The 60,948-nt window shown below is 47.1% G+C and overlaps 5 protein-coding genes and 4 pseudogenes across 5 annotated transcripts; 2 read left to right on the top strand and 7 right to left on the bottom strand.

Moving 5' to 3' along the window:
* Nucleotides 1-1,139: 1,139 nt before the first annotated feature.
* LOC120847895 lies at nt 1,140-3,148 on the bottom strand (annotated as a pseudogene).
* A 3,189-nt stretch (nt 3,149-6,337) lies between these two features.
* Nucleotides 6,338-8,627, bottom strand: LOC115321225 (annotated as a pseudogene).
* A 1,348-nt stretch (nt 8,628-9,975) lies between these two features.
* Nucleotides 9,976-11,767, top strand: LOC115314758. The gene is made up of 4 exons (XM_040210382.3): nt 9,976-9,984; nt 10,162-10,266; nt 10,362-10,455; nt 10,688-11,767. Exons 1-4 carry the CDS (start codon nt 9,976-9,978, stop codon nt 11,668-11,670), a joined length of 1,191 nt encoding a protein of 396 aa, XP_040066316.2. The 3' UTR covers nt 11,671-11,767.
* Nucleotides 11,768-13,958: 2,191 nt separating this feature from the next.
* LOC115314759 lies at nt 13,959-21,860 on the bottom strand. Its single transcript, XM_042289001.1, has 4 exons — nt 21,853-21,860; nt 17,734-17,785; nt 17,292-17,494; nt 13,959-14,519 (listed from the first exon to the last, which is right to left on the bottom strand). Exons 1-4 carry the CDS (start codon nt 21,858-21,860, stop codon nt 14,039-14,041), a joined length of 744 nt encoding a protein of 247 aa, XP_042144935.1. The 3' UTR covers nt 13,959-14,038.
* Nucleotides 21,861-23,129: 1,269 nt separating this feature from the next.
* LOC121835022 lies at nt 23,130-24,022 on the bottom strand (the record flags this gene model as incomplete). The annotated part of the gene is made up of 1 exon (XM_042288906.1): nt 23,130-24,022. A coding segment is annotated over exon 1 (459 nt), but the record flags the coding sequence as incomplete, so codon positions are not given.
* A 330-nt stretch (nt 24,023-24,352) lies between these two features.
* On the top strand, nt 24,353-26,008 carry LOC120839966 (annotated as a pseudogene).
* Nucleotides 26,009-33,969: 7,961 nt separating this feature from the next.
* LOC121046552 lies at nt 33,970-34,914 on the bottom strand (annotated as a pseudogene).
* A 6,673-nt stretch (nt 34,915-41,587) lies between these two features.
* On the bottom strand, nt 41,588-43,705 carry LOC121835021. The gene is made up of 3 exons (XM_042288905.1): nt 43,181-43,705; nt 42,644-43,099; nt 41,588-42,559 (listed from the first exon to the last, which is right to left on the bottom strand). The coding sequence occupies exons 1-3, from the start codon at nt 43,189-43,191 to the stop codon at nt 42,523-42,525; spliced, it is 504 nt and encodes a 167-aa protein (XP_042144839.1). The 5' UTR covers nt 43,192-43,705; the 3' UTR covers nt 41,588-42,522.
* A 5,596-nt stretch (nt 43,706-49,301) lies between these two features.
* LOC115314000 (piggyBac transposable element-derived protein 4-like) lies at nt 49,302-49,904 on the bottom strand. The gene has a single exon (XM_040210389.1). It carries the CDS (start codon nt 49,902-49,904, stop codon nt 49,302-49,304), a length of 603 nt encoding a protein of 200 aa, XP_040066323.1.
* Between the last annotated feature and the right edge of the window lie 11,044 nt (nt 49,905-60,948).

Here is a 60,948-nt window from a genome sequence, read left to right as displayed (position 1 = left end):
TCGATGAGGCGGGCGCCCCGGGCTAGCTCTTCAAGGGTCTCAAAGGTGCGGTTGATGAGGTAGACGTGGTACCTTGGGTGACACTGTCTTCTGACCCGAGCTACTCTGTCCGACTCCGGTGACTTCGGGTCCGCCCTCTTGAAGAGCTCTTGCATGACCCGAACGTACCGGACCAGACTTTCATCCGGGTGCTGCGTCCTTGCCTCGAGCTCTCGGAGAATCTGCGTCGCGTAGCCTGCAGGCAGGAACTCTTCGCGAAGCCTTGTCTGGAAGTCCGCCAGGCTGGCGAAGGGGGCCTGTGACCCCAACCAGCACCTGGCGCTGGCTTGTAACGCCAGCGGGACAATCCGCTCCACGATGAAGGCTTCCGAGGCACCGGAGGCAAGGTGGTACGTCTGCAGCTCGCCCAGGAAGTCTGCCACGGACTTGACGTCGTCGTACCCCATGTAGACCGGAACAGTCAAGTGTGGTCTGGGCTCTCGCGGTGGGGTTTCCTGCTGGCCAGGCGTGTGGGCCAGGCGCTGCATCACGGAGTCGCACATCTCCGTGACCTTCGTGAGCAAGTTCATTTGTGCTGCTGCGGCCATCGCGGCTTCCTGCTCCCGCGTGAGCATGCCTGCGAGCACAAAAAAAGGAACGCCCCCAAAAACCCAACACAAGCGCGCAAAACGATTGCCGCGTTCACAAAGACACGGTCACAAACACGCCAATACAACAAACGTAGACGTGACGGAAGCACGAAACAACGATAGGAAACACGGGGAATATGAAAAAGGCTTACCGAAAGAAGAAACCAAGCCCCGTGAAATTCCTGCGAGTGGGTAGCATACCACGGTTGGGCGCCATTGTGGTCGGTTTGCCTTGCTGCATACCCGACCCGGAGGAATAACACGGAGCCAACGGTTTCAACAACAAGAAACTACATTTAATTGGACATGGACAAGACGATTAACATTGCTACCGGCGCTGCCGGAGTCCAGGCAGCGACTCCCCGTGCGCCGCCTCTGATCTGCCTTATCAAGGCGGCGCATCCGATGTGCGCGTGGCTGGCGTGACGTCGCCGCCACGCGGGAAAAGTTCGGCTTGAGCCTCGCAGTCGGGCAACTTGGCTTGGGAGCCGCCAGGGTGCCCACAGCGCACCCACTCGCGGCCGGGGTGACGTCGCCGCTGGAGCAAAATCATCGCGGCGGTAGCCCGCACAACCAGGGGCCAGTTTGCCTCACTGCCCGCCTGTGCAATGTATCCCTGCACGCAGTCTAGGAAGAGATTTCTCAGGTTTTCTGTTTCTTCCAGTCTCGACAACCCCGACGAACACGGAGAAGTCGCGGCCATACCGACGCTACCGTCGGACGCCGCCATGTTTGTTGTGATCATAGTTGCTTGACTTCATTCGCTGCAAGTCGTGGTTTCGATTGGTGCACCGCAAGAGCCGATAGCAAGCTCCTATTGGTTCTTGACTGCGGCGGACGGCGCTTCGACGCAACTGTGTGTGCAAGCCATCCGCAAGCGCACTCCGCATCGTTCCGCAGTCGCGTTTCCGTAACTGAACACACCGCAGTCGAACGCAAGTGTCTGAACTGGCCTTAACTCATGGGCCGCCTCGTTGCCAGGAACGGACGTGTGTGCGGGGGTCCAAATTAGGCAAATTTTTCTGTTCAGCTGTTTACCGGTCAGAATCCTTGCCGCTTCCGGCGAGATCCTACCCTTCCCAAAATTCCAGATGGCTGTTTTGCTATCACTAATAATAAAATTGCCTTTCGTTCCAACGCAAGCGAGCGCTATCGCAACTTCTTCAGCCATTTCTGCGTTGCGGCTTCTAATGGTGGCGGCCGATACGGGAGCACCTCGGCCGTCAACCACCGAGGCGACCGCCGCACCCGACTTGCCACGTGCCGCGTCCACATATGCCACCGACTTGCTGTTTATTAAATCGAAGCATCTGATTAGTGCTTCTGCTCTCTTCTCCCTGCTCTCCGTGTTGAATATGGGATGCATTTGATGAGGGAGGGGGGGAATGATTAGGTTTTCTCGGCAGTCCTGCGGAACGCTCGACTTGACTCGTAGTCCCCTATATGTCTGCAGGCCTACCATCTCAAGGATAGCTCTGCCCATGGTCGTTCGACTAAGTCTTTCGAGCTGCAAAATTCTCACAGCCTCCGCTATTTCGTCCCAGGTATTGTGCACTCCCATAGAGAGGAGCTTCACTGTAAAGGTGCTAATTGGTAAGCCCAGGGCCCTCTATGTGCATCGTCGGATGAGCGAGTCTAGTTTCCTTCTCTCCTCCAACCTGATGTTTAAGAAAGGCGTGGCATAGCTCACGCGGCTTATTACGTATGCTTGAATTAGTTTAAGCAAGCTTCTTTCCTTTCAGGCCTCGTCCTTTCAGCGCGACCCTTTTAAATATTCTAAGGGCTTGCGTACGGCAAATCTTTCTAGCCTTTTGATTGCCCCATCATTATATCCATTCTCCTGAATGAATAGTTCCAAGATTCTGATCTGATCTACATTTGGAACTGGTTTCTTCTCTACTTTAATGCTGAAATCCCAGCTGCGTTTGCATCGGAGAGACTTTGGGTTATAGACGAATAATTCTGATTTTTGCGGAAAGCATGAGAGACCCCTATTTGCAGCATAGTCCACGACTGTGTCTGTCGCCGCCTGCAAGCGCTCCTCAATGCTCGCATCACTCCCCTGGTTAATCCAGAGGTCAATGTCGTCCGCATAAATACTGAAATTCAGCCCCTCTATGCTCCTCAGAGCTGCTGGGAGGCTCCTCATTGCCACGTTGAAAAGGAACAGGGAAAGAACCGAGCCCTGCGGCGTGCCCCTGCTCCCTAACTTTAGTGTGCGTGACTCAATGTCTTGGAACTTTATGCAGGCAGTTCTGTCTGACAAAAAGTCCTTGATGTAGTTGTATGTTTGCGTACCTACCCCGATTTCTTGGAGACCGCAAAGCATCGCTTCATATCAAAAGCCTTTGTCAAGTCCAGGCCGAGAATTACTTTGGCGTCTCTAGAACGCGAATCGATTATGTCGTGTTTGAGTCGAAGCATCACGTCCTGCGTACTCAAGCCCGGCCGGAAGCCGACCATCTCGCACGGCCACAGGTCGTTTTGCTCCATAAAGCGCGTCAATCTGGTCTGGACTACGCGCTCCATCAATTTTCCCATGCGTGAGGTTAGGGAAATTGGTCTTAAATTTTCTACTCTAGGGGGTTTGCCCACCCTTGGGGTTAGAATTATGTTTGCCGACTTCCACTGCCGAGGCAGGTGGCCTTTAGTCCAAATATCTTGCATGCACTCCGTCAGAGTGCTGATGGAGTCATTGTCCAGGTTTCTTAATATTTTGTTAGTTATCTCGTCAGGGCCCGGGGCCGATTTTGTTTTTAGTCCCAATATTTCTGCCCTGACCTCCGCTTCCGTGATGGGTGTGTCGAGCTCCTCGACACACCCTTCAATGCCCACGAGGGCATCTTCGCTAAGGAGGCCTATGACACGCTCCTCGGCCTCCGTCAAATCGGGTTCTCCCGGGCCGCCTCCCGTGGCGTTCTGGCTGCGCCGGACTGCAGTTCCTATGAATTGCGACAAGCTGGAATTGCAGTGGCTCTACACTTCATACGTAAGTTAAGAGTGTAGAAATCGACCTTACCGCGGATTTTGTTGGCACTCTTGTAGTCAGTCGACCCACTTTTTTTTACATCGGCAACCTCGCACCGGATTCCCGACACCGCGAACAGCGTCGCGGTGATCCGTTCCCACGCCTGCCGCTTGGCTTGGGAGTCGTGCGGGTTGTCTCCCTTCGCTTCGATGGCTATCTTATTCTCTTCATAGCCGTCCACCAAGGCGGTGATCTCTGACTCTGTAACATTTGGCATCCGCAACTTCTTTGGTGCCGACATCGTGGAAGATCGTAGCAGACAGCCTCTGTTTTGTGTCAGCTTTCTGATTGGCTGATCAGGTTGTTGTAGACGCTGTGGTCATAGCAACAGCCCGCTCTCGCTGTGTTCGGGGATTGGCGAGACACCGGAAGTCGTCGTTGGCCCGTGAAAGAATTTCGCTTTCCTCCTCTCACTTAAGAACGCGTTAGTGAATACCGATTTCTCCTCTTCTTACGATGTTCTTAGCTACGTTGTCGTAGCCTAAGAAGCTCTTCGTGAATCTGGCGTCAGATGCCGGCACGGCATCCGATCGAACTTTGGTACTGTCGTCTGCAAACTTCTACAACTGGGAAATAAACAAAGCTTCTATTATCAAAGAAGTGTCCATGTTTTCTCTTGTGCTTGTCTTTCTTCAATCTTTTTTTTTTTTTTTTTGGATAACTAGATGTTTTGTTAGGATTATGAAGAGAGGCATAATTACGTAGCAGATGATCACAAACAATCTGAAATCAAAAACGAGTCGGGCGACATCAAGCATCACCATGAAACTGCAGACGAACTGGAGATTGGATGAACAATTACTACTAATTTAGGCAGTGGGGAAGCGAAAATATCAAATTATGGGGAAGTTCTATGCTAGGATCACGACCCAAACAAAAAGTACCACACTTTGTCAGTGTCCGAAAATTTGGCTAGAAATTTTAAGAAAAAGCTCCTTGTGTTCAAATTATTATGACCATATACACAAATAAACCGCCATTCACTCTTCCTCAAAGAAAGGTCGCATGAAATGAGACGCCCTTCCTGGTCATCGGGTAAGGAAACAGACGGATAACCAAGTGATTTACGCAGAAACAAAAAACAACCAGCAGAAAAGCCCACTGCATGACTCACCAGACTTCAAAGTCATCTCGAAAGGGTTCTAAGGCTTCTGCAATGTCCTCATCTGATGATAATTTTGGCTATATCAACATGCTCGTAATTCAAGAGCCTTAAAGGGGTTATGACACGCCAAAAATAAAATATTACATAACTATACTGCTAGGACCCATTGTATGTTCCTATAATCCTGCTAAATTTGTTTTGAAAAAGGCACAATAATTTCTAGATAAATCGATTTATATGCGGGCCCCTCGGAGGGGCAGATCCGGGCGGACCTGGAGGCTGATGACGTAGCCAGCCTCCAGCGCGGTGTCTACTTGCACGCACTCACAGCTTCGGCTCTCTTGGCATATCAACTCTTAGCTTCCTCGTTTACCTTCCACGTTTCCAGCATCCGGTCTGTGACGATTACGTCTACGGCATCGATCGCCTTGTCGAAGTGTTCGACATTGATCGCAGCAGCGATGAGAGTGATTGCTATCAAGAGATGTTGGAAGCTGTCCATTTTGACTGCGACCCGTTGGCGACGAGCTCCAGCGACGACGAGTTCGCCGTGGTCACCGTCGTCCGGGAATATCTCGCAGGCGCATGCAGGGTGGAAGGTCAACCGGCCGGGGGGCGAGAGCTTTCAGTTTACCGAGCTGTTTGAGCGGTTTTGTTCGTACCGTGACGAGAAGAGCTTGGGCGATCGTGGGGGCGCCTAGAATGAGAGACTGTTCATGGTCACGTGGTTTATGGACACCATGGTGTGACTAACTTGAGCAGTGTTGCCTGGTCGCCAAATGAAAATTATAAAAATTCGTAAATTGAATATTGCAATCATCGGAGCTCTAAAAATTGCGTAACTTGGTGTATATACTAAGTAGCCTATGAGCATTCCATTTCAAGAATAATCTATCCGTTTAATTTTCGTGTCATAACCCTTTTAAGAGTTGGCACTGTTTTCATTTAGACCGCGGGCCTCTTACATTTAGGGTGATTAAATGTAAAGGAAGGGCGGGGTCTCCCATGGGACTGCTTTAAAGGGATTTGAAGTCGCCGCTCTGGTTATCGAGCGGTTTATGACTAGTGTGTTTGGAATATGGCTTAGGCCTAAAGAATACCCAATTTCAGTCCTTCCTAACCCGCGTAAACGGCTCGTCATCAACTGGCACAGCGTCAGTCTGGTCGCCAAGTTCTGTGGCAACCTCTGGCCTCAGTGCTTCTGCCTTTTTCTCACTAGCCGTTGGAATCGCCTCAGCGGGGGCAGCGGTGTCTTCTCCATCTGATGGTGCGTCCTCCACGACGATCGTAGCCGTCGATGAGGCGTCGTCATCATCACTGGGGTCGCAGGACGGAGGCGTTGTCTCTGAAAGGAGTCCAGGGTCATTTTTCTTGACACTGGAGGCTCTCTTTGTTGCAGGCGAGTTGCCCTCTATGTGTGTCAAGAAGGTTTCAGTAGAGGAAGTTTGGCCTAAAGCGTCAGCGATCTCGGGGATGTCCATCTGGAGCTTCGAGTGTTCTTCCGCGTCACAAGACACCTTCCGACGAAGCTTGGTTGCGTACGTCGTGACGCAAGTGTAGCGGTGTGTCCATAGATATCACATTTGAAGCAGCTCACCGAGTTGAAACGTGTTGGGCACAGAGGGCGATGGTGGCGATCCCTCCGAATGCGCCACCTGCGGCCAGCACAGGGGGCCGCCTTAGCTCCTCCCACTCCAGCGTCCATGTTGAGGCCAAAAGAGTGGCGCGGCTGGGCCGGGGTCGGCAGCTGGCACATAGATGCATCCGATGGGCCGTCCTCTCAGTTTTCCGAAAGTGGGGAGCTTGAGTCACCCGCTGCAACGCATCCACCGCCACGCGAGACGCTCTGGCTGCTATGGGCGACGCTGCAACTGTGGCGGACAACGCGTCGACAACGGTGCGTCGTTGTGCCAGGGTGCACTTTTGCACGGCAAAATAAAGGGGCGAGCCCCAGCTTGGTGGCGGTGGTGGTGAAAAACTTATTCTACCAAAGGAGAGTTTGCAGGCCAAAATGGCCCTTTACATTGGTGGAGTCCTTAGTCCGGGACCTCGCTGGACAAAGCCGCTACCCGCGCCCGTTGGACTAGAGCCCTTTGAGACTCCAGCCCCGAGCAGTTGAGTAGGGCTGCCTCCCATGCCTCTCTTCTGGGGGAAGGATTAGGGGGAAGGGAAGGGTTCATCTAACATGCCCACACCATGTGAAAGTTATCGGAAACTTCCCCACAGTGACGGCATCGCCCATCAACTTTGGAGTCAAAATATTTCACTATTGCAGGACACAACAGGATGTTGGTCTGCAGGTGCCTCAACGTTCGTTCATCGGCCCTACTCAGGCCCTTGGCAGGGACCGGGTAAAGCCGATGGCGTTCGCAATAGTCTGCTAGGATTTCCCTGAACCGCAGAAGCGTTGGTCTAATCTCTGAGCCGGAAGAGCTTGGGTGAGGTACCAGGTGGGGAAAGCGCTCAGGCGGCCGCGTCCGCAGCCTCGTTACCTCAAAGGCCCTGGTGGCCCGGAGTCCAAACGATGCGTTTAGGTGAGGGGTCCGAATCCATCACGGCTCGCTTTAAAATGTGGTAGGCTAAAGGTGAAACCACGCCCGCTAGGTGGTGCTCACAGGCTCTGCGCGAATCTGTGATGATTAAGGCCCGTTCACACTCTTGCGACCTCTTAAACCTGGGTTCCTTAAAACTTCTTAAACCAGAGAACACACTGGCGCCATCTATTGGGAAGCAGTGTAAACTCGGCGGTCCGGCATATTTTTTTTTATTTCTCGCGCATTATCCTTTCTTTCTTGGCTCGAAAAACTTTTGTCAATGTTATAAACGAGCCTTTCTATGGGTATTACGCATATTTGACCTCGGAAATCCCGCAAAACCTTTGCTCTTGTGAAATGCAGTTCCAGAGTCACAGCATAGATGGCGCCACAATACCAGTGTGTTCCCTTATTTTAAAAACATTTAAGAAGTTTTAAGAGATCTCGTCTCTCTAAAGGCCCGTTCACACTCTTGCGACCGAGTACGACTGAGAGAGACGAGATCTCTTACAACTTCTTAAATGTTTCTAGAATGAGGGAACACACTGACATTGTGGCGCCATCTATGCGGTGACCCTAGAACTGCATTTCACAAAAGCGAAGGTTTTGCGGGATTTCCGAGGTCAAATGTGCGTAATACCCATAGAACGGCTCGTTTATAACATTGACAAAAGCTTTTCGAGCCAAAAAAGAAAGGATATTGCGCGAGAAATAAAAAAAAAAATATGCCGGACCGCCGAGTTTACACTGCTTCCCAATAGATGGCGCCAGTGTGTTCTCTGGTTTAAGAAGTTTTAAGGAACCCAGGTTTAAGAGGTCGCAAGCAGTCGCAAGAGTGTGAACGGGCCTTTAGTCGTACTCGGTCGCAAGAGTGTGAACGGGCCTTTATCTTCGAATTCGGGGCCGAGGTGGCAAGCGCTATAGCTACCTCCTCGGCCTGCGTGGAGTTGAAAGCTCTATAGGAAAGTCTGTTGATGCGTCGGTGGTAACTACGGCGGCCGTATATAAACCAGTGGGCGATGGCCCTGCCACATCAACATGGTACACGCCCTGCTTAGATCCGTATTGGTGTTCGAGAGCCCGAACGCGCGCCTCTCGTCTGCCTTCGTGTGTCTGCGTATCCATGTTGCGCGGGAGTGGAGAAACCCAAAGCTTGTGACGCCACAATTCCGGGAGCCTGCATGTCTCCTCTGGAATGCATTCGTGTTGGATGTGCAAGCGGTCTAGCAGGCGGCGCCCGGAAACCGTCTGCGAGAGTCGCGTGTATAGACCCATCAGAGAAAAAAGCGCCACCTGTCATACGCAACGGCATTTAGTGACAGCCGCCATGCTGCAGGATAGTGCGCGCCGCTGCATACGTTGCGTAGGCCGTCGACACTAGTCAATTCCTCCCCACGATGCCAACGTACTGCTGCGTACCCCTCCGTAAGCAGAGTGGGTATCTGGACAAGTCTGGCATTAAGGTACGTATTCGTAAATGTACTCGTTATCGGTTGACGGGCGTCAGTCTGGTGGGGATGTTCAGCAGCGCAGCCGCGCAAACATTTCCCTACTGAAGTACAGAACGGAACACTAACCGTTCCCACGCTATGCTGCTTGGGTGTTTGAGTCCGGTGTTTTTAATCTCACTTTGTTGCGTTTGGACGTAGAGTTTTCAAGTTTCAGCTAGTTTGAAGAAATCAAAGCGTCAAATACAAATATAATGTTGGTCGTGGTATCGCTTGTGGACGTGACAGCTTCGCGAGCGCCTAGCTTCAGGTATGCACGAGCTCGCGGTGCTTCCAACTTGCGCGTGTACATTGTATGTTAGGTACGCATGAAGCCATACGACCTGACGCTTTAACCTGCCTGTAGCGCACACATCTGTGCAGCGCGTGCTTTATGCAAAGCAACATGCACGCGCTTGCAACTTCTGCTTCACTGCAAAATTTGCTGCTCTACATGTCAACTCCAAAATCTCCCTCTAGAAAAAGGGACTCGACGTATCTAGTAGAAACTTGCGTAGAATGTGTCCTTTACTGGTTGAATTTGCACATTGAAATGTTAAGTCTTAATTCCAAGTACAAAACAACAACAACAAAAAAATATGCCCCCAAAAGGTCAGTTTTTTTATTTGTTTTGAAGTAGAGGTTTAGATTTTTTTGAGTAAATGGGACAAGTATGTACTTGAGGCAAGTTTCAACTTGATACTCAGTTGCTGATTTCTGATGGGCCATTAATTGTAGCTTTGTAACTTTAATTTTGAGACACTCAAAAATAAGTGGCTCAATGTGTCAAGTTCAAACTTACCTCGAATACGTATTTTACTAGTCCCATTTACACAACTTACCTCAAATACATATTTTACTAGTCCCATTGACACATTAAAATTTCAAGTGTCTACTTCAATACAATGAAAATTTAAAATAAAAAAAAAACCTACCCATTTTAAAGCTCAGGTTATATTTTGTATTTAAAGTCTAGACTTAAAATTTTAATCCATAAATCCGACCAGTAAAATATGTATTCGAGGTAAGCCTCTACTCGATACGTCGAGTCCCTGATTTTTGTAGGCGATTCTATGTCGAAACTTTATTTTGAAGTACCCTGTACAGCAACTTGAGGTTTTATTTGTTTTTGTAATATTTATTGTACACAATCTTTGTCATACATGAAACCCGTGATAGCTCTGTACTAACGATGGCTCGTGCGGGTCTACGTATTTGAACACGAAGAAGCAATCTGCAGAAATTTGTGAGGGCCGGGGCGAGCGGTGGCGGATTTCTGGAAGTCGTCTAAATGTAGAAATCCCATAATCCCGCTCAAATCACCCAGCTCAACCAGAGTGGTACTTGCATTTTAATAACATTTAATTTGTATTTGCAGATTTCATTCCATAGATTCGCAAAGAACACTGAGAACTACAAAAGATGGATAGCCGCTATAAAACGAGATGAAGGGAGGCAATTTAAAGTTTCATCAGCTACGAAGGTATGCTCGAGTCATTTCCTTTCTGAAGACTTTCTCCCGAACGTGGCAAGTGGATTGAAGCTACTTTGCGACAATGCTGTACCATCTCTGTTCAGCTTCAAGAAGCCAAAACAGCGGCGCCGTGCTCCTCGGGCAAGAGTACCACCACCCGTTCCTTCGCAACCAAACACTCCTACGGAACACCTCCCTGTAGGAGGTAGCCAGAGTGACAATTTAGAGTCACCAGTCCTCCAAGACCTATCGCCGTCAACTTCAGCTCAGACAGAATGTGCATGCACATGCAACCTTGCAGCAAAAGTTGCCGGCCTTGAAGAAGAACTTGTGAAGCACAAAGAAGAGATAAGAAAACGACAGATAGAAATCAATGCGAGCAGAGCTCTACTGAAAGAGAGAAGCGATCAAGTCCACAAGCTTCGTTGAGACTTGGAACACGTCTCCATCAAGCACAGGAAGCTGCAGGAAGAAAGCCGTGGCTTTGGCATTCAAAAGTTCCAGTCAAGTAATGTCGATATCCAATTCTACACGGGACTCCCATCATACGCCCACTTTCAAGAACTTTTGAAATTTGTTGAACCTGGGAATAAAGGGGAAAATATCATCTATTGGAAGAGTACTGCGACATCAGAAGACGAAAGGAGGGGACGACCTCAGAAACTTTCAATTGAAGATCAGCTGTTTCTTGTCCTTGTAAAGCTGAGGGTAGGACTTTTCCATAAGCACCTGGGTCATCTGTTCAATGTTTCAGAGACCACAGTATCCAGAGTGTTCCTTACTTGGATGAGTTTTCTCTACCTGCGTCTGACTGAACTGCCACTGTGGCTCCCAAGGGACGTCGTAGACACCCTCATGCCAGCCACGTTCAAAGACAAATATCGCTCTACGCGAGTGATCATTGATGCTACTGAGCTGCGGTGCAAGGTATCTAGCTCACTAGTCACACAGTCTGGAACATACTCTTACTACAAGTCGGCAAATACCTTTAAGGGTCTCGTGGGAATATCGCCAAATGGACAACTGACATTTGTCTCAGAACTATTTATGGGCTCAGTCTCGGACCGTGAAGCGGTCGTCAAGAGTGGATTCTTGGAAAGGCCATTTGAGTTGGGAGATGCTGTGATGGCCGACAAAGGCTTCAAGATTCAAGATCTCCTAGAAAAGAAGGGAGTTCTCTTGAACATTCCTCCCTTCCTAACAAAGGGTCAGTTTCCAACTGCAGACGTCCAGGAAACGCAGGACATTGCGTCTCTTCGGATCCATGTGGAACGAAGGATCCAAAGGATTAAGACATTCCACATTCTGGACCGCCCGATAGCCATCTCCCTGGCCCCTATTGCCAATCAGATATGGACGGTCTGCGCCATTCTATCAAACATGCAGTCGCCTCTGATGAGGTACTCTGAGTAACCACGGAGCAAGCAGGACGAAACATCAGAACGGCTGGACAAGAGAACTGTCAGGAGACAGCCAGTCGATACCCTGCCAGAGCTTCAAGAAAGCTCAAACCGCCACGCTACTGGAACTGATAGATGAACTGTTGAAAGTGTTTGAACATTATTTGTATTTCATTTTTACCTTCTTTCTTTTTCACACCACGCCTAAGTTGTTTGCTTTAGTCATTAAGGTAGGGCGGAATGGTGTGTTTCAATATTTTAGCCAGCCTTTCGGTAAGACAAAGAAAGGCAAGCTAATCCAAGGGGATCCATTTCGGCAACATGAATAAAGACGGTTATCAGTTTACATAACCGGCCTCTTCTTTCTGGTTCAAACCACCACACACAACGCTGCCTACCTGTTTCGAGGTGCTATGTTTCCTTGTTTGCAGCTACTAACCCTTGTTCAACTGCAGTTGGAATGTTTTGAATGTTTATTTCCCGACTCAATCGGGCCTGTGTGAAATTTAACCTTTTTAAGTCACTGCGTGTCATTCTCCCGAATTTGTCTGTTTTTGTTACTTTGCTGCTGGGGTAATTGAAGTCCAGGCTGGAGGCAAGGTACTCGTAGCCCTTAGCTTGTCCACATTTCTACATGCAACAAAATCAGCAAACTAAGAAATGGAAACTCAAGAAGGTAGGGCAAGGGTAAGACGGGCTGGGCAGGAGGAAGCAGACGGACCCTGGAGAAGAGGGGGAAACCCCCTTCTCGCTTTAGCGTCGCATCAGCTTCCCCCTCCCCGGCCCGTCTTACCCTCACCCTACCTTCTTGAGTTGCAACGGACTATAGCACTCGCAACAAGCAGATGGCAACTTGTGAGCCATTTAGCCCCCACTGTAAACACCTTGACTTATTTTCTGCCATCACACAGAGATAAAATTAAAAGGCTATGGCATTTCAAATCAAAATTCTCTCACAAAAGCTCGCACTGCATCAAGACATTGCTCTTGAGCCCTCCCAAACATTTTCTTACATGGTAACCTAGATGTATATGTAAATTATGACATTTCACTATTCTCGTGTTCAACATGCCCAAAACACCTCTCCGACTTGGTAGTGTGCATTCTACAAAGGTGAGAAATAAAATCTTAAAATTGCAATAACATCTTTAAATGTGTCGTTTCCTGAGAAGGATTTATGGTAGTGGAGGTATGAAAACTAAAGGAACTTACTGTGAAATGGAGTTTCAGTATGATAATGCTTGTCTGTCTCTAGAGAAAATTTATGACTTGGCTAGGAAGTTCCAAAACTACACAAGTGCTTGCTAAGCCTGTAACTGCTGCAAAAAATAGGGCGTCGCCACTTGATGTGTGTTCCCCAGTAAAGGAGTCTTGGAACTTGTGCCGTGTTTGAACTCCCAACTCCAGTACAGACAAGCGTCGCCACACTGCAGTTCCATTCAACGACGGACCTCCAAAGTTTTCAGTACCTAAAAAATGATGACACAACACTACTACTCTTTGGTGCCTCACTTAAATGGTGTGGATATCTTTATGACGGTACTCGTACATCATGCTGATTTACTGTGCTGCCACCAATTGGACACTCTCGTAATGATTGGTAATACGTAATACTGCCAACTTACGGAACAATAACGCCGTATCTCGAAATATCATTGCAATTTTTAACTTGACTTGCCCTTGTATAAGATCTCAAAAAAAAAAAAAAAATCTACCAATGATGACAATGTCAAATTAAAACTAAAGTGGACCAAGAGGTATGTCATTAAGACTCGGACAAGCTTTTTTCAAATACACAGGGGTGGAGAAAAGACCTAGTTATACAGACCAACATAATAATTGAGAAGGTAAAAATAAATACAATGTTGCAGAAAAGCGAAGCTGTGCCTAGGACAGTTCTTATTGGCCTTTTACATAAAGGGGTACCACAAGCAGATAAGGCTGTTAGCATAAGCTATACGCAAGATTACTCTGCATTTCAAAATACAAAATGAAGTCACTGCACAAAAAGTTCTACATGACTGTGTAGAGCTTGATGTGATAAAATGAGCTTTGCCATAATTACAAAAGAACTGAACTTTCCCGTAAATTGGACAATGACGCCTAGCACTTGACAATGTCACCAAAAGAAGTTGAGATTTCCTCCCCCCACTACCACCTTGGGAAATCAGCGCTTCATACAATTCTGAAAGTCAAATAAATTTTATATTCGGAATACTCAAAAAAGAAATAAAGTAACTACAGGAGAAAGAGAAAAAAAAAAAAAAAAAAAAAAACTGGGAGTCAGTGAAGAATATTCATAGTAACCCTAGACAGGAGAAATCAAAAATTGAACAGAAGCAAAATAAGAATTGACAACAAAAGAACACAAAATGTCCTCGCTAACGTAACAATTCAAGGTGTGGGAGCAGTTGATCAAAATAAAAATCTTGGAGCTCCATGCTCACTGCACTCCAGTCGTCAGGGCAAAAGCGAATTCTTTCTACAAGAATGAACTGGTCACCAAAGACAACAAAGTCGCCCCATTGCAGCCCTGCAATAGCCATCTGCCCAAGCACTTGGTCGTTGTAGTCATATGTACGCCTGAGTTCAGGGCAATCCCCCTTAATCTCAGAACAGAACTTTAAAGTTTTGAGTTCTTCTACAGACTTGTCATAAAGGGTCTTCGGACACTTTACTTCAAGGACTCCATGGGGAGGGACCTCAGTTGGGTCGAATACAATTCTATCCGGTGACGCACCCAACCAGGGTGTCGAAGAATCGACAAAAATGCCGCACGATCCATCAATCGCACTGTGCCCCAAGCTCTGCAGCACATCCATGTACCGCTGGACAGCGATGGGTTCTTGCGTGATGCCATGCCTGTGACAAGAAGGGCAACAGCTCTAAAATCCCTACAAAATACATGATTAGTTGGTCTTTTTGATAACACAATCAATCGAGCACTCGAGAAAGGCCTTAGAAGGCTACCACTGTAATAAGTTCATGAGATTCTGTAGGCCAAATATTTTTCAGTGTGCAACCATCAAAGGAGAAAAGGAGTCGCTGATCCTACATTTTTACCAGAATTCTTTGAGGTTGGTGACTCTATCGCAACCTGTTCTCCGGCGGTTGTGTACTGAAAATGTGTGGCTTACACAAAGTGCACGGTCTGGAAAGCCCACTAAACCTAGTATGACTGGTAAAAATATTTGGTAGAGGCGCTAGCACCTGTCCACAAAACTAGCACTCGCACAGCCTTTTTGTGCAAAGTCTGGCGAGTTCTGCACAAAAAGCTAGAGCAATAAACCCAACTAGTCTGGTTGAAGCGATTTTGGGACCATGATTATTGTAGTATTTTCAACTACTATTGTAGTTGAGGCTCCGTACTGGCTTTGGGGGTGACAGAGTAACAACTTCTTCCACTAGATGGCCATAAAGTGATTTCCGGTGCATGTTACTCCAAAGTAAAGAGCTGCGCTTTTCGTGCGCAAAGCCCTGAGACGATGTGCAAAGAGTAAATGGAGCATGGTATGATGTTTCTTCCGGGATTTTGATATGTGTCCGGTGCTTCAAGAGAAAAACAAGCAAAGTGGCGGATGAAGAGTTGTTGTCTATCGCGTCTACCGTGTCGACCTGTGGTCTGCCTACCTTCCATCAATGAAAAGTGGCCAAGGTAACAAAACTAACAGGTTCTGATTTTGTTACCAGCTTACTTGTGTCAGAAAGAGTTTACAGCATAGTAACAATACTATATTTGCTTTGAATAGACTTGTGACTATCATGTGTTGTTTTAACACAGAGCTTCAATCGGCACTGTACGGAAACTCGGCAATTATCGACAATCGCCGTTGTGTTCGAAACGGCAAGAGTGAGGCAGTGGTTTTAGACTAATATTTTTTAATCGAATATTGAATAGATGCTGTGCCTTTCTCCATGCCTTGCACCACTGCATACTATGCTTAAACAGAAATTCATCTGCACTTGAAAAGGTTGTTCCCACCCTTCTAATTGCCCACTTATGAGCTCTATTAAATTTAACCTAGCTATAGTTATACACTGGCCTCAGACAGTAAAATGCATACATTAGGATGGCAAGTAACTGACAGATTTGACATAAAATTAAACCTATACACGAATTCAACTGTGTGACGTCACGGCGCGGTGGTGGCGTGTCGGACGCACTTCCGGTCTGGGGCTGTGGGCAGAAGTCCCCATGCCCTGCGAAGTTTTAAAAGGAACCAGACAAAAGCCTGCTTTCTCGTCAAAACGCCACGACTAGGGCCATACCAAAAGAGTCGAGGAAGGTTTGAAGGTCAGTTTTCACGTGCTCGGTTCGTCCAAGAATCTGGATATGTGCCGTGAGAAGGGAGAAGCAGACGCCGTCAGACAACAATTGCTTGGGCGGGAAGCACTTTGAGTTGAATTCACGGATACTTGTGGTCATCAGATTTGTTTTGTTCCAACATGAACGCCAGAAAACCGTCAAGTTGTGCGGACCACCTGCAGACTATGTTCAGTCCGTCTTGAAGTTCAAACGGCCGCCTGATCGTTCGAACTGTCGTCTGCTCTTTCAAACGTTTCTGCTTGTCGTCCGCTCTCTTAGACGACGCCGGCCCGTAGACCAAATGTTGGCCCGGTATTTGCGATAATAAGTAAGTGCAGGCCTCAAAGGACTTACGTTTGAAGGTTGGTAAGCAAGCTCGATGTAAGCAGTAGATACAAGGAGATGTTAATCATTGTTACCAGTGACCATCACGGACTTGTTATGCCTAATTCACTTGGTCCGATTCTGCTTGCAATTTTCAGTATCGGCGTCGACCATCTCGGCTGCAGTTCACGCTGTTGCAGCCCAAGCGGCGTCGCGACTGAAAATTGCAAGCGAAATCGCATCATGCGAATCAGGCTTTAGCGTACATACTGCGGCGTCCACGCGGAATGAAGCGCCACATGTCACATTATTCACGCGAAGTTTTGGGGTGTAACGAGCCTCGGTAATTTCGCTGACGCCGCTTAAGTAGTCAGACATCGCCAAGAAAGTCTTATAATCAACAATTCGAACGCGAAAAAGGGCAGGGGGACTCACACTGACGCCGACAAGATCGCATTTCAATGGTTTGTTTATGGGCAACGGGGAGCTTCTTGCCCACACCCCCATCGCGCATGTGCGGCACCGGTGGCGTCCGCGAGGGACACTCCGGTTTGCTTGTAAACATGAGTTGGTGTATAAGGAAGCCCCGCCATACCTAACTGAGGGGATTCATAAATCTTCTTGGGTGACAGTCACACTCATTTGTCATTTAGAAGGTACATGCATACCTTCGGAAGTAGCTTGTTTGAGGGCGTACATTACGTAAGTCGCCCTCTACCTAGCCGAAAACTCTTCCAGGGCGTCATTAAGCACTCCCCGAGGAAGCTTTGGAGAAGCACCAGCTTGGATGGCTACCATCATAAGCGCATGTAATTTGGCAAAAACCGAAATAGCATAAGGTAAAGCAACAATGCCTTTGTGCAACGTGTAGTAGCCGTTCCGAGAACTCAGACTCGAGTTACTACGTTCGGAGCCAAAGGAGCTGCTACTGAACGTGCCCAATAGGTATTATGTTTCATTTTATTTAAGTAATTTTAAGTAACGCCTGCGTAAAGAGGGCATACCGTATCGCAGGAACCCTCGAGAGGTCTCTTGTGCTGGTTAGGTTGTGCAGCCCTTTCTGCGACCAGACCTCACGTGTGGCTGCCACTCCAAAGTTCGACGCCGTTAGTCGAAGCGCAAGTTCTTTGTGCCATCTTGGACTTTTTGCTTGTTGTCTTGTATCTCGTTCAAGGGCCCTTGCTTGAGTCGGTGACAGGCATAGCCCCTGCAGTAGGAATTTTTCAAGAACATTTATTTATTTATTTAAATCAATAAATAAACATACTGAAACACAGTTTGGGGGATTGCATGGCTAGCCAACAAAGAGCATTTGGCACACTCCAATGAGAAATTAGGTATTAATGAGGCCAAAAGAAAGAACTGTGTTTGCAAAGCGGAACCCAACGTTAGGCCGTAAATTCAGACACCAGAAAACCTCTCCCGGTCAACTTCATCTCAACTTACACAAGACTTAGGTTTGAAAAATGCAGGTGTTGACACTAGAATGGCAAAATTGCTTGTGAACGTGCATTAACTGTGCATGCTCTCCAGTGTTGCTAAAGGCAGTGAGCGCGTGCTCAAGGGAAATACGTCATTGGATTCTTGACTTACCAGTGATTAAAGAACAACTCTGCTTAATTTTTTGTTTTTGAAAAAAAAAAACAAAAAAACAATGCAGTCCTCTTCAGTATCACCTAGAAAGGCCAGAGGTCAAATATTGCAATGTAGTTCTGTCTAAAAACTTCTTAAACGGTCCAGAAAAATTCGCAACTCGCCAAGTTGCCAAAATCGGCCGACTGGAGCGAGCGAATTGTGGCGCAACCAACAGCACAGTTAAGGTTACGGCATGGATATAGCCAACATTGAGCTAAATGTCATCACCATTGTCCCCTTTTGCTTGTTTTTATTTCTCCGGGCACGCGTAACGGGTGGCGTAAGCAACAATTCCTCTTGGCACGCCTGCACAGTGGGCTTTTTGGGAACCGTTCAGCCGCCCCGCCGTGGTCCCACCGTTGCCCGCATCAAAACCGCTGTCGTAATCTCACCGTTTCTCATTACTGTGTCTCAGAGTTTCGTCCACACATTGAACACTATGTGTGCAGACTTATGCCGCAGTTGTGCAGACGTCGTCGAATGTCGTAGACACCAAAACATGGCGAAGAGTGCGGTGCAGACGACACTTGTGCCTGGCATACGCCTGCCCCAATCCTGCCCATCGTTCCGTCAAGGATCATGTGACATCTTGTACCACATGATAGCCATGTTTTTGGTGGCCCGAGGCCAATGTTGCCAGACGGAGCTGAAGTTTCGGTTTCGATTTCTGCTCGTGTTCAAAATTAGATTAAAAAAGACACCCATAGTTTGTCGGCAGCATACTGGCGTGGATGGCCACATTTCGCTACTGCCAAGGTAGCGCTCTCATAAAGCGGCTGCGCCGCGCTGAGCTCAGCCGTGCAGCCTGTTTGCCCAAACGGGCTGTGCGGCCAGGCCCGCACCTCTTGCCAGCGGCTGGGTCGCTGCGTGCGCTGCGCTGCCATGGAGAGGGCTTCTCTGATACGGTTTTTGGAACTATGCCGTGCGAGAGCCAATAGGAGGCTTGTTCCTTGACACTCGGACACGCGCCAGCCAAAGGGAGCCTATCAATCAGATCGCGGCTTCAAACGACAGGCTTCGCTTCATTGGGACAAGGGAGTTTAGGTGCTGTTTGGCGCAGCTTTAAAGCTGATGACGTCGGTTTGCTCCATAAGACAGTTAATGCTTTTGCATTAATATATACACAGTTTTTTGTGAAGCAAATGACGTAGCGTCGTTTACTAGAGCTTTTTAATGCAAAATCACTGATTATCCTGAAATCTTCGGAATTGGCGGAGTTGCAGTTAAGTATACAGGAATCATGCTTAATAATTAAGGCGTTTGCTTATGTTAGAACTTTCCAGAGTTGTGTCGGCATTGCTTTTAGCTTTCTTTGTGGGTGTCGGCGTTTTGGAGGGAGCCTTTGCGAGGCCAAAGCGGCCGCAATGCGAGAGCGGTTCCCCCACGGTCGTTAGGAAACGTCTCGGGTTTCGGGAGTCTGCTCGGACAGATCCCTGGAACGGCCCGTTCTTAGAGTTGCTTGTGGCTTTTAGCCGAATGTTCCTGTATATAGAGGGTTTGCCGCGTAGTGTAAAATTGTCACTTTTTACCCAAGGCAATAATTTAGTGGTTGGCGCCAGTCAAACTGGGAAAATTGCAGAGAACAACTCTACGAGGAATTTGGGTTTGACGGTTGGAGCGCCAGGATGACTGCTCGCCGACCATTGGAGAAGAGTGTACCACATGTGAGTGGTAGAATTTGAAGAGATTGGCTGATTCCTGAGGGGAAAGGAGGCCCCTACAGGCCTACAAAAGGAATGCGAAGAGGATTTTGGGGGATTCGGACTTTGGATTTGACGGAGAGAAATTGGGGACGGGGGTCGAGACTTTAGACAAGGCAGGATGGTTTCCCAAGTTGGGAGTAGTAACTAAAAGTGTAAATAAATGCACATAGTTGTCTACAAGCAGTGAGTCGACCCGTCAATCAGCGACGTTTGTGCCACCACGCTCCAGACCATCGGAGCAGAACCTGCCTCCCACACCACCGGGAGGAACAATGAACAACTTTAACTGTTGCCCTTTAAAGGAGAATTAAGAAGGAGACCTCCTGGGGTGGACTTATGGTGGCAACAATATAAAGACCTCGCTTATGAAGAAGCTAACTGTAAGCTGTCAGTTTTTCTTTTTCCGGTTTTTTTTTGTAACGAAAAAAAGTAAACACCCGAAGTACCAATCACAGCTAACACTGAAAATTATTGGAAGCCTTCCAATGGGCTGTGACGAAGCGGCGTAAAGCATGGGTTGCTAATTGTGCTTGAGGTATTCAGTTCATACAAAATCAGATGCACATTATTTTTGTATATTGACCTTCCGTGAAGTATCCTAAAAGCAATGCTGACATTACCTCAAGGATCTTGTGGCCCTCAAAACACGAAGTCGCATCCGAGGGCTCGGCATCCCTGAAGAACTCGTACTCGTGCAGTGGAGGCGGATCGGTGGGGAGCACTCTTGAAGTGAATGTTTGTCACCACCTTGAACCCAAAGGGCAATTGCGCTTGTTGGTACGCCTGTGGCGCAAGGACAGACGAAGTGCCGAACTTTGTTTTCACGAAAACCTGCCTGGTCCCTCCCAGCAAGCTCCTGCCAAACTCGGTGGTTCCATGCAGGTCCATCATGGCTTGAGCGAAGTTCTTGGTGGCGGCATCTTGTTCGCTTTGACTGCGGGGAACAGCTCGGCTTTCGTAGAGGCAACTTGTTGTTGGCGTTTCTAAGCCACCTTCCCGGACACTTCTCCAGTCAACAGACTGTATGGAAGTTCCCCTGATGCGCTCGCCTCTTGGGACCCTCCACTGCTGTGGAAGGTCAGTGCAGGAGAGCTGCACTGGCGCTTCAGAAAAGCCCTTCCTCTGCAGCAGTTCAAGTGTCCGAAGAACCCCCATCAAGTGGTTGCAAGCAGCCTTTCCTGCTGGGCAGCCACAGTGCCCATCTTCAACATTGCCAGTAACGTTGAGGGCAGCCACCACGGTGTACGGACGGTCATTCTTTTTTTTGCTTTGGAAGCATGAAGCTTTCAGGAAGCATATCTCTGCGCTATAGAAAATAAAGAATGTTTAAATGTTATTTTTTTATCAATGGCTAATGCACAATGAAGTAATAAGCAGAGCACATTACAGATTTCTTTTTTTTTGTTTTGCAAATAACTTTGGAAATTAAACGGTTACATCACTTCTGCATCACACATTTTTCGAATATTTTGCTTTGCATCCAACCCTGTGGCAAAGCGCACTACTTCAAAGGCGTTTATGTCACATCGCCGCGAAGCATTTCGTTGCTATGTGTGAATGAGTACAAAGCGCGCCACAGAAATAACAAGCGACCACTAGTTTGTTCCTTTACTTTCCACAGCTGCAAAGGTAAAAGTATTGCAAGCTACTAGTGGGTTTAAAATGTGCTTATCTGAAGCACCGATCAAGGCGATAAATTTCGGCATTCGACCCTACCATGCGCAAGTAAAGATTGCGTTTCATGTTCGCGTGAGCACTCTATGTTAAAGGCTGAATCGCATCTGAGCGATTTGGCGAGCAGCGAGTCGAGTGACGGCACAAGCGACGAAACTCGGCTACGAGTGACGAAAATTTTTCAATGTCGCTTGTCGTGTCGCTTGGTTTGGGATTTCTAGAAAACGACTCTCATCGCCTTGGTCGCTCGCTCGTCGCTTTTATGCAGTGTGCTTCCCGAGCAATAACGAAGCGAGTCCCCTGCGTCTGTTTCGTCGCACATCCGGAGAGTACCGGCGGCCTCTAACTACAGCCCGTAAATTATAACCGGTTCCTATAATTTTCTGATGCATACTAACACATGTCTGATGTCGTAACTACAAAGATCTTAGTAATTACCTTTTTCTTGCGTAGTTGGCCTTTATGGATGCAGCGACCACGAAGCCCTCAACGTGGAAGTTCTTCTGTCGAATTGTCGTTCCGAGTCCGATCGGCTCTTGAAGAAGCGATATACCTCATCATCTTTAACGGCTGGGAGTTGGGAAAGGTCGTTTTCCCAACCCGTGATCGGGAAAATGCTACCTGTAGCCATACAGAGGCGAAGGGATCGACGAAACAAGAACGCTACAGTCAAAACAATTATGCCGGCCGCAACGGAGTCCTTCCCAATGGCGCCGGCCGTCCAATGTTGTTGGACTCGTTCAGCGGATTTTCGCTGTTGCCAGATTTTTTGAAAAGGGTCTATTGCTTCATGAGGTGGGCCTCTTTCAGCTCCTGGTTGGTGTTGAGCACCCCAGCGCCAACAACTTAGCGTTGGATGTAGTCACCGGGAGGTCTAAAGCTCGCTTATTTGCCTTCCTAATAATGGCGTCGATGCATTCGTCGTGTTGCTTCGTAGTGCGAAGCTAGGGTACGGAGTAGAGGATCCTGCTGGTTACGAAGGCATGGACGAGCCGAAGCGCGTCCCCGCTCCGTAACCCCTTGCGTTTGTTAGAAACGCGGTGGATCATACGTCCGACCTGTTTGCCAACACATTTGAGTTTGGAAATGGTGGATTCCGGTCTGAGCCTGTTATGAATAAACAGGCCCAGGATCCGGATCTCCTCGACTTCTCTGATAGGACCTACCGTCAAGGAGATACGTAAACTCAAGTTGTCGTTCTGATTGGCTCTGACAAGTAGAAGTTCCGATTTTGCAGGAGCGCATTGAAGACCACAGCCGATAGCATAGCTAGCGACGATGGAAGCAGCCCGCTGAAGGCGGTCCTCCATTTCCCCAAGGCTCCCTTCGGTGGTCCAAATTGTTATATCATCCGCGTAAAGTGAGTGTTGGATGCCTTCCACCTGGGCCAATAAATGTGTAAGCCACATCATGGCAATATTGAAAAGGAGCGGCGACAAGAACGCTCCTTGGGGAGTGCCCCGTGTGCGCATGGTGTATGGGCCATATTCATCGTCCTCGATCTTGAGCAGGGCTTGACGCTTCGAGAGAAAGTCTCTTAGGTAGGTGAAGGCCTTGTGTCCACAATCCGTGGTGCTCAGGTTTGCCAGAATGCTGCCATGGCGAACGTTGTCAAAGGCCCCCTTAAGATCGAGGGCAAGGATGACGTTATCGTTGTGGCGCATGGCAGTGGGTTGTATTATGTCGTGGTGTATTTGGAGGAGGACGTCCTGTGCAGACATGCGGGCGGAACCCAAACACACTGTCTGCAAAGATGCCCTTAGCCTCCATGTACGGAGAGAGTTAATCCCGGACCATCGTCTCCATAAGTTTCCCCGCACATGAGGTCAGTGAGATGGGCCTCTGGTTGTCTGTATTTACCTTCTTGGCTGGCTTAGGAATGAATGTGACCAGGGAGGTCTTCCAGTCGGGGGGGAGTGGACGCCCATCCCAGGTCTGATTAATGTACTCTAGCAAGTGGAGGTAAGCAGAGTCCGGAAGATTCGTAAGTAGTGTTACTGTTATGCGATCACGGCCCGGAGCCAAACCTCTGCGCACCTGAGCTAAAGCCACCCTAAGGTCGTGCAACGTAAAAGGGGCGTCAATGTCTGGATTAGGCCTTCCCGCGTATTCGTACTCGGGCCCAATCGGGTCCTCTATGTGACGAAGATACCTGTCACACAAGGCGAGTTGAGCTGTCGTGCCTTGGTACCTGTGCAAAGCCCGCCGGAGCTGTCGTTGCGTCTCCCCTCTCGTCTGAGTGGGGTCAATGAGGCTGCGAAAGAGGCGCCACGTCCCTCTCGAGCTCATCTGACTCGCTGCCGAATTACACTTTTCTATCCAATTTGAGTCAGTGAGCTGGGCAGCATACGCTGCAGCCTGCTCCGTGAGTTCGTTAATGCGATCCTTAAGCTTGCGGTTTAGCTTTTGCTTCTTCCACCTTTTGGTAAGACTCCGGCGTGCCTCCCACAGGTGCAGGAGGTGATTATCCACGGCGGGGATCGCTTCGGTAGTCTGAAATGTCGTAACGAGTTGTTGCTGTATTATGTCCAATTGCTTTGCCCACTCCGCATAGCCGCCAGAAAAGAGCACTGGGCCCGTTTGCTCGAAGCTGGTTAACTCTAACCGCGGTTAAAAGTTAACCGCGTTTCCTTACCTAGGTACTTCCGAGTACCTAGCCGCGTTCGACAAAAACTTAAGGCGCAATTTTTCCGTGTTTTATTATTATGCGGTAGCACCTGCCACCTGCCAGTCGAAGCAAACAGCCTTTTAAGAAACTTTTTCGCTAGTTTTGTCTTTATTAAGAAAAATAAAAACATCTTATCAGAGTGTTTTATTTTATGCAGAAAATATATATGTAGTTTAAAAAATAATAAATATCCTGTTTTATCTATTGTGTCGCCAAACACAGCTTAAGTTTGCAGCGTTGAATTCGTATCTGGAAACGGTCTTCAGATTCGTTGTTTTGTTCTCCGTATTTTGCGACGCACGTTTCCCGCGCTTTAGTTATCAGCTGATTATCACTGTTTGTCTTCTCTGCCGTTTGCCCAACCGACCCTCCTACTCGCCCGCCGACTGACTACCGGACTGACTGACAACTGATTTGCGGACAGATTGGCGAAGATAAGGGACGCAATGTCGACTGTGACGCGACGCCGACATCGATGAGAGCGCGTGTTCGCCCAGTACGCTGTTGTGATGATGGGACGGCAGCGTGTGTTCCGTGACCGCTTGAACCCTCTGGAGGAGTTGGAGGAGCATCGACGAGGACGAACTGCAGGAGCGCTTTCAATTCGGTCGTGCGGGCATTGTGTTCCTCGCCGACACACTGCGCCCGGACTTGGAGCGGCCGACGTGTCGCAGCCGTGCCCTCTCTGCAGAGCAGCAGGTCATTGTCGCCCTACAGTTCTACGCCACGGGGAACTTCCTCATTACCGCAGGGGACTACATGCGTGTGCACGTCTCCACTGCTTCGCGGACTGTGAGGCGGGTGACTCTGGGCTTGGCACGTCGTGCCCGAGACTTCATGGGGTAAGTGGTCTAGCTGGAGCATCTCCTGGCGCGTCCCGATACTGGGCACATGTGCAGGCTAGTTTTCCGAGAAAAAATGCCTGGGCCTAGATTGCTCGATGAGCAATCACCATTATTTCAGAAACCCTTTGTATAGAAATTTTGGTGCGTGAATTGTGTTCGCTGAAACACCTTCATTTGTTGAAGGTGGTCTTCTGAGCACACCTATTCTGCAACTTATTTACGGCACACCACCTGCGTAATGACCCTTTTGTTTTTGTTTCCTTAGCTGTAGGCTTGCTAGCCTGAATATCTGCCAGCACATTGATCCCCACGTATTCTGGTGCCTCCCTAAAGAAACATTAAAAGTGTTGCTTCAGCACTCGATATTGGTTCTTTGGTTATGAGCGTGACATCCAGACCAATGAACTGGGCAGTAAAATTACACAAACCAACTGGAGTGTACAAAATGACTCCCTTAGTACCTATTATTGGTGCAGGTGCAAATTCAACTAAACTACAAATAAAGTAGGAGTCATAGTTGGACGTGAGCGCGTTGGTTTTGATAACCATTTGCAAACAGCCTGGTTTCTGCACTTCCAACTATGCAGTTGGTGCTATTGAGCTAGTCTTGCGGCTACTGAGTACTGTCATTGTCCAGACAAGATTTTTATTGCTCACTATTGATGAAGATGAATGATAGCTATGTTATTTTTAAGCATGTTATCATAACAACAAAATCATCACTGTTAGTGTCATAGTGCTACAGATTGACTCAAATCCATCTACAATGCAGGTGGCCAGGTGAAGCTGAGGGTCATGCCTTACAACAGGCATTTTTTGAGATTGGTGGGTTTCCTTCGGTCGTGGGTGCTGTTGATGGCACTCACATTTGCATACAGGCACCACAAGTGCATGAGGAGGTGTACGTTAACCGCCATCTGTACCATTCGATAAATGTACAGTTAGTGGTTGACATCTTTTACCGTATCCGCAATGTGGTTGCTAAATGGCCTGGAAGCACCCACGACTCTAGGATATTCACCGAGGGCTCGTTGTCAGGCAAGCTGGCTGATGGTGTTTACGATGGTCTACTCCTTGGAGACAGCGGCTACACCTGCAAGCCATGGCTGATGACGCCATTCCTGTCTCCGTCATCAGCAGTGGAGGTCGCCTACAATACATTGCATAGCACAACGAGGAGCATCGTGGAGCGGTAAATAAAGCCAAACTATGCGTCCTGGTTCGACAATTCAGTGTTTTGGCACCTTGAGGCACCTAAACTTTTTCATGTGGTTGTGCCTGAGCTTTACATTTGTTGCTAAGGTTAGCCAGCTTTGTGGGAATGAAGTAAGTCAATTCACAAAATTCAACCATTAGCCAGTTAACTCTATATGTCACATTAATTGTTATATTTCATTTGCTCTCTGTTTGAACTCCAGAATAGAAGTTAGAACTTCTCTGAAAGATATCCTTCTGTATGACTGGGTTTATTAACCTACAGGTTTTTACTAGCTGTTTATGCATTTCAAACAATAGCAGTTAACCATTTAAAGCAGTTTGTGCTGTCCTTCATCACTCACCTTGTCATCCTGTCATGGTGCTTCTCCACACAAATGAACGCTATAGTTTTGTGTTTGAGGGACTCCTGCTGTGCAGTTGATGCTAACAAAGGTTTGAACGTATGTGAGAAGGCAATGTTGACTTTGCCCTTTAGTTGGACAGGCTGACAAATTAATCTTGATGTAGTGTTTGCATTGGTATGAATAAAAATGAATCTGCGCTTATGCTACAGAAGTTCTTTTTGTTGCTTCATAATTGACTTTTGACTGCTCCAAGAGCTGCTCCAAAATGACTCAGACCAATCATATCACTGATATCTTTAACAAAATCTGCATATCATTACTATGTTAAAATATTCCAGCAAAAATATAAAATATTAGGCATAATACCATGTTTTCAATGGGCTGGAGCGGTATAGAGATCTCATGCCGACTTCATTAGATATTCTTGTTAAACCACTTCAAAAGGATAACAGATATTGCCCTATTTATACACTGTGCAGGACGATAGGCCAGCTCAAGCGGAGGTTCCATTGCCTCCATGCTGAGTCGAGGATGCAGCCAGAGAGATGCTGCGACATCACTGTCGCCTGCTGTGTCCTGCACAACCTGGCCAAGACATAACCCTGCAGCATGCCAAGAGCTGTCCTCCCCAAAGAGGTTCCCGTCGAGCCCGTGGCAGCGGGCCGTGACGAAAGCAATGAGGCTCGGGACGCCATCATCAGCCAGTTCGTCGGTTGAGCGAAAGTATACCAATATATTGCACATGCTGCTTTGCATGGTCTTGAGTACCAGTGCATTGTACTGGCAAGGTACCCCAATGATGTAAAGTCGTCAAACATTACCTTCTACTACTTATCATCTTCTGTGATAGAGTGTTGATATATAAAACTTTAACATGCTGTACAAGCTTTAGCTATATTCCATCTCACCCGAAGGCTGCCGGGCAAAGCACCAGCTCACAAAAGCTTGCCTCCGCATTGCAAAAAAGTGCGCAAAAGAAATTTCGATATGCCAAGTATGAAGAACACCAATCTTACGCATGTGGTTCTCTGTTGTGATAACACACTATTTTATATTGGTGAAGTAAATGTACATGATATTTAGTTTCATAAATATGAATGCCATATTTCGCAAACATTTCAACTGTTTTGAGAAGTTGGAGGGTGGATTACCTAAGACTGGTTGGTGCGTCTATTGCTCATTCAAGATGCGATTCAAGCAGCGGTCGCATTTGTTCCTTGCAGGTGCATTATGTGACACCATGTTTGGGAGGATAATAAAACCTGTCTTGTGAGATGCATAGTAAATCTGTATCATTTAATTTCAGCACTTACAAATAGAAAGTGAGCATAGTGTCAGGAAACTCTGAAGTAAGCAAGATTTCAGCCTGGTGAGCAAAGAACCTCTTAAGACTGAAGCAAATGACGGCCCTATAGCCCGGAAGCATGTGTCCATGTTATTGAGATTCCTGTTACAGAATTTCATGAATATATTGAAGTAAACTGCACTTGGAATAATGGCAGTTTATTGCGTTTGGTAGCTTGTAATGTCACCTTGTGTCTACTGTGTGAAGGATTGTCGATTGTCCAGAAATCTTATCGGTGGATGCTTTAAGCAGCAATGAGTGCGTGCTTTGGGGGGAATAGAAACGCTCACGAGAACCAGCTTTGTACGGGAAGTACATGAATAAACGAATATGACCTTTCGGGAACCCCACTCAAGGTTTGGCACTGCCAAAGCGATGTGAAAATTGCACAAGGACAGCATCCCCACGTCCACGGGAAGTTGAGATGTATCGCACAAAGACGGCGCACTGGCCGTCGCACGTCTTCTGGCTCGAGTACTGTGTTTAGCTCATGCAGCCTGTTTATAATTGATCGGATGTTTGAATACCAAATGTTGCTACTGCATTAGGTTGGAAGAGAGAGGAATTTTCACCTACGCTGCACGCTGTCCCCTCAGATTACGCTTGACCACTGCTGCCGATTGCCCCGGCGCAGCGGGAACACGAGTACTCTAGCCTATGGTTCAGGGAGATACGAAGATAAATTAGGCAAATGATAAAATTAGCCAGATGATCTTCCGATGAGTACATGCAAGGCAGGCTTTTATTCCTAGCGGCAACCGAGGTGCATACGAGGCTGATGATGGTACGGACAAAGCACACACAAATGAATCAGCAGTCGAGATTCCTTGAGCGTTGTAACTATTTGTGCAGTGACAAGGAACTAGAGCAAAAACCTGGCAAGCAGGCGGAGCCGCTTTTAGTTCTCGATAAGCAGATGGAAAAACTTGGCTCCGCATGACATGTCTTGGCGCGTTGATATGTTTAGAGCAAATATACCACAAGGTTTCAAAGAGGCTCGTGATTGGACCCGGCGGCCTGTAGCATTCGGCTTTAGCCCATTGTAGCACGAGACGGAGTATAGCTGATCTGAATCCAGAAATATATTGACAGTTGCAAGTAAAATGGATTTTATTTCTCAGCAGTTGTGTTGCCTTTGTCATATGTAAACAAATGCAGTCAAAATGAAAATTAAAAACAGCATAATACGTCAATGTTTACTCTTCTCCTAATTGTTTTTTTAACAATTTGATTTCCAACTCTGCACGCTGTGTTTCCAGTTGAATTAAACTTTTTTCGTCCTCTAGTAATTTTTTTTACTGCTGGTGGAACTCCCCTGCAGCAGTTGCTGCTGCAATTGTTGCCGTGGCAGCTTGCTTAACCCTTTGTGTGCATTCCTTCTCCAGCAGGAGACTTGCTCCCTCCAGCTGCTGCTGCCTTTCCGTCTCCGGCAAGAAGCGCTGTGATGCCTCCCGGCACCAACGTCGGCTGTACGGCACATTTGTTGGAGCCCGCTGCACCGCCTCCTGCGGCAGACGCTCGTGCAGCACTGCCGCACTTGCTCCGCACCCACAAGGACCGGGCTGTGGATCTATTCCCCCGGAGCTGTCACCGCGACAAATGCATGTGTAAAAAGTGGTCAGGTTTTGTTCTTGTCAGGATGGGCAAAGAGAAAACACTGTGCAAAGTTTGTAACCCTGATAAAGATGCCGATGGTGCGCCGAAATTCATTCATACGTGTTGGTGCAGATGACAAAGTTTGCTAGCTAAGTTGGTTTATACACTCACGTGCAGGCTTGAGGTCAGAGCACAGTGTTGTTACTTCTTGCACAATTGCCCAATACATGGTGTGGGAAAATGCGCATTTGGTTGTGAAGAGCATTTGCATGCATGTGTGCATGCACTCACTGCTAAAGGTTAGAATGCAGCTGTGTAGCTATGTGATTAAGAGTTCATAAATTTAGTGGTCACATGTCCAGTCAAACCATATTGAATTTTGAATTTGAATTTTGAATTTGAATTTATCTATCTCTCAACTTTACATTGTGAGATGGGACGCAAGGGAAAAAGCTGCGTGGTGCAGCTTGAGGGCCCCCTGCGCCCCTACACACGACAGCAGTGGGCAGGAACAGAACATTTCCAAAAAAAAAGTACACTGACACATTCAACGTAATGGGGCACTATGCACATTTCAGTGAAAGGAACAGTTACACAATTCTTACACAAAATGTAGATCTAACAGATGAAGGACATCGATCAATTTTTTCTTGGGGGTTGTTTCTATAGAAATATTATTATGCAAAAGAATGTTGAGATAAAGCGGTAAGTTATAACATAATGATTGGGCGCGATAAGATGTGCGGCAAAATGGCAATGACCAAGCAATGTTGTGACGTATGTTATATGCGGGTGTGTGGCGATTGAGTTTAAACATACTTAACAGGACATCATTGTTAGTCGCGGCAGCCCTCTTATACAAACACAACAATTTGAAAGCATAAAGAGAGGTTGACTTAATAATACTGAACTTGAAAAAATATTGTTCGGTATGCGTGCACCATGAGACATTCGCAATCAGCCTTACTGCCCTTTTTTGCGCAAGAAATAATTTGAGTTTATTTTGTTTTGTGGTTGTTCCCCAGATGATATGACAGTAAGTAATAATAGGTAGTAAAAAGGCATTATAAATGAGGATTTTAACACTTGTCGGAAGCGAGTATCTATGGCGACACAGTACACCAATTATCTTGTTCATTTTCATGCGTGTATGTTGAATCTGTGCATCCCAGTTTAGCGTCTCGGAAAACACAACGCCTAAGCATTTCATCGTTGGTACGATATTGATCCTGCTTTGTCCTAGTAGAAGTTGGATATCTTCAGATATTACTTTATTCTTAGTTCGAAATATTATAGCTTTAGTTTTGTTAGTATTAACCTTCAGGTGATTTTATTCGGACCATTGGTGCAAGTATGAAAGGAATTGATTGCCACATGCAGACAACTCGCCAACCGTTTTTCCTGTTACGAGCATTGTAAGATCATCAGCATAGGCAATAATATTTACTGAAAGGGGAGCATAAAAAATATCATTAACATATATCAAAAATAACAGAGGGCCTAAAATACTACCTTGCGGTACACCAGATGACAGTTTCTTTAGCTCTGATGAGAAGTAATTATGTGACACCATCTGATTACGGTGCATTAGGTAGGAGTGAAGAAGTGATAAACTTACGCCCCTGATCCCATAATGATTAAGCTTATATGTTAGCACGTTATGGTTGAGTAAGTCAAATGCTTTAGAGAAATCTACATATATTCCAAGCACTAAATGTTTTTCTTCAAATGCGTTGATTATTATTTCTTTTTGCTGACCGAGTGCCATTTCCGCGGATCGATTTTGTCGGAAACCAAACTGGTTCTCTGACTGCACTGCATATTGATAGGACAACTTCAAACATTACAGCACATAGCTTCACTGGCATTGATTTTACTCACACAGGTTACCATCATTGGGGTAGTTAACTTCCCAACCAGAATGAAGGTAGTGTTTGAGCCCATTTTCCTAAGTTGGTAAAACTAGCAACAGGATTGTTGTACTGTGTGTGATCTTTTAATTTACATGTTGAAAGCCTGCTGCAGTTAGCATAAACAAAAAAGCCATTGCCACTTTGTTGCATTTAATTTTTATAACATGATGGTAAACAGCTTTACCACCTGATTTGTCATTGCATGCCGGCTTATTTCATAAACTTGTAGCTTTGGTGATACGCTTTCAGCCTTGTTGAATATAATTAGAAATGTGGTAGCGCTGTGCCTCGTCAGATCTTGGAGTGCTCTCTGGAAGACGGTTTCGTGACTTATATTTCAAGCCGCCTTTGAGCTTTTGTGGTTGAAATAAAACTGAAGCCAGATTCCCGGAGCTTTCTTACAACAAAAAAGTTAGTAACTTTATCTTACGACAAATTTCCGAATTTTTAAGTATTCCCGAAGCACAAAGTTTGCAAGCTTTGCGCAAGTTACGGATTTCATTGAAACTTTTGCAAAACTTGAGAACATTTTGCTTCGGGAATGCTGAGAAGTTCGTAACTTTGTTGTAAGATGAATTTACAAATTTTTTTTGTCGTAAGAAAATTTCGAGAATCCGGCCTCTGGTCTTTATTTAAAAGTACTCGGCAGTAATGCTATTCAAATGGCAGTATGCCCATCTTGTTATCAACATTTGCCTCGTCTTTTAGAACCTCGTCTGGAGCTACAGTTCTGCTTTACTATGACCGGTTCCTTAGCATCATTTACTCGTCACACAATCGAGTCTAGGAACCATTCACCTATGTCGCGTTTCGGCGGAAGCCACGAAGGAACGAACAGCACGTTGTCTGTGCAAAGCCAAAAAGCCCCCGTTTATTTTTTTCAATTCTTTTATACTGTCTGCCCAGGCAGTATGACGCAGCGATATGCTGGCGCGTAGCCAGTGATATAGGATATCGCTTCAACCTACTCTTCCGTGTCACCTATGGTGGCCTCCAACCTGCAGAGATTGGGCGAGTCCTCGCCGATCAATTCGAGGACGGCTTCTACGAGGGGCGTCAGGACATGAAGGTTTGGCCCAGTACCTATGAATTAAGGCATTGTGATTTCGTCTCGACTACTACTTAGTCGAATCACAAGCAAAAAATGAGGAGGTGGGGTTCACTGTTCAACCAAGTATGTAAATGGGACTTTCATGGGAAAATCAAAATAAACAAATACTGCATGAGACATTCTTTTAAAAGTTCATTAATTGTGAGATAACATTGCTGAAACTGTGGACTGTGTTATCAAGCAATTTCTACTTTCTTACAGTTTGGCCTGTCGGCCTCGACCATTGTGCTCTCTAAAAATCTGTTTTAATATTGTGTGCAAAGTTTTGGGTCTTCCACTGAATTGTTTTACGAGTCCCATACAGCCTGTGCAGAACTTGCACATGAACTGGAATAAATTGTCTTCTGATGCTGTAACACTGCTTTTACTGCTGTTCTTAAAAGGTGACAAGTCGACTCCCAGCAGAGGGCAAAGGTGCACGAATATACAAATGTCCACATTCACGTTTCTAAGTTTGGTTGCTCATATATTATCACTAAAGCAGTGCAATATCTTTTTAACTTAAGAGCACAATTAACTTACTTGTGCGCTGTTCCTGCTTCTTGAATAAGCTGTAAAGTTGTCTCGTCTTTCTTAGAAGGTTTTCCAGCATTGCTGTAGTTAGTCTGGGGCGCGCAAACAGCCCATGGCTCTGTAAATTTCCATCCATGCCTGTCATTTTGTTTGGGTCGTGATCGTAGCACTGAACTTCCCCATAATTTGATATTTCCGCTACCCCACTGCCCGAATAAGTTCTAATTGTTCATCCAGTGTCCAATCCCTCTGCCGTTTCATGGTGATGCTAGAATTCGCCTTACTCATTTTCGATTTCAGATTGTTTGGGGTCGTCTGCTACGTAATTATGTCTCTATAATCCTAACAAGACATCTAGTTATCCGAAAACAAAACAAATTGAAGACAGACAAGCGAAAGAAAAAATATGCACCTTTCTTTCACGATAGAAGCTTTGTTTATTTCCCAGCTGTAGAAGTTTGCAGACGACAATACCGAAAATTGATCGAATGCCGTGCCGGTATTCGTGCCGGCAGCTTCTATTGAGGCAACGGATCTTTGCTTTTGAGGAAAGTTTTTAGTTTACATCTTGCCTTCGTTGACCCGTCTCCCGCTGCAAGGGGGTCGTCGGTGTTGTGGATACGCTGCAAATACAGTACACGGCGAACTGTACTTACTATAAACAAAACTCCGCGATTAGAGGCAGTTTTTCGGAGAGAGATTTGTTTCACTACCACGCGATTGTGGCTCGGGGTAGGTTTTAATTGTGAAAAAAAAGAAAGCTGGACTATGATTACAACGCAAGATCTGCTGACATGACATTTTGACAGCGGTACGATCTCGTAACTTTCTCGTGAAACATCACAGCACCCACTTAGGTAATATATTTTGAAGGTCCCGCTGACTGCAGCATTCATTGAAACAAGTCCACTTCAGAGGACGATGCGTGATCTTATTCGAACTTGACATGACCAATCAAGCGTAGCCCAGTTCCCACAGCACGCTCGCCGTCGGGCGCTTGGTGAGCTGCCGTCGACTGCAACTGTAGACACTCTGTCGACATTACTTTTCATGGCACGAAGATGACGCATCTTCGTAAAAATAAATGCTCTCAAGCGTGACGAGCAGCTGTGGCAGCCATATTGTCTGATTCTAGGTACTATTTTACTCCTGCGTCCCTACTCTGCAGGTCACGTGACCTAAAATTCCCCCTTGTAGGGAAATCCGGTTAACCGCGGTTAGTTAACCAGCTTCGAGCAAACGGGCCCTGGAGGTATCTCCTGCATCCTAAACTTAGGCCAATTAGTCAATTTGGCCTACCCCACTTTTTGCGAGCCACCTTCGCCAGAAGAGTGATCCGGAGAAGGCAGTGATCGCTACCGAGAGAGTCCCCCAGGTTCTCCCAGGCGGCATCTTTAGCGTTCTTAACGAGGGACAGGTCAGGGCACGTGTCGCAAGTTACCGAATTGCCCATGCAAGTGGGACATGCCGGATCCGTGAGCAGCGGAAGACGAAGTGTGGAAATTAGCTCTGCCAGCTTGCGGCCTCTGGCCTTCTCAAAGTTGTACCCCAATGCAGGCTGGGAGCTTTCAAGTCCCCAACAATCACTAGAGGTTCCTTGTCAGCCGATTTCAGTGCGCGGTAGAAAATTTCGTGGAAAGTTACGCTTGGCTCATGCGGGGGGCAGTAAATGTTGAGAATATGTATTGACGGGTCACGTCGCTTTAGTGGCAGGACTCTCACCATGCTGTATTCCTAATCAGTCGCCAAGTCTAGACGACGGAGACTGCGGTATATGCGTTGTTCACCAGAAGGCACGTTGTAGGACCCCCCTGGAACGTACTATACCCAGAATATTTAGCTTCCGCGCCGGGTTTCTGTAAAGCCAGGACCGCTGGCGCGGTACCGAGAGTTTGCAGGTAGAGCTGAAGGTGCGACCATTTCTTCCAGCTCTGAAAGCCCCTACAGTTCCACTGTATGATCTCGAATTTCTCCACTGTAGCGTTGTTACGAGCTTTCCGATGGGGTCGGCTAGCCATAGTGAATGGTGTTCTTTTTTAATTTTGGGGGGCACGCCCAATCCCCGAAGACGATGGTGCCTCGGGAAGAGGCAACAGCGTCTCCGGGGAGGGTGCAGCCGGGTTGTGTTCTAAAGAGCCTGTGGTCTGACGAGGGAACACCTTTCACCTACGCGAATCCGGTCGCGGGGAATGCGAGCGAGAGCGGCTATTCTCAAATCGGACGCTGGCCCGTCTTTTTACTGTGGATAGGACAGAGTCTGTCACTGCTAGGATTATGCTCTGCACCACATGTGGGAGCTCCTGTTGCCAGAGTTCCTTGAAGGAAGCTCCGACGCTTTCCAAAATTTTGCCTGGCATGTCCGCAATTGTGCGTTCCAAATTTTCCAGACGGTGATCAATGAGGGGCATATGCCCGACAGGTGTGCGGCCCGAGCACTGCGAGACGGTAGGCGATCCTGACGTGGCTGAGGCCCTGTCATCGTGGTCCGCCGGCTCAGCTTGCTGCATGGGCTCCGAAGATTTGGCCTGTGCCTGGGGCTCCGTCAGCCTGGCCAATTTTGCCTCTAGCTCTTGAAATTTGTTAGCTAGAATTTCGGTTTGGCGCCGGAGTTCAGCATTTTTCCTCTGTAGGGCGACTTCGGTTTGGGAGGGGGAGAGAGGCCCGGGGACAGCCCCAACCCAACCGCTCACCTTTGTTTGGGCGCTTTCCAAGGGAGAGAAATCCCCAGCATTGAAGGTCGGCGCCTTTGTCCTAGTCCCGGACTTGGCGCCTCTCGTGCGTTGTCCGGGCTGTCCCTGCGTAGAGGTAGATGTCCTGGTTTTGCCCTTGGTGGGCGGAGCTTGTTTGGGAACTGACTTCCGCCTGGCGTTGGTCGATGGAGTCCCCGGCTTGATCGGCTTCCAATACTTGCCGGTACAGCCGGCAGCACCGGTGAGGTGATTGCCCCCGCAGAGGAGGCAACAAGGGATGCAGTTTTGTTCAGCAGGGCCCTCGGATGTGGGAGCTATTTGAGAGCCACAGCGGCCGCACCGTCCCGCCTGCAGCCGCGGGCAGATGTCAGCCCGGTGCCCCACCGTCCCACAGCGGTGACAAGCAGGGGTCGTCTCCTTATACAGTCTCACGGGGATGCCCTGATCGCTGCAGTAGATTTGACGGGGCACCGTTTTTCCCTCAAAGGTGACCACTGCGACGTCTGTGTTGCCCAGTTTCCTCACGGTGAGAATCTTGCCGTGCTTCCATCTGAGTTTTTGCTTGAGGGAGACCGATGTATCATTGGGGTCAATGTTGATGACCCCCTTGCAGACGTCACCCGAGGCTTTGGCATGTCCACGGAACGGGAGCTGGCGGTCCCCGACTACCAGCATGATGTCACCGAGGAGCCTCTCGGCAGCGGGCACTGAGTTCAGTCCACACACTAACACATTTTGATCCCACACGGGCCATACAGAGGGTTCCACCTCTCCACAGTCAAGTATGAGGTTGCGTACCGCAACTCCGGCTTGGCCTGGAACGAAGGTCGCCTTTAGATCCAGCGTTGTGCGTGGTTTGAGCACTACGATGAATTCATCGCGCCCAATGCGGGGCGTCTGCTGCGGCCGCCATCTGAGCTTGCGGGCTCCGCCTTTCAAGGCCACACTAGCTGCTCCCCCGCGCAAAGCCTGCGCGGAACAAGCACCCGCCTGGTGTTTGTCGGCAGCGCCGGTGAGCTTAGGAACCTTTGGCTTCTGCTTGCATCGCCATATTCGGACCATGTCGTCCAAATATTTTTCTTCGGATGGTAGGAGGTCCTCGAGTTGAGCAGTATCCATGCGTACGACTTGCATAGAAGCAGGATCGTAGCCGGTCACAGTGTTCGGAGCCGCCATCGCTGGGAGATCCCCTGGCCGGGCCGAGCGGCCGGTCGCCGATAAGCCGCCGTGAAGCCGAGCGCTGCGGCGGTCAGCGAAATCTACCCACGCTCAGAAATTCGTCAAAAATGTGCCCACCGTGATGAAATTGGTGTCCACTTGTGCCGCTGAACTTTGCGGAGACGATGGTGCCAAAATTTGCGGGGTACGGGTTGAATAACTGCAATTAGAGGCGATTTTTATTGGAGCCGAGGTGAAGCACGTTCGTCGCCGACGCGCGCCTGCAGCGCCCCCGACCCAGCTTTGGCACCGTCCCCTAGGGGCGACGTTGGCGAGAGATTTTTCATGCACTCTTGAAGAAAAATAAAACCATTTCATAAAAAGTTATTTTTTGTTTACATTAGTAAAGCCTAGTGTGCAGTGCATGCATCATCAAACTGTGAAGGGTAACAAGTTAGCAATTCACCACTTGAACATGCTAGTCCCAAATGTTAGTTGTTCAAGCTGATACCAGTTGGTGCTCCCTCCTGACCACCATTGCTGACATCCTAATCATATTACAGCCTACAGGAGGCATTGGTTGTTGAACTGTGTTAGCATGAATACTCGATAACCACTTGCTCATAACTCGCACGGGTTATAGTAATAAATTCCTGTACCGCTTTTGAGCAAATAGCTTACCCTTTTACATGTCAACGAAATGTTATGAATATGCACCAACATGTCGTCTAAAGTTCATCCCACTTTATCGATACTGCAACTGACACTCCAGGCAACTCCAAACAATTGGTTCATTACAGTAAGCTGATGTAAATTTTCAAAGCTATTGATTATCACTGAGAACCTATTCTGTCATCCCACGTGCCCAATAAAATGCACTAGCTACATTGAACATTACATAAAATAATTAACCAGATGCACGAAATATACGAACATACAAAACAAACACAATTTAAAGCTTAGAAAGAGAAAGACACAAACACAAAACTCTAGTGGTGGTGGTGGGTGCACCAGACAATACTTTGCAGTGACAGAAAAATGGAGGTGAATTAACACAGCAGATATGGTGTCACCCATGCAAAGCTGCTGTAAAGCATCTACATCTATAAAAAGCATTGCAAAAAAAAAAACTTCCAATCAAGCCACCCCACTTGCAGGCAAGCCATGCCACCTCTACTGAGTGATAATAAAGCTCTGCAGGTTATCCAGGCAGCTACATACCCGCACGAGCTTCGTTGCGAGGGGCCTTTTGTGTGCTGGCGGCTTTCGCAGCACTCCGTAAATTTTTACACATTGGATGGCCTTCTCGAAGTGCACCCTGCAGGAAGCGATCTTCTTGCAGTAAGACACTTCGTCTGGTGTAAACTTCCGGTTCCCTCGCAAAAACTGGAATATTTAAGGAGGTCCCGCCTGGCATGATGTCGAAGATTGTAACCAATCAAGTATGCCGCAGTCCTTCACCACCTCCCTGTCACTAGTGGAGCCAAGGTAGCAGCCGCTCGTGTAGATTATCGCCCCGTTTGGGGCGTCTGCTACAAGCAACTTAACTGTGTTTCTCGACTTATGGTTTGAAAAGGTTACAATTTAAGAAACAGTACTGCCTCTTGGGATTTGTATTTCAATCTCTGAGCAATCGATGCTTGCCCGACAGTTGGGAAAGTCCCTGAAGGACTTTGGCATCTCTGATGCTGAGTACGAGCCTCTGGGAAAATTCTTTTCCATAATGCTCTCGAACAATAGTTTGTAGAGGACGTGCAGAAATGTCATGAAAACATTGTGTACAGTCGTGCGGCTGACGCCGACAGGACGGCAAGGTCGTCGTCCCCGAGTTTCAGCTTGGTTCAGCATAGCAGCAGCTGGTTGACACGTGGCAGCCTAAACACGTTTGTGCCACTGTAATAGTTCAGCTCAAAACGGTCAATTAGGCTAACAAGCGCTGTAAAACTCAATGGTGAAATGCCAGTGTACATTTGTAGCATCTTACTATTTAGATTTTCTACAAAGAACACTCTGACCTCCAGTGTTCTCCCCCTTGCTGTGAGCTCCGGAATTTGAGATGCCTTGTCATCTGAAGAATAATGCAGGATCATTAAACAATTGTATTTTATTTGTGAGGTCCAAGCAAACTGGCCGTGTGTGTGAGCCTAGAACTGAAAGGTCCACTCGCTTGCAACTGTACAAGTTTTCACCTGAATAATCATAGTAAAAAGGCTTGGTCCTCCATGATGCACTACTAATTTAACTCATTATAAAATCAATATACTCCAAGCATGTTGAATATTACATATTTCTTCTTCGCTGAAGATCTTATAGTCTACATTGCACAGTGAAATCGGCCTGTAATTTTCTACTTAAGCAGTTCATTGTTTTTTTTGTTTTAGGTATTGGAACGGTGTGACGGTCATAAAAGAAAGGTGGGAGCATCTTGAAATAGTAAGAGTCTTGGAAAAATTTAAGTAGCACTGGGCACAATTGTTATTCAAATTTTTATAGAATTCACCACCGAGGCCATCGGGTCTTGGTGTTTTACCGGTCTTAAGTGAGTCAATAGCGGCTTTTACTTCACCTAATGTTATTGGGCCTTCTATCTTTTTGGTGTCGTTGTTAAGAAAAGACATATTTGATAAGTTTTGAACATCAGTTTGACCACCTGTGGAATAGCCTTACCAAAGATATTCGAGTAGTAATTATGGAATGCTTTTACAATCAGTGTTGGTCCCTTAATGGTCACACCATTACGGTTAATATCTAGAATGTCTTTAGACAACGCATATCTTCTTTCGTCATCCAGAGATCGCTTTGTGGTTTGCTCTACAAGCAAAAACTTTTGTGTGTGAACGAACGATGGCTCCCCGATACTTTTTGGTTTCGAATGCCTGAAGTGGGGCTCTGGTGACATTAATATCATCACTGTAGGTACCTGGATTTATGCATTCTAATTCATAAAACATAAGAGTTTTATAAAGTTTGCAATGTTTTTGTTTGTTTTTGTAAGATACTGTTGGGGGTCGAACGCTCAATTACCAAGTTTTTAACCTCTTGTTTGAAGCTGTCCCATATGGCGAAAATGTGCATATTTTGATTATCAAGGCATTTGTGCAGAATCATTAAAACTTCTTTGGAGAACTTTTCATCCTTTAGGATCCTCACATTAAATTTTCATAGTTTCCATTTTGGTCAAAATACTTGGGGAGCCTTGGCGCCAAAGCGAACAGAAACCATACAGTGGTTGGAAATGAAAATCGGTTTAATGTTATACCTCGCCATTGAAGGCCATTGGGGCGGGGCCGATCCTCAAAAATGAAGCCGCCCGGCAAGGACTCAAGTGACTCGAGTCCTTGCCAGGTGGCCTCACTTTTTTGTCGGCTTTTCTCCCGAATATTTTGTCCCCATTGCCTTTTGACTCTCTCGTTGTTTTCTGTACAATATGTACGAGGCTCATAGATGTCCCATACTGTTTCCTGAAAGCTCCTAACACTCAGCAATAGACTTTTTCCGAAATTTGAGGCATCTCATCAGGATGGAATGCCACACAATGCACTTTTGTTCTTGCCACCACGTCATGATCAAATACACTGCATGCGTTCTCGATTTTATAGCTTCCCAGATATATACAATACTGTAGGCATTCGCGAACAATAAAAAAGATACTGGGGCACCTTTTTTCTTGGTTTTTGACATACCAGATATTGTACATGCATAGGCAAACACAGTGAGTCGTGGCTTTAGTCACTGCACCTCATGATTGTATCTTTAGCTCAGTTTTACAAATCCCATTTAGTACTGGTTAACCACAAATGAAATTTCGCTAGTTAAAACCCAGAAAGTGTTTAGTTTGCCAGACGACTCTTGTTACTTATGAAGCGAAGAGCAAGGATCGCACTCACCGTATACTTGCGGCTGTGCCCAAAGCTGGCTCATAAACTTTTATGAAAATGCATTAAAATCGCCCCCACTACTGCACAAAAGTAATTATAATGTCTTCGATCCTCATGTCACCGTGTATCTTCCGCCCAGATTTCATACTGATTGGTGAGATAGGCTACAACAAAGGCCCTAACAACCTTCCTTTTCCTTTTAGACGAGCCTTTACCGACGCCCAAGATCCGTGCCTGAATGGTGGCTCCCAAATTGTCTCAGCAAACTAAGTTAGTGCGAAAGCAAACACATGACATGGTTATTAGCAACGAGCAAATGCGCTTGGCGTAATTGTTTTGTTTGTTTTGTTTGGTGCGCAGTGTAGGGGGTTCACGCCCGGATATGGGGCGGGTGAACAATGCGACATTCCTCTCGGTTGTGCCTGACTGCCGCTTTCTTGAAACCGGTTTGTATGGGTGTTGGGCCTATATTATTATGCAATAACTTTGCTTGCAAAACATGAACTTGAATTGCAAGAATGCAAGTGAGTGCTGACCTCACTTCAAGCACTGCAGGTCAGTACAAAAGAGATGGGAAGTGTGCTAGCTTTCAGCTTTTTGACGGCGTCTCTGAGTCTTACCTTACGAACTAAGGCACCTTTATTGCTGCGAAGGTACCGTCGATGCACCCGACGACTGCAGGCAAGGAACTGTGTCGCAAGAAAGCTTCTTGCGTCGCCGCCTGTTCCTCGGCAATCTATGGGAAGGCGATCTTCCGGGAACCGAGGCGGCGCACGATGGCCGTAGCCACGGCGTATACACATGTGCTGACGATTTCCTGGTGGACAGCAAGGTGCCGGGCGCTGCCCACTTGGCCCTGGTAGCTTCCAGTGGCGTAGAAACGCAGCGCGCAAAGCACCTGCTGCTCCACCGTCCTTGCGCGTCGCTGCCACCTCAAGGCCGCGTCGTTCCGAAGCTCGTCGCACAGCCACTGCACAATGTTTTTCGACAATCGGTAGTGCCGGAAGAACTCGTTGTCGTCCATTCCGAACGCGTTGACGTGCATGAAAAAACGCCGTCGTCGGCGATACCACAAGTACAACAACTCGTATGCCACCATTTTTGCTTCTCGCTCGAACTCTCCACTGTTCGCCCCCCTCCGACTGGGCGTGCTTTTCCATCTCGCGGCAAGTCCCCGTGACATCAGAATGACGTCTGGAGATTTTGCCGACGAGATCGAGGTTCCCAAGTTGACGTCGGAGTCTAGGGAGTTTCCGGCCCCAAGGTCAGTCGTGGTGCCTGCCATTCAGAATAGTCAGCGCCTCGCCGAGTTTTGCGCCGAGTGTCCAGCTTAGGGCCCCTGGTCTGGTGTTCAACAGCAAAGTTTCTGGTGTAACCTAACTGTCTCTCACCTCCATTCTCATCACAGTACCAGTGTCAATCGGTCGCTATGGTTTCGGTAGCGAACACAGAAAACTTTATGCCGTAAACCCCGAAGGGAAGAAAATATGGACGAAGTACAAATGCAGAGCTCTGAAGACAGTTTCTCGCTCCAGAGTTCACAGTGACAATGTAAGCAGCTCGCATGTACTGTTGCTTTAACATACCTAGTTTTGAAAGGTAACTTACCTGTTGCAATGCAATTCTGGTTTTCAATGGCCTTCTTTTTTTTTTTATTTGTCTTCAGATTGTCCCAACACTTCTTGAGCTGTGGCTCTTCCTGCTTGTTGAACCCAAGTGTGCTGTTGAACTCCACGGTCAGGGCAGCCTACTCCGCCTTCACCTCCGCTGTCGCCTTGTTTCTGTGCTTGTTTTCAAGCAGTTTGTACTTTGGAGCTTGCTCCGAGAGCAGGGCTTTCTCGTTATTCGGAAAACGAAAGCTGGAAGCGGGCCCTTATCGGTTCTTGTGTGCAGACACTGCAAGGTTGCTCAAAAAAATCTGAAGCTGTAAATTGCAGGTTGCATCTAGGCCGATGAGGGTCGTCCCCTTTGCCACCACATAAAATGGCACGCAAGTTGAATGCTTCTTGTAGTCAATGTTGGCGAAAATTCGCCCCTTTCAATTTTGAGGCCCGAATAGTCCGGCAGGGTGACAGACGGTGATGCCAGAGTCAGTCGATCGCAAAACCATTGCCGATGAACGTTCTCGGCGAGTATGGACACTGACGAGCCTGTGTCTACCGAAAAGCGCAGACTCGCTCTTTCGACATCCAGATCAACAAATATGCTGAGGTGCTTGCTGTCCGTCGTGACCTTGAGAGGTATGACGTCATGATTTATGACCTCCCGGATCTCTTTCATGTCCTGTTCTTGAGGTGCGTCCCTCGACTGGCAAACACTCTGGAAATACCTGGTCTTCCTGCATTTCTTCAGATGGACCGGCGTCGTCCATGGCGATCCTACCGTCGAGGTTTTGAAAAAATTTGCCAAGGTGACGCTTGCCTGTAGCAGCCTCCAGGATCCGGAGGCTACTTTTTGCCAGGGCAGCTGTGAGGCTGTCGTTGATTGTTTTTGTTGTAGCTGCAGTGAAATGCTGCTGCAGCTAGAAAACCAAAGCAAACCAAGAACAACGCAATTGCACTCCCTCTCTGGCACCCAAGTTTCAAATCTCAATATTACTCACGATGGTACCATACTGGTATGCTGGGTACATGGAGACGATGGCTGCGTCAGTAGTTGCCCAGAGTCTCTATGAGGCGAAGGTTCTTGTCATTTCGTCTGCAACACAGGCCATGTTGGACCTCATCTTGCAGAGTTCTTTCTGCATCTCCACGACATGGCCCTCTATGCTTTCTGTGTCCTATCCATTGGCAGAGAGCACCACATTTTGCAACAGAATTTCTGTCAAACTCCACTTAATAATATAATTTAAAATAATATTTCTCAAACAATCCTTCATACTGTGCCAGGCCTGGTCACGTGTTTTGGACAAGGATTCCTCGGTGGCAGTGGTACCTCTTCCTCACCCTCTTCTGCAGCTCGCTCCTGATCACGGAGTTTCTTTCGTTCTCTTTTCTTCTTGAAATGCAATACAATGTGTCAAGAGTCCTGTCTGCACCAACTGAAAACGAATCTCAAACAGCTGCAGAAATAATGCAGTGCTGAAAAAACAATATTCAATTAAACTTAAAATGTACAGCACACGAGGTTCACGCTGAAACTTGAAACCGAAACGGTCTAACGGGCCTTGTTTTGTCTGCCTTTTTTTCCGACTACCGCACCCTCCAAATGGGCAAATGGGCTGAATGTATATATATAAGCAGACGGGATGGACCTAGTTTTTCGAAATTAGAGCTTTAAGTATCAACTGAGAGTAACTTTCCCCATGCTTACCAGAAAGTCTGGAAGTGGTGGCAGCTGAAGGGCATGAAGTGTAAAGTCTCGCATCATACCTTGCTGCAAGTCATCAATGCATAAATGAACCAATCAAAAAAAAAAAAGTGGAAGCCGTTTACCACTCCCTGTAACGCCGAATTGGAGCGCAGCTCTTGAGGAGGAGGAGGGGAGGGTACTGAGGGCCACGTGTTCTCGGGGGGTGGGGGGGGGGTCACGTGACCCCCCCGAGGGCACGTGACCTTGGTGGGGTCACGTGGGGGCAAACACGTGCCCCCCTCAGAGGTCACGTGACCTCGGGGTGTCACGTGACTCCCCGGGTCACGTGACCAAAATGTTTCCGCTAGATTTAGCGGGGAAATTTTTTCCGCTAGATTTAGCGGGGAAATTTTTTCCGCTAGATTTAGCGGGGAAATGTTTTCCGCTAGATTTAGCGGGGAAATTTAGCGGGGAAATTTTTTCCGCTAGATTTAGCGGGGAAATTTTTTCCGCTAGATTTAGCGGGGAAAGTTTTTCCGCTAGATTTAGCGGGGATATTTTTTCCGCTAGGTTTAGCGGGGAAATTTTTCCGCTAGGTTTAGCGGGAAAATTTATCCGCTAGATTTAGCGGGGAAACTTTTCCGCTAGATTTAGCGGGGAAATTTTTTCCGCTAGATTTAGCAGGGAAATTTTTTCCGCTAGATTTAGCGGGGAAATTTTTCCGCTAGATTTAGCGGGGAAATTTTTTCCGCTAGATTTAGCGGGGAAATTTTTCCGCTAGATTTAGCGGGGAAATTTTTCCGCTAGATTTAGCGGGAAAATATTTTCCGCTAGATATAGCGGGAAAATTTTTCCGCTAGGTTTAGCGGGTAAATTTACCCATAATGCACCGCGCGGTTACGCCGACGGCGACGGCGACGCCGCTCAAGCCGGAAACAGGCGCCTAAGAGCTGCGCTCTAAAATCATATTCTTGACATTGTCACGGGTGGGGAACAGATTGTGGCATTCTGAACCCCACGGCTGCCATGGGACTTTGAGGCTATTTGAAAACAAAGTCGGTTAATTTCACTTCTGAAAGTAAGCTTTGAGAATGCGGCAAATCCACTCTACTTACGTGGTGCCCTTTGTATACTTGGAAGCTGGGACCCCGGTCGTTGCAGCTGGAAGGGTGCTTTGGATTCCTATTATAGAATGAGAGCATGCATGCCACGCACGCCATGACTTCTTGGCAAATAGATAAATAACCATATACACAAGTCCCATTCAACTCTCGTGGGCTTGGAATTGATAGACCAGGGCTTCTAGACGGCTGGGTGTTTTCCGATTCATTGTCACGACTTCCAGCTGCAGAAATGTGTGCAACGATTCCAATCAATAATGTAGCTTACTGGTGAATAATGCGGCACACTCTGGGGACCAACATTGGTTGTAGCATCAAGCAAACATCAATATGCAATATGGGAAACGCAGATGTAAAGGTGCACATTGTCATCAGCCACTAAAGTGAAAAAGCATTAGTAAAACAGCTCTACTAACTTTGTGCCCTTCGTGCACTTGGAAGTTTGGACCCTGCGGACAGCTGGAACTGTACTCTGGATATCCTATCATACAATGAGAGCATGCACGCTATAACTTGCGTGGTGAATGGATAATAGCCCTGTACACAAGGCTCGTCCAACTCATGTGGGCTTGGAATTGAGGGAGCAAGTTCTCAGACGTCGCTTCAATAAAAAAAAAAAACAAAAAAAAAAAACAGATGTGACGTTTGCTTACTTTAGGTCAACAATGTAGCTTTTGATATTTTTTTGCGTGTTTAGTTTTTTTTTTTGTAACGCAAAATTGTTAAATGAGGTAGTTTACTCATGTTTCTTAAATTTATCAAATATCTTAAGTTTGAAACAGCCACTAGGTTGTAGATTCTGTGCGCTTGCGCTCGCAAACTTCTCGCGCACTTTGAGAAAACGAAACTCCCACCGAAACCAGCTGTTTCCGCGATGGATCCTGCTTCGGTATCTGAATGCTTAGAAAGTGCGTCATCTGACGAGTTGCGCGAGGAAGAGAACATTATAAGAAAGTACTTAAAGACGCGAAGAAGAGTGACGGGCGGTGGATAGGTTATCTCGACGATGATACCACATTCAAAGAGTTTGAACGCTCACTGTTGACAAGAAATGTATCGTTCCAAACCGAGTCCTCACGCTACAGCGATGATCAAGATTCGAAAGGTAAGCGCATATGGCATATGTAAATCACTGTAGTTTTGTGGCGAATTTAATCATATTCACTCGATATCAGAAAATGTCAGGATAACTGTGAGAAGTGAAGTATTCGGTATTGGATGACATATCTCTCATAATCTCCGTGAAAGAGATTAGGTTCTTTTTTTTTATCAACCGTGGATATCATAGAGGTTTAGTGAATAATTAAACACGATAAAGTACAGCGATTTTTTAGAATACTAGTTTCGTAGGAAAACCAAAAGAAAACTGAATCCTACTAAAATTTGTGCAAACAGTTCTAAATTTATTTACAAAAAACAAAAAAAAAAGAAATTAAAAATAAATAGTTTGAAGAAACTGGGCAAACACTTTTGCTTTGTCGTTGGGAATCTGCAGGTAAAATATGATAATCATAGCTAACTTATTTTTTAGATAATTAACAATTTAATGTTGCTCATAATGAAAAAAAACGAGAAAACAGCACGGCTGGGACAAAGACAAAAGGGAGAGATAAAAGGGAAAAGCTCACTAGGAATTCAATAATTGGAACGAAATCATGTTTTCGTTCCAATAATAATTGAGTTGCTAGTCAGCGCTTGTCCTGTGTATCTCTTCATTTTGTCTTTGTTCGAGTTGCGCTGTTTTTTTTTTTTGTTATGAATTTTTATTAGCTTGTCCAGTTATATTCTAGTAGGTTTTAATTGTGGCCACGGGTTTCATATATTTTCTCTAATATTAAAGGGATACTTCAACGAAATTTGAAATATTCCCGTCGTGTTCAAAAATAGGTTGAATATGATCCACAATATCCGTAAATGACAATCGCACGTTTGTATTTTGATCCTGGCGGCTCTATTTTTCGTTATAAACGGCCCACTCTGGCAAGCGCTCGGAGAAGGCCCAGCTTAGAGCACGTGACATCCAACGCAATCGTGACGTAGGTCGTCTCAAGACGAGCAAAGCTACGGCGAGGCTGACGTCGAGAGGATGGCCTAGTCGTTCCAGCCACCGAAGCGGCTGCTTTTGTACGAATTTTGAGTGACGGGTTAATCTTTTATAATCTTCTAGGGGGACAATAGCGACTTCTGCGACATACAAAAGGGATTCTCGGGAAGAGGGGAGTTCCTCCTTCCCCCCTTCTCTCGTCGTGGCCGGAGACGAGACAGTTATCGTCACTGCCTCTCAAGATTCCTAGACGGGCATTACAAACGAGGCTTTAGCGACATCCACCAGGTGCTCTTTGCTAATCGTTTAATTTGTTTTAAAATTCCTTTTCGAGACTTTTTTAACAAGATATTGGTATGTTCCATGTGATACTGCTCTTTTGAACACATATAGACCAAAAAATGAGCGCCGAAATTTCGTTGTAGTATCCCTTTAAAGGGATACTGAACCGAAATTTGAATTTCGCAAAATAAGGCTCTAGAAGCGTTGAACGGGACTCTACGAACTCCGAAACATTGCTCGTACATCGATATCTCAAACGGATGGCCGCACTTTTCGAAAAGAAGGGCGCCATCAAGCGAGGCCTCTGACATCACTGTCCTCCGGGAGAATTTGAGAATGAGGGGGAGCGGCCTCGCTTCTCTCCTCCTCGCTTCGGTTCACCAGCTCGACACGGGACGTAGTGAGGAGGAAAGGGAATAAGAATCGTGACGTGCCTTGCCTTGTCGGCCTTGTCGGCCGGGTTCAGTCGGGCGCTTTTTTGCTAAAGATATGGCGATCCGTTTGAGATATCGCTGTATGAGTGATGTTTTTGGGTTTTGCATCGTCCCGCCTATCTGTCCAGCCTTGTTTTGTGAGTTCGAAATTTCGGTTCAGTATCCCTTTAATGTTAGGAAGGTGTTGTAGTCCTGGCTAAGTTAGGCACATTGGCAGGTGCAACACTTCATTAATGACAGAAATTCTAACGAGGAGCAACGTTCTCGTCGACATGACAACCTAACCAGACGTCGACATTCCCGAATGTTCTCTTCATCTGGGTGCCGGCCCAATGTTGCCAGTCTGACAGGGTTGTCAGACCAGAAAGGTATATCAGTCAAACACCACATTCCCCCACACTTAATTGTAAGGCCCCTCCCCAGTTCCAGTTCACACGTTTGGTGAGTAGCGCTCTGGTGGACGGTGCACTCTTGCTGGGTAGCGAGGTATTGGAGTCACCGGTGTTTGCCCCGCAGTGCTGCCACCAGCTTGAGTGCTCAGCTGGTCCTGTTGTCAGCTGCTCTAAGCTTGATGGGCCTGAAGACGGAGGTGAAGCATCGACTCTGCTTCTTCTCTGTCGGCGGGGAGAGAGAGATTTTGGGGGTTTATGGCGCAATAGCTACGAGGCCATTTGCGCCAAACAAATTTTAGGCTTCATTGTACTATAAAGTGAGTTTTGCAAACGGATAACCAAGAAGCTAAAATCGGTGTAAAAGGCCAACACTACCAAGAAATTTTATTACTCGTTCAAAAGAGACCAGAGGATTCTCGCCCAGAAGAAGAGCAGGATGAAATGGGATATGATATTGAAAAAATTCAGGGAAATGAATGCGGCGCTTGGGCTTAAGGCTGGGGCACAACCACAACATATGCAAAACAGTGAGCCTATCACCACACTGATCGCAGACTGGTGGATCTTCTCCCGAAAGCAGATACCTATGGGTTATAAATGAGTGTCCGATTCTCAAACGGCACAACGTTTCATGAAGTCGGCTCTTGCATGAAGAGCTTTCCCAAACTCCCAAAGCCGGTTTGGTAACATGAAGCTTGTTATCGCACTCCATGTCCCATTCCAATTGCCAATTCTCTGTCGGCGGGATGTGCGACGGGAAGTGGCGCTCAGTAAGCCGCTTCATGTTCAGAGGACATCCTGGCCGCCCTTTCTTCTTGGCACTGCCATTCCCTGAATACTTAGTGATGATCTCGTCAACAAGTTGCAGCCGGTAATCCATGTGGGATGCTCGGCCTCCTTCTCTTCTGATAGAGGACAAATGAATTGTATGTCGCTTCATATCCAACAAGTGCAGGAAGATCTTTTACGAGATCTTTTTTCGCTTCCGTGGCACTGAGTAGCTAGACAGCATCTGGTCTGCCCTGTCCACTCCACCCATTGTGTGGTTGTAATCCAAGATAGCTTCAGGCTTCATGAGCTGGTTGCCCCTTTTGTCAATGAATGGTACCATTTCAGCACTATGCACAGTGGATAAAACCGTTACCAGCTTTTTGTCCTTTCACTGTATCAGCAAACACTTGCCCCTTTGAAAGGCAAGCATATCGCCTTTCTTGAGCTTTGTGGTGGCTAGGCCAGGAGGAAGATTCTTGCGTGTCACTCGTGTTGTGCCATAAACATCGGTTGATCTTTTGAGCAGGAAGTCAACAAGTTCTGGGGACGTGTAAAAGTTATCTGTAGTGATGCAGTAGCCCTTGTCCAAGAGAGGCTCCACAAGCTTCACTACAACTTTTGTTGCCATTCCGAAGCTTTCCGTTGCTACTGACGAGGTCTCCAGGTCGGTGCCTTTTCCCGTATATATTATAGAGTTCCATATATAGCCGCTTTCCGACTCACACAGCAGGAATGACTCGATGCCGAACCTTGCTCTTTTTAGAGGCATGTACTGTTTCCAACTGAGCCGTCCCTTGAAAAGTAACAAGCTTTCGTCGACACTTATGTCGCGCTCAGGCACGTACAATGTATGGTACTTCTTCACAAGCTCCTGATACACTGGCCAGATTTTTCGGAGCAGAGGTTGAGGGTGTCCTTCCAAGTTCTGGATGGTCGTGTTGTCAACGGAGTGCAGCATTTTCATGACGAGCTGGAAGCGGTTCCCAGGCATTATCTCACCAAAGGCAGGGGTCTCAATCAGGCGGCTTTTCGACCAGTACAGCCTTTCGTTTGGTTTCTTTACAATGCCCTGCAGCATCAAGAGGCTAAAACAAACACGCAACTCTTTACGTGTAACAGGGAACCATTTTCGAAAGCGAGAATGCTTGCCCAGGTTCCTTGAATTCAGCAACTGAGATGCGTACCTGTTTGTCTCAGCTACAATAACATCAAGCAGTTCATCATCGAAGTAAGCCTCATAAAGCTCTAGTGGCTGTGGGGGTGAGCTTACTGTGAATGTCAGTCCCGATGAACCCTTGAATTGAAACCGTGGAGGTCTCGCTGGAATATTGTTGAGGTCTATGCGACACCACGCACGGGAGCTGGCGATCACCTCATCGATACTTTCTTCGTCATCTGACTCGCTGTCGTTGAGACTGTCGTCACTATCTTCTTCACTTGAAGAATCAAAATCGAAGTCAACATCCTCATCACTTTCGCTATCATCTGATGGATGACAATCAACCGCACTAGAACGACGCACGGATGATGCCATGTTTGTTTGAAAGCGCGGGAAAATCTCATGCGAACAGGGCGAGACGCAAAAAACAAGGAGAGCATACAAGGAATGTCTGCTGCCATCTAGTGTGAAAACTGTCATTCAAGAAAAGCGTGGATGAAAGAAAGTGCTGCAATCTATGTTTTTAAACAGAAAATGCTACTTGACGAGCTGTGCTCGTCAACAGCCATTTAGAAAGTAGCGAAGTACCCATGACGTGGTGAGCTCGTCATAAGCAAAAAAGTGGCAATCGCTCGTGACGAGCGGAAACTAGCCATTGAGTTCTGCTGGGTACCCAGCCACATGGGCATAGCTGGTAATGAAGAGGCCGATCGGGCTGCTGCAACTTCGGCTGATCGCAATGTTGACATTTTTGCGATACCAGCTGCTGATTATAGAGCAAGATTACGAAGGCAGATAAAGAACTAGCAAGAGGAAATGGACACTGACACTCACAATAAGCTTCACGTCATCAAAAGAAATCTAAGTGAGTGGAAAAGTTGCAGGCATCGTGAGCGCTTTCACGAGGTTATTTTGTGTCGATTGCGGATTGGACATACACATCTCACCCATGGACGTCTTCTAAGGGGGGAAGAGGCACCCGAGTGTGATTTCTGCTCTGAACCCCTAACTATTCTGCATATTCTCTTAGTCTGCCCGAAATTTGAAGGTGAACGTCACAAACGTTTTGCATTGTGTTACCATGAGCATGTTCCACTTTACCTGATGCTTTTGCTTGGGGAAGAACCTCTCATACCACATAAACAGGTTTATGAGTTCTTGAAGGATATTGGCCTTATACACCGTCTCTAAATTTTTGTGCTGCTTTACGAGAGCTGACTATGTTGTCAACATGTCCTTTCTATTTCTTTATCATAGTTCTGGTACGCTATGGCCTTTGTTGCTGATGCGCCAAAAAACCCCAATTTCATTCATTCATTCAACCACCCTTCATACCCGCATTCCTGCCCTCTCTGGAAACAAGAAAAAGAACTACTGACGCTGAAAGCCAAAGAAAACATACCATACGTAGAAGCAAGGAAACAATTTTCTTTCTTATCGAAGGGTGGATATGCCGAGGTCGTGCGCAGGGGACCGGCACGACCAGTGACGGCATCGACGGAAACCCAGACGTCTTTGGATGATCTGCGGCTCTCGTTGAAGTCCCCTCCTAAACCCACAGGGGCGGTGCCAGTGGCACCGGGTCCCAAGCCCAGGGTGGATGCTGGCTCACTAGCATCCACTTCAGAGCAGGGGAAGGCCCCCCCTGGTCGGAACCGGCCACCCCGCATCTCTGGTCCGAATAGGCCTGGTGAGCCGTCGCGGCAGTCGACCCCCCAGGGGCGGCCGTCGGCGACGCATGAGGAGCCCATGGACGAGTGTGGGCCCAGATCCGACGAGGAGGCTGCCTCCTCAGGATCGGTGTTTTCTTTCTCTGCCCCCAGTGACTCCACTGGGAGGCAGGCAGATACGTCGAAAAAGAAAAACGCTCTACATATAAAAATTGATTTTAAACCATGGTGATGTCATCTTATGTTTCGTTCTGTTTTTTAGTTTATTTTTTTATTTTTACCTTTTTATTGCAATGAGTGAACATGGGTGTCACGCAATGGAACTGTCGCAGCCTTCGTAATATGGATGACGTGAACATGTTTCTTGATGAGCTCCGTCCCGTGGCACTCTGTTTACAGGAAACTCATCTCAATGATAATCATACACAGATCTTACTTCGTCACCAAGTTTTTAGGAAGGATCGCCTTTCCCCCACTCCTTCCGGTGGTGTTGCAGTAGTAGCAGACTTGTGCCCGTTACTTGTAAAAGTAATTAATTACAATTACAATTACTTGGCCATCAAAGTAACGGATTACCGTTACAAATTAGTGGCTTTAAGATGTAATTGATTAATTACTTCGTTACTTTACTGGATTACTTTTCAATTACTTTGAGAAATACATGCTAAAATGTGATTTTTCACTTTGTATTCCTGTATGAGGTAATAAGATAATCTATTAGCTATAAGTAGACAAATGTCAGTATTACTATAGCAGCGAATAATGTAGGAAGTCGTTTAAGTTTTGTGTTTAGTTTTTATTCCGCATCAAGAGCAGTTGGCGTTCTAAGTTGAGGTCGTTCGGGAGAAAGAGAGGAAAAATGAACGGCCCTGAACAATGTGATTGCACTGCACGAGCGCGCGTGCTTGGCAGTGACACTGAAGGCCCGGAGCTCGCTTTTGTAGCTTTTGCTACGCTCACACTTAAAGTCGAAACGGATTATGGTTTGTTTTAGAAGACTAAATATTTTACCGAATCGCACACCCATATCGCTCATGTCGCAATGGTATGCTTGGAAGCAGCATTATGAGCTGCCGATATCGGAAAACAGAATTTGCGTAAACTCCCTCAGCAACTCGCCGCGGCTCCCCTGAGCTCAAATAAATCTCAATATCTTTATCAACTGTTCAAAGCGTACATTACGCCGTACGTCAGCGAATACACTAGGGCTGAAAAAAATAACCAAAGGCAATGTTGCGAGTGTAAAATTGGGATGCAAATGCCAAATTATGAACTATACTCAAAAATCTTAAATTTTCTAAATCACTGGTTTCCACAAAAAAAAAAATTAAAAAGCGCTTACCTTTACATGTTTTCATAGGTTCGAATTCTGGACTTAGCAGATGAACGAAGCTTTCTTTTGGGGAGGCAGAGTAGGCACTGAAACTCTAAATTCGCAGTTCCCTTGGTGCCTTTCAGTTCGAACATTGGATCCAAGGAGGGCCATGGCGACAGTGCAAGAGACATGTTGAATGCTCACTGCTGGGACCTCTCGCGTATTTTGTAGCCGTGGATCAGCGAGCTAGAGGCGGCACCTCGGTAGAAAATATTTAACAGAAGAAAAAAAAAACAGTTCATATAGAAAAAACATTCCTTTATAAGTACGAGGAGAAACAGAAAGTTAAGAGAAAGACAGGATTTGACAAGGGCAACACCCAACTTAAAGGACAAGAACGCGAGGTTATTGCAAAACAAAAAAGTTAAGGAAGAGAAACGGAAAAAATTCGCAGAAAACTCGTCAGCGGATGTGGTGGCTATTGTGAGTATCGTTCTGCAAGACGACACTAGGTTTGCTTGTAGGCTGAGCTAGGGCTCTGGTGTTTGTCTCTAGTCTACTTGACCAGAAAGCTGGAAACCTCGAGTCTCCATCACGGGAAGGAAACGACATGCTTTCTTTGCCGTGTAACAAGAAAATATGAAAAAAAAAAAAGTCACGTAAAAACGTTAGAAGGCGCTGGAGTCCTAAAATTGTTCTTAGAACTGGGGACCTATGTTGGACGAATGTTTCGTTTCTCCTAAAAGAAACGGAAGTGACGACATCGCGTCTGATTGGTTGAGGCTCGAATGACGACAGTTCCCTACGAAAATGTGGGCGGAGACGGCGAATTGCCCCCACCGGAAGTGACAACACTTTGACGTATCGTTTCCTCGGTCTTTCGTCTGAAAAGGGAACGAGTCTGTCGTTGTTCTCTTCGCCTCTTCGCAATAGGAAACATGGTGTCGACGGCGTCTCGGAGGCAGTATTCTGGAACTTTCTTTTTCTCCGGGAAGGCTTTACCGGCAGCACCGCGATGCCTTTGAACTACCGGAGGAAGCTTTTCGGAGGCAGTATTGTCTCACCAAGAATGTGGTCTGTTGGTTGTGCGACTAACTGCGCGAGGAGCCTGAGTTTAGGAGGCTGCGACGTTCGTGGACGGTGATGACTGTGGAATAGCAAGTGTTGTGCGCACTTCGCTTTTACGCCACGGGGAGTTTTCAGGGCATGGTGGCGAGCGACGAGCACATAGCAAGCGATCAGGCTACCGTCAGCATCGTTGTGTGGGCTGTGTCCCTCGCTATTGTGCAGTGTCTGGGGATCCGGCGCGGCTGGATCGACTTTCCCCAGACAACCGGTGAGAGGGACGACGTCGAGAGGGGCTTCCAACGGCTCGGCAGGATACCCGGCGTCATTGGTTGCGTCGACGGGACGATGATCGCCATCGTCGCCCCATCAGAGAACGACCCCACTGTCACGAAGGCAACATATTGGTGCTGCAAGCAATACTACGCTCTCAACGTGATGGTGGTAAATACGATCACATATATACTACGTCTCACCTTAGCATGAACTAACTGAGAAGACTATGCAAGCGCGAACGGCCTGACTGGAGCACTCGCTGCACGAGCGCTCGTGCAGCCGCCGGGGCTTTATCCAAAGCAGCTAGCTCGCGCTTTTAGCTTTAGGTCAATGCCCGTTCTGAATGGGTTTGAAAAAGAGCATAACGCTAATGCAGTGTGGATATGTAATTTTATAAATTAAAGTTATGGGTTAGTGCTCGTTCATCCTCCACACAAGCTTTTGGTCGACGGACGGAGGGAGGGTTGCTTTCATGTCGTGTTAAAGGGACCATGAAATGACCTTTTTACTTTTTCCAGATAACTTTTACATTAAACCGTCAATGTTCACTGAATGCCGAACAGGCATCCGTTTTCGTCTCGGTTAATTAACTTCTACACAAAAAAATTATTGAAATATCGACTTTTTCATTCTCTCCAACTGACCGCAAAAGAAGCCGTGGCGTAGGCCGTTTCCGGAACCGGAAGTTCTCTCGGCAGTAGGAGAATGGGAGTGTTAGCGGCAACGAGTTGGGGTGCGCCGGTAGGTTTTACTGCGCTGATGTCACCGACGTATTTCCTGAATCGGCGCCTCTCATCGCCGCATCGCAGCTGAGCGAAATTCAATGAGATATGTTGCGCTACAGCGACAGCATGGGACTAGTCCCATACGCCGGTATGCCTGTTGGGAAGTGCAGCGAGTCTTCCGGTGAAGACTCCAGAAGTCAACCACCCTGTCATTGTTGGCAGAAGGGCCGGCCCGTGTCAGTCGTTTGCAAAGCGACGTAGATGGCGTTTTTCGCGGCCTCGGAGATGCAGGAGCGAGCCGACGTTAAAAAAGATACGTTTGAACTACGAGTGTCAGCAAGAGCCACGTAAATACCTGTTTACACTCGGAGCGGACGCGCGCGCTCGATGGAAGTGCTGTATTCGCGCTGTTTGTAAGCGCTTCGGGACCGTTCTTTTACGATTGCAACTCGATACTGACGCGACACTCGGCAAAGAAAGGTTGGACCGGGGTTGTACGTATACCTCCCACAAACTGTTATAGCTCGACAGTGACGTGCAGTCTGTCAGAATAAAAATGGCATACCAATAACAAAGTGTACATACCGTGTTACGAAGGTAATCCATACGGCGTTTATTTCAGCTCTATATCACACAAAACAAGAAGATAGAATCGACAAGAGTCCCTTTTCGACGAGTGTTCGTCAACACTGCCTCGGAAAACAAGGGGAAGAGATTGACCTCACCTCTTAATCTAGAATTGAGGTCAGCGATCAAACTATAATACGGGAAGGGTCCACAAGGGTCGCGCGGGCATATTCCATTTAGCACGCCAGCCGGTCGTAGGCAGACGGTCTTGCGACGAAGCAACGCAGCGCCGAGTCGGAATGCCTGCTAGGCCTATATTCTCAGCAGCTCGCTTCGTCGGAGTCGGTGGATCCAGCGTTCTTGTTCGTCGTGGTCTGTTTTAAGTAGTTTTCTTGCTGCTTGAAGTCGGCACGCGCGGGAAGAACACGTAGAAAAATAAACGTTCAGTCAGTCAGAGTTTTGAGAGGAAGGAAAACAAAGAAAATAAACGCTCGTCGGTCGCCGCCACCGCCGCCACCCAAGTAACTGTCGGCCCTGCCCTACTGCGCACGCGCAGTAGTTGCTTCGTTTACCACACGATAGATGGCGCTTGGCTCTCAGCATCATCAAATTTGGCAATTTTCGCCACACATCTCTAATTATGCTACAAAATGTGGATATGAATATTATTTAACAAAACTTTTAGGAAACATTCGCCGGCTATTTATTGTTTACGATCGCGGTGCTGGTGAGGTAGGCTCTTACCCAATAGGTGACCTGGATTTGGCTGACGTGCTCCATTTCCACGGATGCATCGTAGTGAACAGGCGAAGGAAGGAAGGCGCAAAATAGTCCAGTTTTCTTTTAAAAGTTCTTAGCAAATAATTTTTTTTGGCTCCCTATTTTTGTGTTTTTGTGTTTCTTTTCACACCTTTTACGACGTGCGGTGGATGAAACTCGATTTTAAAATCATTTCATGGTCCCTTTAAGCTTTTAAGCAATAATTCCTGTCCTGCATGATAAAGTGTAAACACTCCTTTGAAGAAACAAGCAAATTTGCCTGAACTATTGCGTGGATCGAAGGTAGTGGCTATTTATCATATAATTTTAATCTTTGTAACACAGACAGCGCTCTGTCCGTGTCCTTCTTCATCCAGTCCGTCGTTGTTTTTTGTTTTTTTTTTTTTTTTTTGCGCTCGGCGCTCTGTCTATATCCTCCTTCATCCAGTCCGTCGTTTTTTGCGCTGTTTCAATATTTTAAGTTTGTAAACCACGTAATTTATGGTGGTGTGTTGGTCAGCATGTTAATAGTGTTTGACAGGGCCCCATGACCATGAGTGCAATGATCTGTTTGTGGATTTAGTTGAATTAATGTCGACATATGTCTCTGTTGCAGGTGTGTGACGTCGACTGCCGGGTGATGAGCATCGACCCACGGTATCCTGGGTCGGTGCACGACTCCTTCGCATGGCGCTACTCGTGGCTCCGGAGCAACTTTGAGCAAGGCCGGCTGATAGACGACGGCAGGTTTTTGCTCGGTAGGCATACTCCATTTGTTGGTACTGTACATGATGGCTCTGCACCACTTATAAGCTACAATATCACACATACTGTTCCGAACATGGATAACTGGCATGCGCTCTGGCCATTCCTGTGACACGTCTCCTTGGAAACACTGACGCAGCTGTCAAGTACGGGGGGGAAAGGTTGCAAACATGCGCCTTTCTTTGCTTAGTTGTCAACAATTTTAAAGGGATACTACAACAAAATTTCGGTGCTTATTCTTTGGTCTATACGTGTTCAGAAAAGCAGTATCACATCGGACACGCCAATATCTTGTTAAAAAAGAAACAAAAAGGCATTAAAAAAAATTAGGCGATTAGGAAAGAGCACCTTCTAGATGTCTAGGAACCTTGACAGGTAGTGACGATAACCTGACATCATCTTGACAGCTCAACGGCCAGCAGAACAGACAAGGGGAGGGAGGAACTCCACACTCTACGGGACTCTCTTTTGTTTGTCCCAAGATTATAGAAGATTAACCCGTCTCTCAAAATTACACAAAAGCAGCTTTGGGGTTTGTTGTGGTGGCCTGATCGCTGGCCTAGCTGTTCAAGCAACAAAAGCGGCCTGATCGACCGCTTTTGTTGCTTGAACAGCTAGGGCATCCTGACGATGTCTGCCTCGCCGCAGCTTTGCTCATCCCAAGAGAAACTACATCACAATTGCACCGGATGTGACATGCTCTCTGGTGGCTGCTCTCCGAGCGCTTGCCAGTGTGGCCTGTTTATAACGAAAAATATAGCCATAAGGCTCAAAAGAGAAATGTGCGATTGTCATTTACGGGTATTGTGGATCATGTTCAGCCTATTTCTGAACATGACGGGTGAACAGCATTAATATCATACATTTCCTTCTCTGAATGTGCAGGTGACAGCGGCTATGCTTTGGAGCCTTGGCTCATCACCCCTGTCCTTGGATCCCACGCATGCGTCCGGTTCACAACCGGACGCATGGACAACCGGAAGGACAACCGGACGCATGCGGACAACAAGGACAACCGGACGCATGCGTCCGGTTGTCCTTGGCTCATCACCCCTGTCCCTGGATCTCCACCGCATGCGTCCAGTTTAATAAGGCACATTCTTCGATGAGGTCCGTTGTGGAGCGCTGCATTGGGCTGTTGAAGAGCAGATTCCGGTGTCTGCAAAGGCACCGGGCTCTGTTATATCATCCCACAACAGCCACCGTCATTATATCGGCGTGTGCAGTGCTCCACAATATCTGCCTTTCATTGAAGGAGCCAGAACCGGAGCCAGACTCTGACCCTGACGAGCCAGGGTTGGAGTCTGGGCCGAGCTCGGACGGTTCCGAGTCAACTCGGAGGGGTCAGCGGCGGATGACGAGAGGCCGGCTCCTGCCCATCCTCGAGTCAGCCTCTCGGACAGGGGGAGGGCTCTGAGGCAGCGCCTTGTTGCCCAGTTCCAAACCTGCCACAGCCGTGCCGCTCCGGAGCCCCACGCAAGCCACGATGGCAGTCCCGCCCACCAGGGACACCACCAGCGCCAAGGAGTCCATCGCCACAACGGAGGTCCCGCCCATCAGGAACACCGTCGGCGGCAGGGAGCCCCTCATCGTCCTCGCCACGGTGGCACTCTTGCACACCAGGGACGCCACCGGCGACAGCAAACCCTTCGTCGTCCTCACCTTGACTGACGCCCTCACCACCAGAGAAGCCCTCCCCGTGGCAGTATGTACTGCACTTGTTGTTCCACAGTCATGGCCGTCCATCAGCTCCACAGTGTCAACTCCAACGCCTTGCACAGTTCGTCGCACAACCACCATGCTACCTTTACGGACATGCAGTACTGCCTTCGAAAAGCTATTCGGTGCATCACGGTTATGTTAATAGAGCCTTTCTTTTTTTAAGCAGGGCGCACAAAATGTGTGGGACAATAGCAGAACATTTTGTAGGGTTATGAAGCTAGCCTTTGCAGGAGACTGAGAACTCAATGAGGCTAGTGGTTAGACCCATTTTCTTTTTTTTTTTACTACAATATATTGTTTGTATCGGGTTTGGACATCAATTCATTTTCTCTACACTTCTATTGCCCTGCTCCATTTTACAATCTATTATGGCTACCACAGAGCCAGGTGTATTCGATAATTGCAGATTGGATTCGTGCCAACTTGAATGTATAAAGAAGACAACAAGTAGTTTGTTTTCGAAAGTTCTTTCTTTTTTTTATAACAATGCCATAACGTGAAAAATAAAAATGTTTGAAAACACAGGTTGCAATGCTTTCTTTAATGTGAAATTGAGCATGGACTAGTAAACACCGTATAAATTCTTTGTCATTATCAAGGATATATCACAGACATTATTTAACACTTCAGCACAGTGCCATTTCGTTGGTGTTTTTTCACACACTTGAAAACACAGGTTGCAATGCTTTCTTTAAAGTGAAATTGAGCATGGACTAAAAACACCGTATAAATTCTTTCTCATTATCAAGGATATATCAGAGACATTATTTCACCCTTCACTTAATTCAGAACACTATCATTTCGTTTGTGTTTTGTCACACATGGAAGCATGACAGATTTCATAGGTGAGGCATGTTGAGATCAACAATAATATAAGAAAACAAACAAGCAAAAAAAACAGGGACACAGACGAAGGGAATCAGGACAAGACTCACTGTCAACTGGAGTTAAATTCAACTTCAGTTGAGAGTGCACCTTGTCCTGTTTCTCTTCGTCTGCGTCCCTGTGTTTTGTTTTTAGCGCTTTTTTTGTTTTCCATGAACCAACTGGCCCAAATCTCCACTTTATTGCGATATAAGAAAAATCGCAAACCCAGAGGCTAGTTTCAGGCGGAAGAAAACTACAAGTATAAAATTCCCATGGCACAAGCCACTTGGCACCTTTGATGAAAAAGCACGCACTACATATTGCTGTCCTACAAACATGAGGAATGGCTAGTTTTAGCATATATCTGTCATGCCTGTTGCCAAGAGCATATTACTAACTTTCTTCACTGGTTATAATGACTCCAACAAACAAATGCACAAGGCACAGTTCTTTGTAAACAAAATATGAGCTGAAAAGCATGGACGGACTTTCTCGTAATGTCAACATTGTTGTAAAGATGTTTAGACAGCAGAACATCGGCCTTCCTTTAAGCAGTGGCTCACTCATAGTATTATTCACTGTATGGCGAGCCCAATGTGCGTAGGAACTTGTCCATTAACACGCACCACATACCAGTGGCACAAAAGAACATATTTCTTTTCTCCGCCTGGAGAACAAAACAAAAACAAAAAAATGAATTAATACTGACTTGGCACATTAAATAATCGTCCATAAAACTAAATTATATGTGGCTGGACTCGGCGGTGCTGGACTCGGCGGTACTGGGCTCGGCGGTGCTGGGCTTGGCGGTGCTGGGCTCTGCGGTGCTGGGCTCTGCGGGGCAGGGCTGGACTAGGCTGGGCTGGAGGGGTGGCTGGGCAGGGCTCGGCAGGTCTTGGCTTCGCAGGGCTCGGCTTCTCTCGGCAGTCAGCAGCAGAACGACCTCGACGAGCACGTGGGTCGTGTTTTGGAGTTCCAGGGCCACCGCCCGTGTGGCGCGAGCTTGCTCCTGGTTCGACTCCGCAACAGCCTCCATCCGGTGGCTGAGGGTCTCGATGGAACGCAGGAGCTGGAAAGACAGGGCATTTAATGCGCAGCAACAACATATTTCTAGACACCCAGAGGGCGTGAAAACCTTGCATATG

Source organism: Ixodes scapularis, unplaced genomic scaffold (assembly GCF_016920785.2).
Source record: "Ixodes scapularis isolate PalLabHiFi unplaced genomic scaffold, ASM1692078v2 PGA_scaffold11__112_contigs__length_91849675, whole genome shotgun sequence".
In the NCBI taxonomy this organism is placed as follows: Eukaryota; Metazoa; Arthropoda; class Arachnida; order Ixodida; family Ixodidae; genus Ixodes; species Ixodes scapularis.
The sequence above is the reverse complement of the archived record's forward strand: the minus strand, read 5'-3'. Positions and strand labels throughout refer to the sequence as shown.

Excerpts from the sequence above, each read along its gene's own strand:
- LOC115314759 (XM_042289001.1), bottom strand. Across the intron at positions 17,495-17,733 it reads TTTTCAAACCTAAGTCTTGT|GGGCTATGCCTGTCACCGAC; the intron begins GTAAGTTGAGAT and ends TTCCTACTGCAG. Across the intron at positions 14,520-17,291 it reads TCGAGGGTTCCTGCGATACG|GCATGGCATCACGCAAGAAC; the intron begins GTATGCCCTCTT and ends TTCTTGTCACAG.
- LOC115314758 (XM_040210382.3), top strand. Across the intron at positions 10,267-10,361 it reads AAGTTTCATCAGCTACGAAG|CTTCAAGAAGCCAAAACAGC; the intron begins GTATGCTCGAGT and ends ATCTCTGTTCAG. Across the intron at positions 10,456-10,687 it reads CTCCTACGGAACACCTCCCT|ACTTGGAACACGTCTCCATC; the intron begins GTAGGAGGTAGC and ends AGCTTCGTTGAG.
- LOC115314000 (XM_040210389.1), bottom strand. The coding sequence starts at position 49,904 with ATGCCTGGGAACCGCTTCCAGCTCGTCATGAAAATGCTGCACTCCGTT.
- LOC121835021 (XM_042288905.1), bottom strand. Across the intron at positions 42,560-42,643 it reads GCATCACCGTCTGTCACCCT|TATGTGGTGGCAAAGGGGAC; the intron begins GCCGGACTATTC and ends TGCGTGCCATTT.